Genomic DNA, 64,363 nt, shown 5'->3' with positions numbered 1-64,363 from the left:
AATAATTAAAATAATGAAACATGTCTAAAAGTAATTTCATTTAATTCAAAATAAATTTACTTTTTTTATGAGTAAGAGAAAACATGTTTAAAAATAATTATCCTTTAATTTAAAATTTGAAATTCAAATATAAAATTTTGAGACATAAATTATTAAAACAATAAAATATGTCTAAAAACAATTATCTTTTAATTCAAAATAAATTTACTTTTTACATGAGTGAGAAAAAATATTTATATCATAAAAATATTTTTATTGATCATCAAAACTTAATTAATATGAGCAAGTTAGCTCAATATTCTCGATAATGGCTTCCTTGTTGACTTTTCCAATAGGACGTCTTCTCCTAAACAAGGCTAGGATAATTTAATTTAATTTTGTTTTTAAGTAGTCTTTGGTTGGATCTGAATTTTAGATCAAATACAGAATAAATACAATAATATACATACTACACATCTGTTTGTAATGTATTGTCGTTTTATATATATTGTATGCATGTATATAACACTACATATCTATATAATATGGCAGAAAAGTTTTTGAAAATATCCAAAATGTGTTAAAGATCCAATGGCTGAGATGAGTTCTCAACAAAATTGATGGTTAGGATGAATTTCACTTCCCGCCAAAATACAAATGAATTGTATGGCTGAGATTCATTGATGGACATATGGGCAGCTGAAATGAAATGTATGGCTGAAATGAACAATTTTAATTTATATGTGATTGATGGACATATGGGCGGCTCAATGCATCACTGGCTCTCTCTTTCTCTTTCTCCCACTCCCTACCTTCCTCTTTTTTTTTTTCCTTCTCTCACACTCCCTCAATTATCCATCGAAGTTGTCCCCAGCCTCTTGGCCGTCGCGCATGAAGCTGTTTGCCGTCTTCTACTCAAAGTATGTATCTTTCATTCACTATGTATATCCGTGGTCACTGTGTGTGTATGAAGCTCCATCGCTGCTCAAAGTATGTATTTCTCATTTACTTCTATGAAAATTACATAGTAAGTTGTATTTTTCATTCACTATGTATATCTATAGTTATTGTGTGTATATATATCTCTCATTCATATAGTTTATTGTGTATATATAGAACTTATCTATATACACAATGGTGAGGTGATAAAAATAAAATTCACTGTGTATATATATACATTGATTCATTGTGTATATATAGAACTTATCTATATCCGAGGCCACTAGTTGTATGGCCACTGTGTCTATATAGTTGTACAGCTTGCCCATACCCACACATAAATATAACGACACAGTTTAGTTTACTACTTCATCATATATCAAATGTATATTGATCTGAGAAAGACCAAGCTCCGTTAATACCAACGTCAAGGCATTTGATGTGGCCGAATTTGAGGACTTTCTCATAGAAGTCGGGAGAGCACTTGGAAGATTTTCAACAACCACGTGGGGTTTCTCACCAAACTAACACCTGTTAATTTTGGGCCACTCTATAGTCCTCCAACAATATTATTAGAGGACTTTTGTAGCTATCCTAGGGGGGCAACAAATCTCGGATCTCCTAAAGGATTATTATATTAATTGTTCATCACTACCTTCTATTTTACAAAAAGAATTACCCAACCTCAAAATTTGTATACCCGTGCCACTAGAATATAATAATCCTTTTCAGTCACTGTCTCCCACTCTCTCTATTCCAGTGGTTGGTGACATTACATTCGACAACCTCAAAAATTTGACATTAGTTTTATTAAATTATAGTGTGTGTTTGTGGAGGGTTATGAAATTAGAAAAAAATAACAAAAAATGAAGTGAAAACTAGCATTTTTTTTTATTTTATAAGTAACATTGAAATTTAAAAATTAATAATAAAAGTATATTACAATTTAGACATCACAAGTTTAAATTTCATTAATAAAATTAATATCTTTCAAGTAAAATAAATAAAAAATATTTTTTAAAAATCATTATATACTAAAAAGTAAATTTATTTGTTAATCATCAACTCTCCCTGAGCACCCTTTTATGCAAGCAAAGGATGTGGATCACATTTAGTTTGAATTTGATGTGTGTGAATCCAATATTATCTAAGGAAAAGAAAGAAAATGAAATGAAATAAAATGAAGAGGGTCATTATTTGGTTTGGTTAGAATTTGATGAGTATGAATCTGATGATTTGCTGATAAAATTGAGTATATTTGACCATATATAATTGAGATGGTGTGTAGTCAGATAATAATTTAATAAAAATAAAAATTTGTTCTAAAATTAATATAAAAGTAAAATTTTTTCTTTAAACAATTTGCCCATTTAACAATTATGTGTATTTGATGAGGGTTGGGATAGGGCCTATTAGGTTATTAAAAAAATATTTTAACAACAATGCATAAGAGCTAATTTTATAAAATGGGCATTGACTATTGAGTTGGTTATAAAAGGAAATCTTGCAAAAATTCTTTTCATTTGGGTTATTTATGAGGAAATCCACATTAGTATTTTATTTGATGGTTAAATAATAATAAATGAGACATAATTAACATTAGTGGTTAGATTGAGAAAGACGTGATTAACATTCTATTTAATAATAATTAACATTTTAATGTGTCTATATAATTAACATTCTATTTAATAATAAATGTGTCATAATTAACATTAGTATATTTTATATTTGTGATCAATGAAGAAGGCATGATTAATTAATAAGTTAATTGAAGATTGATTTATAAAAGTGGTTAGATTGAGGATGAGATAATTCTATACAAGGAAATTTGTTTTTGTTTTTTTGCACAAATTTATGTTTAGACTCTCAAAGTGGTAATTAATCATACCAAGTTTTGATTTTGGTTTTAATTTTATTTTTATAAAATTATGCTCTGATTTAAATTTTATCATTTTAGTGATTGTTAAAATACATCTATTATAAACAATGGGTTGACATTTTATCATTTTCGTTTATATTTTCTTTTTTTTTCCTCTTGATTATAATCTGTTAAGTATTTTCTATCAACGACAGTTATTTATTTAAATAAAATATTAAATTTTATTATCTGATTTGGTAGCAACTGATTTGGAAATAATATTTCATCGCCAATGAAATCCATGTTAACTCTTATTGTTGGTCCCTTAGGGTATGGCCACTCAAGATGATGGATGAATTGAGTGATTAAATTTTTTCTCAATTTTAATAAATATTTTTGATTAATGATTTTATTAAAAAATATATATTTGATAAATATAATAAATTATATTTGAGATTAATAATAGATGTAAGCCACAAAATATAATAAAAATAAATAAAATGAGGCACAAGATAATTTATAGTAATCCGGCGTCTTCACATACACCTAATCCACTATCTCAAGGTCTAACCACCCTTAGGGTTTCACTAAATCAAAATCACCAAGGTTTTCACACTAGCTCACATTAGAAACTAGAAAAAATACCTAGATTACAATGAATTTTAGGCAACCACTATACCCAATATTTTCTACTTAACTTACCTTGAAAACTAAATTCACATAAATTTTAACGGATCTAGAAAATCTATACAATTCTCAATAATAATTTAAATGTTACAAATAAATTATCCACATTTAGACATAAATAAACAATTAAGCACAAAATATATAAGGCAAAAATGTTTAAATAAATAAATAAACGGTAACCTCGATTTGAATGGAGAAGATCGGATTCGGATTTGTAATCTTTTTTTCTCCTCTTGCTTTGTGACTTTTTGGTGGATGAACAATGAATCTTTGAGAGCATTGAAATACTTGAAAATTAGCTTGAGAGTTTTTTGGAGCTTTGGATATGCAATATGTGCAATGAATATTCAAAAAATGAGTTTGGGGAGTATTTATAATCTTTTTAGCCACTAAATAAATGATTAATATAAAATTTGAAATTTAAAAAATGTTTAGAATTTATCAAACAATAAGAAAACATGTCTCACCTTTAATTCAAAATAAATTTACTTTTTGAATAAGAAATCAAGATTTGAAAATTCAAATATAAACTTTGAGACATAAATGATCAAAAGTAGGAAACATGTTTAAAGACAATCCACATTTAATTCAAAATAAATTTACTTTTTGTACCTACTTTTAATTTAAAATAAATTTATTTTTTATATGAGAAATAAATATATTTATATTATAAAAATATTTTTGTTAATCATCAAAACTTAATTAATATGAGCAAGTTGGCTCAACACTTATTATTACTATTTTATTTTTTATTTTTTGGTGTCTAAAATTATATAACCAAACATTTTTAGATTGAATTGTATAATACATGCTTGTACTTTTTCTTTTTATTGTAAAACGTTAATAAGTATACAATAACTTTAATTTCTATTTTTTGTTCAATGTTTACATTTTTTTTTTCTTACTCTTATATTTTGATTTGTAAATCTTATATGTTTGTTTATTATTTGAGTTTTATAGAACGTTTAATACGTATAAATTATAATTATATTTGTTTATTATTTACATCGTGTCTTTAGATACGGGCATACGCTAATATATATATATATATAAGCGTGCATATTGCATATATTGTTATATAATGTTACATGTTAATTGAATCAGTATTTGATCTAAATATTTTATTATTTTTAATTTCAGCTTGATTATAGTATTTCCTTTTTATTAAATTTGTTATAACTTAAAGAAATATACTTAGACTATTTTTAATTTAATAGATGCTTACCTAAATATTTAATTTTTTTCAAAATAAAAAAGTATTGATAGAATGAATAATATACAAATCTAAAATGTTATTTCTCATGGGCAAAAGTTATGATGAATATAAATTTTTTGGGAGTGTCATTTTAATATTTCTAAAATATTTTTGTTTTTAAAATATCAAGAAATATTTTTGGATTATTTTTATGATTTTAAAAAATTTGTGTGACCATTTTGCAATATAAGAAAAATATTATTTTTGATTTAAAAATTCATTTTCATCCATGAATAGGGATATAAATTTTTCCGTCTTTAAATCAAAATTTGTTATTTTCTTTTATAATTTGTTTGAATGTATTATAAGAATTTATGTTTATTTTTAAATTAAATAATTTTTATATTAAAAATTATATTTACAAAATAAAATTCTATATTTTGTAATTTAAGCGTTTTCCTTGTATCTTCGTTTCTACTTTTTAAAAAAATGATGTTTTTCTGTTTTCATTTTATATCATATTTATTTTTAATTTCGTATAATGTAAGGTAAAAGGAATAAATAATAAATTTATATAAAATGCCTAAATTTAATAAAAAGTGAATACAATGACAAAATTTAAATAAATTTATGTAACTACGTAGCTGAATTTAGTTTGTGACATTAGAAGACTTTTGGAAAAAAATAATATAATTGCGGGGTTTTATGGTGAGAACGTGACGACCGATGAGCGAGAGATGGAATATTTAAATCGGTCGGTGGAGTCTTGATGGAGTGTGCTCTAATTTAAGGACAAAGATTAGTTGATTGCCTTTGCCTCCCCTTCACGCCTACGTGAAAAGCATCAATCCTTCCCAAACCCAACCATTTAATCCTATAAAATTGACATTTGTATCCTTAACCCTCAATATATTATATATTAATATACACAAATATTGTAATTAAGTGTCAAAATAACATTTTTGTTAAAGGGGCATCGCCATGACCATATGTGCCGCGGTACAAGGGCTCCATGTGCGCCCCTCTGTATTTGATTCCTGGTTAACATTAGGCAGATGAGGCGGGCAGAGTTGGAACAGGGAGCAAGGATTGGTCTGCTAGTCAGTCAGTCAATAGGAAAAAAAGCCAACTTTATTTAGCTCAATAATAATAATAATCTTAATCTGGCTGGATCCAGTCCAGTAGGAACGTGGATCGGTTCACGGCCGACTTCTATATTGGTTTTTATTTGTATATTAATCTCGTTATGTTACTTAACAGTTATAAGTTTAGGTGTAATAATGATATAATAATTGATTTGACTCTAATTTTATATATAATATAATTGATATGATTGCATCATCTCATCTCAGAGACTCTCAGGTCTTTACGCGTGCCCATGCCTCCTCACTGGCCTCCATTTGCTCCATTGATTCTTTATTATTTTTAAGAAAACTCCTCTGAATTGCTCGTCTGTTACCCCCAACATTTCTCCGTTTCTTCTATTTTAGAATAATTGTAGAATAACTGTAGCATTCTTCAAAGTTGCAATTTCTCAGCATGCTGCCTTGGTTGAATAAGAATCAACCATCCGCAAAGGGAAATTTTGGGTTAGTTTGTGAGAAATTTCTTTTACATTTTTGTAGTTTAGCAAAAATGACAAGAAAAATAAATAAAATAATAATAAAGTGAAATCGGATCGACCTAAACCTGTGCAAAAGACCATCACGGTATCCATAAGTTGGAGCTAACTTGGCACCGAGGCGGGAGACCTTACTCTTGCCAATGACAGTGCCAAGGTAGCTCTCCTAACCTTCATTGTCAGTAACACAGAGACGAGATACTTTTAGTCTCTTAACCTTCATCACAATGACGTAGAAGCACGAGACTTTGAATTTACTGACCTCATTCCGACTATAACACAAAAGAAATAGACCTTGGGTCTTTTGACCTTTCTTTAAAGGTGACATTAAAGCAAGAAATTTTGGGTTTCCTGATTTCTAATGGAAATGACACAAGCAAGAAACTTTATAAAGGCTCAAACATGAAACTAAAAATCTCCCGTTTATCTAGTAATAGTTGAGCACAAGACCTATGATTTTTCATCTTTCTCGACCTTTCAAAAACTCACGACAATGACAATTCTTATCCTCTAAGGATGGCAAAATCGTTCAATTGTTTTCCTTATGTACAAAGAGGTCCTATACAATGAACAAATTGGATAATTTTGACATCCTAAAATCTCTTTGAAGGTCTTACGAAAATATAAACATCATTTATAAAGAGTTTTTATAAATAATGTGTTTTGGATACTAGTGTGAATATTGTTCTCAAATTTTTAACATTTTTAGTATTTGACTTAAATATCAAAGTGTTTGCGTGAGGATTTTACTGAGCTCTTTAATTATTTTTTCTTTTCCAGGTCAAGTAGATTGATGATGATATTTTTAATTAAATAAATTTATTATTATATCTTAAGAATAATAAGTAGAGTATTTTACCTACGTTTTACAAGTTTAATAGGTTGTGAATTTATAAGATTATAAATGAAATCATAAAAACTCTTTAGTTTAGATATAAAAAGAATCAAGTGTTTGTTCCAAATTCTATTTAAATGAAAAATTATTGAGTGTCTCATTTGCATGATAAATTATGTAATACTTAAATGATAAATTATTTAATTAAAATTCTCAAAAATATTTTTATTAGTGAATATTGCTATATTTTCTTCCCTGTTTAACAAAAAAAGAAAAATCAACATTCCGCGTTAGAACGTTCAAACTCCGAATTGCAAAATGGGACCAAGGAGGAAAAGAACGAAAATTTCGGCCCAAACTGTAAAATACAGAAGTGCAAGGACAGTTACGAAAAGCAAGCGGGAAAGTACACTCGACGTGCGTAAACTTGACACTCGCTGAATCCTCTGCCCGTAGCCGTAAACGAACTTCCGAGAACCACCGCGTTACACGTCGCCTCGAGAGAGCGAGTGCCGAGTATATATGTACACTCGCGATTACAACACCACGGACTTACTTTCGGACCCCACCCCGCTCCGCTGTTCAAATTTAACCAGTGCAGTGCTTACTAAAGTCCCTCTCTTTCTCTTCTTCTCCTTCATTCACTCCTGGCATCTCTCTCCGAACCGTGTCTTGAACTCTAGAGAGAGAGAGAGAGAGGAAGAAGAAAGATACAGAGAGGTAGAGAGAGAGAGAGAGAGCTTCGATGGCCTTCGTGTCGTTCCTTGGGAGAGTCCTTTTCGCCTCTGTCTTCATCCTCTCCGCCTGGCAAGAGTAAGCTTTTCCTTCACTTGATCAGATCTGCCATTTTCTAACTTATTGAATGTCATTTTGTGTCTTTTTGATTACTTTTCCCTGTATTGCCTCGACGCGTACGTTTTGGTGACATGTTCCGGTTTGGATCGGACAAGTTTGTGATTTTTGTCTCGAGTTTATGATAGCTATGGTGTGAACACTGTAGTTTGCTGGATCTCTCTGGTTTGGACTGAACTTACTCGTTTTTTTTACTCCAGTCATAATTTTGCGGCAGTCAGAATTCTGACTTATTTGCTAGTATATTTCGGCCTTTTCCTTCAGTTTTCAAATTTCTTATTATGCTGTGGTTTGCTGTGTGTTTACACTGTAATGTTTTAGCAAAGCTCTTTGTAGAGCAGATTAACTGATTTAACTTGTGGGATGGAATGTGATTATGGAATTCGTATGGAAGGAGTAAACTGCATTTGCGATGAGTCAGTTGCTCTCGAACGCGGTGATTTCTTCTTTTGGCAAAGTCTTCAGGTGGAAAATTTACAGGTTTCCCCAAAAAGTGGTCTTGGCCTTTTCCTTTGAAAATTCTCAAGCAAAATATTGTGTTTTAGTGGTGCTTATAAGGTTCTGTGACTAATCATCTATCTATATTATATTATGAAGAGGGAGCACCAGTTTGGCGCCTTTTAGGGGGGTTCACATGTTGAGATGACAAATACGCCCTCAGAAATTTTGGTTATTTTTTGTTTCAAGCGATTTTGAGATATGTAGTTACTTATAATTGTATCCCACTATTATTGTTTTTATTAACTTTTTTCTTATGTTTTCAGAGAGAAAAATGTGATAAATAAAAAGAGAGAAAGAGTGTATGAATTCAACATCAGGATTAAGACTTGTAATTTTTGCTATTGTCATAGTGTATCTAACGAACAAAATGTGTGAAGTTAATAAAATATAAAAGGACACTGATTTAGCATTCGTAGTGTCTGTCCTTTACCTCTAGTCAATGTTTAAAGTATTGATTGTGAATGAGGTAGCATCACATTAGTTAGTATTTTTGGTATGTACTCCAAAAGTGGGTGTTTGTTTAGTGTAAAATACTTTCTAATTTTGTTGTTTAATGTTGCGATCAAACAACAAAACTCTAGGGTAAAACAGGATGAGTTCAATCACAGAAAACTTACCTTTGTGTCTGGAAGCATACACACAGATACACACAGAAAATATGAAACGTAAACAGAAAAGAATAAAGGAGAGACAAAGGTTTTTACCGTGGTTCACCTCAAAATGGGACTACGTCCACGTTGAGTTTCGGTGAGAAGAGATCATTGCACTACAATGAAGAACGGAGATTACACTCTCAAATCACTCACAAATACTCTCTGTACACCAATGGTTCTCTACCAAAATGCCCAAATAATCACAAATACAGATTAGAGGCTGATCCTATAGAACCAGAGAACACGAAAAGAAAAACTATACAGTGCATTTATAGATCACGAGAAGGAACCCCCCAAAAAAGTCCTAGTCCGAAGACGACAACTCACCCTCTCTCCCTCTATCTTCCTTTTTCATTCGTCTTATCGTTCATAACTCGAGGAGAGAGCTTAATAGTGATTTTTGACGGCTGAGATGGAGTCTCATAAAGCTTGGATGAGTGGCTGAGATCAGATCGTGCAACAGGATCAATTATTCCAACAGAAAGGCAATCGGGTATCTCAAGGACAGAGCTGATGGTTGCTGCACGTAGCCATCCTATTTGCTAAGTCACACGGCACCGTTTGGTGCTTCAATAACATTATTTAATTACTGGAGCATGTAGCTGTCCTGTATCTGTATTTCATAAAAGAATATAGTTCTTGTTTTGAATCGAGTAAGGGAGGTTTTGCAGAGGAGGAAGTCATGAAGAGACGATCAGATAGAAGTTTTCCTGACTGGTGGGGGTTCTTTTAGTTACTATAAAGTTTGGTATTACAGTTGTTCAAGAAGAATCTGAACTTTATGGCCTCTTTACTTGTGCAACTTTTTTTCAATTTGTTTTCATTTGGATATGATGTCTTTTGCGTATCTTTTTTCTTATGATTTTCTTTTACTGCCATGATCCTCTGATGTTTAATATGAGTGCTCCCAAGATCTGTCTGTTGAAATCAGGGGATGCCATTTTGTTAATAATGTCTGGTTGATTTTATTCTACTTGGTTTCTTTTGTACAAATTCTAGAAAGAACAGAACTCGCAACTTCTAAAATTTTCATTTTTGATGAATCTGAGTTATGATAAGGGGAAGACACTGAGATCAGAGTTTCCCGGTGTAAAATATTTTTGGATCTTCTTTTCAGAAGTTACCTGACAAATGTATTAATCATTTCTTTTTTTCTTTTCTTGGTATTGATAATTTCATTTTGTCCATTCCGTTTTAAGAAACTGGTGGCAGTTTAGAACCAGTTGAAAATCTGCTTCTATTTATTTTTACATATGTTGGGTAACTGGCATTAATACTATTGTGGCTCATATGTGGTGTTAATTTTGGAAAATTATTTTTGCAGAGTTATAGATATTTTATATTTATTTCTACATATGTTGGTGTAGCTGGTATTAGTACTATAATGGCTTATATATGGTGTTAATTTTGCAAAATTTTTGCAGTGATAGATATTGTCTTTCATTTTTCTCTACACATGTCGGGTAGCTGGTATTAACACTACTTTGTCTCATGTATGGTGTTAATTTTGGAAAATTATTGCAGAGTGATACATATTGTTAATTTTGTAAAATTGTTGCGAGTGATACATACTAACTGGCTCGTATATGAATATACTAACTGTTAAAACAATTTCGGAAAATTGTTAAAACTATTTGGCTCATATATGAATGTACTAGCTGGTTCGGTTTGGGTTATAGTGGTTTGGACGAAACTATGCATACCCTTAATGTGATTTGAGGTTTGCTTAGATAATAATTCAAAATTACTTCATCATATTCTGCTTACTACTAGAAATTGCAAGCAGGAAGAAAGGGAAAGGAGGGAAGGCAAGAAACTGTTGTTTGATTGAGTGTGAAGGAGAAGAGAAAAAAAGCAAGTAGGATTAATAACAATATGTAGCGATACATACTATTGTTGGCTAAAAAATGACTAGATGCCCATTTTGTAAAACAAAATTTCCTGTTTCTTCTTGCAGGTTTAACGAATTCGGCATTGATGGCGGGCCTGCAGCAAAGTCCCTGAGACCAAAGTTCAATGTTTTCTCAAAACATGTGTCAATTCAGACTGGGCTGCAAGTGCCGGATGTAGAAGTAAGAAATGTCCCTTTATTCTATCATCATCTATTATTGGGTATATAACCTTACTGCACGTATAGTATTCCAACTCACATCCAAGTTTGAATTATTTTCACAGATCAAATATCTAGTTGCTGCAGCTATAGCCTTGAAGGGTCTTGGGAGCCTTCTTTTCATCTTTGGCAGCTCTCTTGGAGCTTATCTTCTGGTCTGTGGTCTCAACTATTTCATCTTTCTTGTACTTGATTGCGATCAAACTAATCACCTTGTTCATACGATCTTTTCTCCTTTGCGCAGCTTCTACACCAGGCTATTGTTACTCCAATCTTATATGACTTCTACAACTATGATGTTGATAAGAAAGAATTCACTCTGCTTTTCGTCAAGTTTACACAGGTCTGTCTAGTAGGATCGATTTGTCTTCCCATTTTTCTTGGCTAATATCTTCTTTTCCCCCAAAAATGAAACAAACAATTGAAATCAATAATTTCATCTTTTATTTCCAGAGCTTGGCATTGTTGGGGGCATTGCTTTTCTTTATCGGCATGAAGAACTTAATACCACGGAGGTTTAGAAAGAAGGCCCCAAAAACTACCAAGACAGCTTAGAAAAGAATACTATGCCCCAGTCCTTGGTTGCTCAATGATACTCTATCCCAATGCTGCTCCGGATGCAGTTTCCTGTTATTCATTTTCTTTTCTCCGTGTTCATCATCTTTCTTTGTAACATTTGGTGAAGTTCTAATTGGGTTTTATGGAAATTTTGAATCTAGTTCTGGGGGATATGTAACTTGCGAGAAAAAAAAAAAAGGTTTAATTTTGTTCTTACCTAAGTTTTTTGTTTCTTTTTTTTTTTGGTGAGAGATCAAGGTCAACATTGGTATGCTGCTTACATTTCCATTGCCTGTTGGCGGTCTTATCTCATCTCGGGGCAGATAACGATGGATTGGATATCTGCCAAGTGGCTTTACTGATTTCAATCCCAAAACTGGGATTGTTCGTCTTCAAGACCCAAATGAACACGATAAGGAATTTTGACAGTGAGCCAATTGTGTGGGGCTAATTTTAAAATAAGATATGCGGTTCGCTGTTTAATGTATGTTGTTGTCAAGGTTGAAGCTAACTTTGATGGCCTTGCAGTTGCAGCTCTCTTACCGCTTTGGTGAGGGAGAATTGCTGGACCGCATGCTTGTCTTTGTCGGCAGATCAATGGGAGGACCACTAGGCTGGGGAAAATAGGAGACTGTATCTAGACAAATATCGAGCGGTGTGGTGCCCCTTTTATCTAGACAAATACAATCATCGTGGACCGCAGACGAGATGTAAAATACGACTTCATTAAAATAACACATTCACCCTTCCTTTGCTTTTAATCCTCGCCAAACAATTTATTCTCCTTTGTCATCCTCCGAGTCAGTTGGGCGGATTGCAGTGGATCTCTTATCCCAACTCTCCCACGGTGGTAGCTCTGGAATGTGGCTGCCATTGCCCATTGACCTTTATACTCTTTATTCATTCATTTATTTATCTATCTATTTTCTGATCATTTCCCAACTAAAAAAAGTAGTGGCTCGATTGCAGCTTTTGGAATCTGTGTCTTTGACATTTTGGTTTCTATAAATAATTTTTGCTATTTTTTAAAATAATTTTGGAGTAGTCTTGTAATAGTTTAGTTTTTCTTTTTATAAATTATAGTACTTTTCAAAACAATAAATAAAAAAATAAAAATCTTTAAGTTGTTTAAGCAAGGGAAAATGTTATATTGTATTTCTTGAGTTACACCTTCAGCTACACAAAAAAGAAGCTAAAATGACAAAATTATTCTCACTTATTTTGCAAAATTGCAAAGCTCTTTCCTATTCTTCCTCTCTCCCCCTCACTCGGTGACCCCATGGCCTCCACCTCTCTCCCCCATTCCCATGGTTGCCTCTAGCAACTATCCATCAGTGCCATCTTATCACTACCTTTACCTCATCTCTTGTGCGCGGCCACTATTGCATCTTCAACGGTAGTTGACGTGCGAGAAGTGAGGCGGTGTGAGGTGACGGGGCAAAGGCAATGATAGGATAGCAATGACGGGCGATTGGAAAAAGGGAGAAATGAGAAAGAAAGTGGCCATAAGTCGCTAGGTGAGGGAAAATAGATTTGCATAGAAGAGATTAATATTTTTGTCATTTTAATGTGTGTGTGGCCTTTCCTGTAGCCCAAATAGTACAAGTGGCATCATTCTTAAGCAAGTGCCTTCTAAAATTCAAGGAAAATACTACTTGTACAAAAAGGTCGACAAACACATGTTAGAATGACAAAAATACATTTCACCCAATTGCAAATTCATCACCCTTACCCTTGGCTGCCTCCCTTCTCCTTTCTTTCCCCTTCTCATGGACACCTCTAGCAATTGTCGTCTCGCCTCGCCTCGTTACTGTCTCGTATCGCCTCGCCACTTGTCTTGCCTCTTGTTGTTGTCGCCTCGTCGCTACATCCTCACTGCTTGGCTGCTGTAGTCTTGCGTTGATCGGGCTTCGTCCGCGATGGAGCCTGATCGTTTCATCTCGAATACTAATGAAGCTTGGGTTTTATTCACCACGGATAAAGGAGAGAGAATAGAGGGAACGTGGGAAATAGGTGGAGTTTTTTTGTTATTTTATATGTATGTTTAAGGTTGTGTGTAACGTTGTATGTACATGTTGCAGTGTTCAAAGATTTTTATCAAAAAAAATACTATTAATATATCATTGAGTTACACCTTGAGTTATATAATGTATTTAAAATATTTAAAATATACTTCACTTAAGACAATGAGATGAGGTGGTAAGATATATAAATAAACAAGAGAGATGTGAGATACAAAGAATAATTTTATCATTTATAATTCATTGTTTAGTTTAAGTGTAGTGTATCTGGGAGCAATAGAATATACTTTTACCAATCTTTCTCAACTGGGTCCCATGTATCTGGCAGGCAGGCAGACACACTAGTGCATAATTCCATCCATCGCATCCCCACATCTTGTTTTTCACTTTGATTGCCCAACTCTTCATTTCCACTTGTTAACACAAGAACTACACATACCGCTTCGATTCCACCAAATTTAGCCCAAAAGTTCAGTTTCTAGGATTGAATTCCAAAACCTTCCAGAGCGAACATGGTTGCTTCATCTGCGAAAACAGATGCAGCAAACTACGACCGAGCAAGTGAACTGAAAGCTTTCGACGACACCAGGGCCGGCGTTAAAGGCCTTGTTGACGCCGGAGTCGCCGCCGTCCCTCGGATATTCATTCAGCCACCAGATGATCATCATGACAAAATCCCATCAAAACCCACCGGAAGCCCGTTCATTTTTCCAATCGTCGACCTTCATGGAGGCGACGGAGATCCAGTCAAGCGCAGGGAGGTGGTGGAGCAAGTCCGGGAAGCGTCCGAAACATGGGGCTTCTTCCAAGTGATCAACCATGGCGTCCCTGAGGCTGTGTTGGGGGAGATGATGAATGGAGTCCGCAGATTCTATGAGCAAGACAGCGAGGTGAAAAAGCAGTGGTACACAAGGGATTTAACAAACCCTTTTGTGTATAACAGCAATTTTGATTTGTATAGCGCGCCGGCGGCTAACTGGAGGGACACTTTCTACTGTCCCATGGCTCCCAAGTGTCCAGATCCAAAGGACCTGCCTGATGTCTGCAGGTTTGTTATTTTCATTGATCATTGAATGATAGCTTAGGTGCTATACATAATATATCCTAGTTTACGTTGCAGAGAAATTCTAATGGATTACTCGGAGGATGTAATGAAGCTAGGGAAATATTTGTTCAAGCTATTATCAGAAGCTCTTGGGCTCAAGCCAGACCAATTGATAGACATGGGGTGTGCTGAGGGGCTTAATGTTTTGTGCCACTACTACCCAGCTTGCCCACAGCCAGAGCTAACCCTAGGCACCAGCAAGCATGCTGACAATGACTTCCTCACAGTGCTTCTGCAGGATCACATTGGAGGCCTCCAAGTTCTTCATCAGAACCAGTGGATTGATGTTCCTCCCACTCCTGGAGCTCTTGTGGTCAATATAGGAGATCTTCTGCAGGCAAGTCTTTGATTTACTTACTCTCTTTTGCTTCAGGCAGAGTCACTGACCAAGTAAATATGCTCTTGTCGCAAGACAATCCTCCAAAGTACAGGAAAACCACTGTCAAAGAGTGCACGCTTCACTTATTTGCCAGGGGCCTTGACGGCACCTCTGTCCTCACTCACTTCAAGCTCTGAACTTCGGGGCTTCTCCTGAGGCAGCCATTAGAACCCTGCATTATATTAGAAGCTAAATTCAAATAGTGGATTCAGTCTTTGGTCCAAAAACTGATCATTGAAATGGAATTGAAGTTTTATCTTGCGAGTTACATGCATGGAATGACATTAACTGGGTTTTGTGTTGGGGCTTTCAGCTGATTTCAAATGACAAGTTTATAAGTGTTGAGCACAGAGTATTGGCAAACAAAGTTGGTCCAAGAGTTTCAGTGGCATGCTTTTTCAGCACAGGCTTTCTGCCATACACGAAGCTTTATGGGCCCATCAAAGAGCTGCTATCAGAAGACAATCCTCCAAAGTACAAGGAAACTACTGTGAGAGATTACGTGCTTCACTTCTTTGCCAAAGGCCTTGATGGCAACTCTGCCCTCTCTCATTTCAGGCTCTGAACCACTTGCCATCTGATGATCAAAACCTCCAGTTGCCCTTAAACTGAAATAGATAAGGCATTTGATCGCGGATTAACTAATTGCTCTTAATCAATTGTGTGGGCTATTGACTACATAAAGAGATGATGGTATGTCACATCTTATATAAATATGGATAAAGACTCAATTCACTTCACCGATATGTAACACTTGCTTCGATAGATTAAATAAAGAATCCCTTTCAAAAGTTTAGCTTGGTAGTAATTGGTGGTTTAGTTTGTGTGGAAGATATATTTTTAAATTAAAAAATGTATTTTAATAATACAAATACATTCTAATTATTATGCTTTACGATATAAATGTCAATCTGGTATTTATTTTGATTCAATCATGAACCAAACACACTTGAATCCAAATTATCTGAGTTTATCTCACACAGAAAAGAAAAGGATGAGTCATCGTCATTGCAAACCAAACCATGAAAGGGGGAGAGAGCTCCACGGGCATAGCACGATTAGTTCTCAGGTAATAGATTGTACCCAAAGATGCAGGTTCGAGTCATGACAGTCGCAGTGTGGAAGTTTCACCCTCCTGTGAAGGTGATTCCTTATGGGCACCATATATTATATCTCCTACCTGGTGCGATGCCATAAATCGTGATTAACCCCTCTCACGTGCCTGGGGAGCTCTTAAGGTGAGGAATTTCAACTTTACACTCAAGAAAATGGGAGAAAGAAAAAAAAATAAAGTATAAGGATATTTTGATTATTTTTCAATATTTAAGTAAGAGAAAATTTTAGCATAATACTAAATTTGAGGAATACTTAATATATTTTTTCAAATGTCAAAAGTAGTTCTTGTAATTATTCTAAACATTAAGGGTATTGTGTGTAATTTTTTCTTAACCTAAATTGAATAGAGATTTGGGATAATTTAAATTTAAATTAATTTAATTATAGTCATTTTTACGTAGGGATGTCTTGACAATTTTAAAAAGAATCATGTTAAATGTATAATTTTTTTGGACATTGAGCTATATAAGGGAGTATTATGACCAAAATATCCTGTACCTCATAAGTGACTTTTTTGTTATTGGTACACCTTTATGTAATCCAAGATGTATATAAAGGTATACCAATAGCATTTTCCTTTTAAAAAAGCTCATAAACTAATTTTGTGAAAACAAAATTCAAGAAGTGTTTGAACTAACGACTCTAAATTTTAGAGAATGTACAGTTAATTTATTTAATATTGTAAGTAACAACGGAGATGTCAGTGCTAATTTAAAATAATTTTAAAAAACATATTTAGTAAAATATAAAGTGAAAAAATTTTCTAAACCAAAAATACAAAATTTAAGAAATATACAATTAATTTACCCTAAAACAAAAAAGTGCTTCAACTCTCGACCTATGCCTATGACGCACGAAAGTATATCGAGGGTACGATTTTGATATTCTTAAAATGTTTTTATTTTCGAAATGTCAATCATTTTTAGATCATTTCGTAATTGTTGACACATATTTTTGTAATATCTTGGATCGAACGATATAAAAGTTCGGGACAACTTACCTTAATGGGCCTACGTGAACTTCCGAGGGGTCACCCATCCTTGGGTTTCCTCATGTCAAACACGCTTAACCCTGAAGTTCTTTGCCTGTATTCAGTCCAAAAGATATTCAACTGATGTTGTTTCTTTCCTTATTTATTCTCGATGTATCCTACCATTCTCTAGACTCTTGAGGTATTACACACATCATGTCATCATGAGCCCACAGCCATAGGTCAGCTCATAGCTCTCGCCTTTCGATGGCCAAGAGCCCTACCGCACTTGTAAGCCTCTTAGTTTCCCTCTGAGTAATCGAGGTGGGACAAACTCGGTGCATCTATAGTAATATTAGAAAAAAATTGAAAACTCATTTCTAATTGAGAGACTTTTTAATCCATAAAGATGTTAGAAGCAAAAAAAAATTTCATTTCTAACTCAATATTTTTAATTTTTTCTGAAATTTGTTTCTAGAATTTATTTGAAGAAATAATATAATTTATTTTTATTTTTAAATTAAATAATTAGCTTTTATAATTTTATATATTAAAATTATATTTCTAAAAAAGCTCCTATATCTTTTATTTATGCATTTTCCCCTTATTATTTCTATTTTCTTACTTTTAAAAAAAATATTATTTTCCTATTCTCATTTTATTTCGTATCTATTTTTTTTTTCTTTTCCATATAACCTAGCCCTCGGCAGTTCTTTAATTTTCGCCTTTCTGCGTAACTGGTTGGAGGTTAGGTATGAATGCAAAAGCCCAGAAAATAAAAAGGGAAAGAAAAAGGGAATGGGATGAGAATTGGGCCAAGAAAGAAATATTTGGGCCCGGGCTTTGTGCTGCCATAGTCCAATATGTAATAAAGCGCAATTGGACTTAAATCCCAATATCCTTCCCTCCCATACCATGATAACTAGGCCTGATTAAGTTAATTAAGCACTAATTAATTTAATTTAACAAAATAAAAAAGAAAATCATGTACATGATATATCATGATATATATTATTTGTCTTATTTTATATTTATTTTATTCATATTTATTGCGTTTAAGAAAATAAACCTATATCTAAAGATAAATCTAAATTTAAGAAAAGAAGTTCACAGTCTATCGAGAAACTAAAGTAGTAGACTCTCAAGGATCTTTAGTATGTGAGAGACCTTAGTCCACGAGTGATCTCATCTCGAGAGAGATTCAAGAGAGACTCACAAGGGATTTCAATATGTGAGTGATCTCATTCGGAAAGCTCTCTTGTACCTTTGAGAGATCTTATTAGAAATTTATAAGTTACTTGTCAATTGTTATTCGAGAGTCTCCAATATTTTTCCTTATAAATCTAGAAGAAAGATCGAAATACTCCTCAAATGATGTTATCCTTTAGTTATTTTGCTTTTTAGAGCCATCCTCATGATTCGGATATGCTAAGAATCTTACTGAAATTTTAATTCTATTTCAATCATGAGATTGATATAAAGCATTGGAGAGTTTCTAGGTTACCTCACCCTTACTTCAACTGGTTTTTTTCTTTATAAGTAAGTTTCTCAAAGACTGTGAGAGATATTTTCTCGTATAAAATAATTTATTATTATATATTGATAAGATTTGATCTATTATCCACGTAAGCAACAAACAAGACCCCGGGGGGCGCGTAACGCCACGTCAAGTTAACAAGAAGGGGTGGGCGAAATGGGGGTTTCACGTCAAGGGGCAACATAATTTTGTAATACACGGAGTATATTATACAATTTTGTGATGTTTCGTGGGATTTACACTATCTTTGGTCTGGTTGCTGGTAGTATCTTCCCCTCCTCGGCGAGAAAACAATGGTGGTCACAAGCAACGGCGAAGGAGGAGTTCAGCCAAAAACTGATAGGAGAAGCGAGCTCAAGGCTTTCGACGATTCGAGAACCGGCGTGAAGGGCCTCGTCGACGCCGGAATCACAAAGATCCCGCGTATATTTCTCCACGACAAAGCCCTTCTTCCTCACAAGTCCGCCTCTGGCGAATCCCGCTTCGTTGTTCCGATCATTGACTTCGAACCCATTAACTCAGGACAAGAACGGCGCCGTGAAATTGTGAAGAAAGTGAGAGACGCCTGCGAAAACTGGGGATTCTTCCAGGTGATTAACCATGGAGTTCCGACGAGCGTTTTGGGGGAGATGATTGAAGGGGACCGTAGATTCCACGAGCAGGACGCTGAGGTGAAGAAGCAATTCTATTCGCGTGATGTTACAAGGAAGTTCATATACAATAGCAACTTTGATCTGTTCCAAGCGCCGGCGACTAACTGGAGGGATACCATTTCTTGTGTTATGGCTCCTCAGCCTCCTCATCCTGAAGAGCTTCCTGCGGTTTGCAGGTAAATGATTCTTTTATTTTTTTTGATAATAATTACTAGACAATCGATGGTATTACTTACAAGATCCATCTGTGATCTCTGGGCTTCTACGCTCAATCCTCCCCCCTCCCCCCCCCCCAATAAAAAGTTGAGCTTTGGTATTACTTACAAGATCCATCTGTGATCTCTGGACTTCTACGCCCAATCCTCTCCCCCCCCCCCCCCCCAATAAAAAGTTGAGCTTTCACAGATACGGTGGTCTACACCATTTCTGACCATTATCATCGTGCATTCTTTTGGTTAAGCAAACAATTGAATTTTCCTATTTGGAGATCAATCCCATTTGCCCCACAAAATGGCCTGTATTCTGGACTTTGTGGGTCAACAAATACGCTTCGGACAAGGCCAAAACTTCCACAGTGCCGGCTAAGGCCTATGCCTGTGGCCCCTAAAAAGGTAGGCAAGTGAGGAAAAATTAATTTATTTTAATAAAAAATATATGAAATAGTATATTTCTTGCATTAATTTGATTTAGCACAAAAATGTCTACCTAATTTAACAATCTAAATTAATAAATAAATTTATAATTATAATTAGATAAATTACTATTTTGTTATATTTATAAATTAAATTTATTATAATCTATTTCTTTTCTTGAACATTGGATAAGATAAGATATCTGATTTATTTCATCTAATTTTTAACAAATTCTAATTTATATACTTCATGTGTCAATGATAGATTTAATTTGATTTTTAGTATAAATAAATCTAATCTATTTATAGATTTGAACCTACTCTTCTTATAACACCCAATCTAATTAGAGTGTTTTCATAATTTAAAGAAAAATGATTTAAAACTTAAATTTTTTCTAAAATATGACATGCTCTTTAATATTAATTGTTTTAAAAACATTACTTGTAATACTAAATTTTATAAAAATAAGTAATTTTTTTTCTAAATGCATGAATAATTTATAAAATACTATTAATCGTTCTGGTTACTGTAGTTCCAGCATAAATAAATTTTTTAAAATTAAAATTAATAAAATCTTACATATGTTTGATTATGTTATAAAAAAGATTAAACAATTTAGTTATATTGTCAATTGAAAAAATTTACTTTTTAAACTTGAATATAAAAATTTAATTAATAATTTTACATTTCAAAAAAATAAGATTTTTTTAATATTTTTTATTATTTATTTATATTAATAAAAAATCACTAAGATAATTGTCGCCTAGGCCCCATCTAGTCTTAAGCCGGGCTTGAATTTCCATATACCGAAGCGTTTAATTATGAAGCTGCATTTGTAATTGGTTTTCGTCAATTGTTCAACACTTGCAGAGACATACTGAAAGAGTACTCGGATTACATTTGGAAATTTGGGTTCACTCTGTTAGAGCTGCTTTCGGAGGCCCTGGGGCTCAACTCTAATCACCTCAAGGACATGGACTGTGGTGAGGGGATGTTTGTTGTTGGCCATTACTACCCAGCTTGCCCAGAACCAGACCTGACTCTTGGCACCAGCAACCACACAGACAGTGGCTTCGTCACTGTGCTTTTGCAAGACCAGATGGGTGGCCTCCAAATCCTTCATCAGGATCAATGGGTTGATGTTCCCCCTTTGCCTGGCGCTCTTGTCATTAACATTGGAGATCTACTTCAGGCAAGCCTACTTCATCTCCATCTTATCATTTCTATGAATTATAATGAAGTACAGTCTAATGGTGCCCTTAGGCACAAAACTCTGCATAAAACAAGGTCAGCAGGGTAAGGTCGGGTCGGGTCGGGTCACGCTCAGCCTGTTACCATGATTTACTTTATGGGAAGAAAGCTTTTCTCTTAAACCTGAACATTCTATTGCATAAGCAACATCTTTTAGTTATCTTGTTTATGCTGATATATTTTACTGAGACTTGATTCTACTAACTTACTAGTTTCTCATGCAGTTAATCACAAATGACAAGTTCAAGAGTGTCAACCACAGAGTTGTAGCCAAAAATGCAGGTCCAAGAATGTCAGTAGGAAGCTTTTTCAGAACACATTTCCAAGAAGGGGTTACCCCAAGAGTTTATGGGCCAATCAGAGAGCTGCTTTCAGAAGATAATCCTCCAATTTACAGAGAAACCAGCATTAAGGAATACCTCTCGCATTATTACAACAAAGGGCTCGATGGAACCTCCCTCTCACCTTTCAAGCTCTGCCACTAGGGTTAATTTGCTCTCTGTTTCATTGCTAATTCCAAGTCTTTGTGGCTACTACCATTGAAGTCTTGTGATCAAACATGTAATTTGGTGGAACATGTTATTAATCTTTTTCCAGAACAGGATTAATCTGTTACTAGTAATATCCTACAAAACTGAGTACCCACATGAAACTTGGTTTTCGAAATATCTTTTTTATTTATGTTAACTGATGTAATTTAAATAATATTGGGTTGATGAGAAGGTTTGAATTCAATGTTTTATCTGCTCTGATACGAAGTTGAATCGTTAATTATCATCTAATTTGAAACTTTAAACTGTTAGGTTGAGAGTTTATTTTATTTTTGCTGTCATGTGATCAAAGAGATGGTTGAACGAGAAAGATGTTAAATCAGGGAACAAAACCGAGCGACACTCCACAATTCAATTAATAAAAGACGTCTCTTTCTCTTTCTCTTTCTCTCAGTAAAGGCGCCCGTGATGGCCTTCGCCGTCAGACCTTCGCTGGACTACGACCGATCCGAAGACCTAAAAGCCTTCGACGAAACAAAGGCCGGCGTCAAAGGCCTCGTGGACGCCGGCATCGAGAAGATCCCGAGAATATTCGTCCGCCCCGCCGACGAACTCGCCCGCGATTACCCAATTTCCGACGCCCACCTCATGATTCCGGTCATAGACCTTGGGTTGCCCACTTGCCGGCGATCCACAGTCGTCGAGGCTGTCCGGCGGGCTTCAGAAACACTGGGATTCTTCCAGGTGGTGAACCACGGGATACCCACCAGCGTGCTGGGGAAGATGCTCACGGCGGCTCGTGGGTTCCACGAGCTGCCCAAGGAGGTTAAGATGGGATTCTACACGCGCGAGGAAGAGAGGAAAGTTAAGTTCAACAGTAATTTTGATCTGTACCAGTCACCGTCGGCTAATTGGAGGGACACCCTGTTCTGTGTCATGGATCCTGAGCCTCCTATCCCGGAAGAATTGCCACAAATTTGCAGGTACGTATTATCTCTCTCTCTCTCTCTCTCTCTATATATATATATGTTTATGTTTATAAAAAGATTCCCGTTTCCAAGACTCAAAGAGAATCGTATTTGTACGCAAAAGGATATGCAAGAGGCTGTTTTCATGATTCGAACCAGTGAAGCTAGAAAATGCCTTAGTTTATTGAACTAATGTGGGCTTGATGTATTACAGTGTGTTATTGAAACGCAGAGATATAACAATGGAGTATTCAAAGCAAATAAAGAGATTAGGGTCAAGTTTGTTTGAATTACTATCTGAAGCACTTGGGCTCAGAGCTGACTGCCTTACGAGCTTCGATTGTGCAAAGGGCCATGCAATCCTGTCTCACTATTACCCAGCATGCCCAGAGCCTGAACTCGCCATGGGCACAAGCAAACACTGTGATCCTGATTTTCTAACCATCTTACTTCAAGATGACATTGGTGGACTCCAAGTCCTCCATGAAAACCAGTGGATCAGTGTTCCTCCTGTTCCCGGCGGTTTGGTTGTAAACATCGGGGATCTCTTACAGGTAATTTGATTTTCTCTATGGTGCTACTTCTGATGCTATTTTGATGCCTTTTTCTTCTCGTCTTTGCAGCTCATGTCTAATGACAAATTCATGAGCGTTGAGCACAGAGTACTCGCAAACCATGTAGGACCGAGAGTTTCTGTGGCATGTTTCTTCACCCCACATCTTTACCCATCGACAAGGATGTATGGACCCATCAAGGACTTGTTGTCCGAAGATAATCCGCCCATATATAGGGAAACATCGGTGAAGGATTTCATTGCATATTATGATTCAAAAGGGCTTGATGGGAACTCTGCTCTAACCTATTTCAAGTTGTCAAGGTCATATTAAAATTAGTATGGTTTCAAGTCTAGTTTAGGCCTTCAAGTAACGTTGTGTAAGTGCAATGTATATTGTGTATCAGTCGAGAATGTACACTTCAATCTATTATTATTTGGATTAACAAGTGGAAGGTTTCAGTTCAATTCAGATTTGTGCAGATTCTTTAGTTATTTGTTCTTATAGTCTTGAATTAAGTCACAAATGGAAGGTTTCGTTTGCTCACTGAGAGGAACTTGGCATTAAGTAGAGACCATAATTATTTCAGGATGAACATGAGTCCACGTTGATTCACCGCGATTCGTTTATCTACACTGAGAAAGTAAACACGATTTCAAAGGAAAAGAAATAAAGAGGAAGTATACAAGAGAGTTTTTATGTGGTTCGACTTGAACGATACCTAGTCCACGACTGTTCCTATAGTTATTCTAGAAGAGTAACAATATGTTATTGTTTTTTTGTTCTCCATACAATGATTTTCGACCCCTATTTATAGCGAAGAGTATTTACAATTGAGTTAAAATTCTAAAATAAGAAAATATTATCACATTGATAACGCTTCCCTATCTGCTTCCTTCTAATCATGAACGGATTCTGTTTTAGTAGAGATTTGATTTGTTTAAAATCGGGAAAGATGACTCATTCTCCAATTAGGTTATTGAGAATCTCCGATAAACTCGCTCCTATTGCATTACACGAGCTTAGCAGCCTTGCGAGGAGTCGAAGACATAGCTTGTTGTTCATGCCATTTTGCGACTAGGAATTGATTTAAGCGACCTGCGAGCTCTCGGCCCATAATCATGTGGTCTCCAAAATACCGATATCAACATGCAAGGCAAAGCATCGAGTGCAAAGAAATGAAGACTCTCTCTCACACAGCTTGAGATGTTCGCGTGATGAGATTCCAAGCTCTTCAGCATAGTAGCGAGTCATGAAATCTTTGATGGTGGTTCCTCTGTAGATTGGGGGATTGTCTTTCGATAGCAATTCTTTGATTGGTCGTAAATTCTTGCCCTATCGCTCCGACATGTAAAGACCATACATTGTATCCCTCCAGCTAGCAGCCTTGGATGAATACATGTCATGGTTGCTGTTGTAGAAGAACCTCTTCCCCATATCCCGGGAAAAAAACCACTTCTTCACCTCCCCATCTTGCTCGTGAAACCAGTGAGCCCAGTCAATCATTTCGTCTAGAACTCTCACCGGAATACCATGATTTATCACCTGGAAGAATCTTGAGCTCTCGCAAGCGTCTTTGATCTTACCGACGATCTCGTCGCACTCGGCTTTGCCTTGGTTGATGGCTTCCATGTTTATCGTTGGAACGCTAATGTCGATACTGGCTTTGTGAGGGGAATAGTCGCGTGCTGGATCTTCAAGCTCGCTCTTATCAAAGATGAAAATGCCGACAACTCTGGTGATTTCGATGTCAACAAGCCCTTTCACACCGGCCATTGAGTCGTCGAACGCTTTCAGAGCAGCTCTCTGATCGTAGCCATTGTCGCTGGCTTCACCAGTCGCTACCGTTCCAGCTCCCTTTTCCTTTGAAACCCTCTTTTGAGGATAAAGAGGAGGATAAACACCTTCTCAAACCCAGGGAAGAGGACGACCTAAAGACTCTCGTTTTGACGGTCCAGTCTCATAAATATGTATATAATGCAATACAATAATAATATTAAAGAATAATGTTATTTGTACATAGCATCGTGTTACATGTACCGACAAGATGTACAAGTTTGATGATTGAATCAAACTTCATCCGATGATGAAGTCTGATTGGACTTCATAAATCCGATTTCATCATCAATCATCGAGCTTCATCAATCATGAAGCCTGGTCGGGCTTCATCCAAAGGCGATAGTGAGAAATTAGGTGAGAGCATTTTTGAATTTTGGCACATTCGATCATTCTTTTGGCAACCCATTTGTTTGTACATGTAGCATTTTTCTTGTACATAGGATTTTTACAAATGGGTTTACAGAGATTTAAAAGACTATTTTGCCTCTTCATCTCTTCTCACAATAACTATTTTTAATTTTGGCACATTCGGTCATTCTCTTGGTAACTCTGTTGTTTGTACAAGTAGTATTTTCCTTGTACATAAGGTTTTTACAAATGGGTTTACAGAGATTTAAATGCCTATTTTGCCCTTTCCTCTCTTCTCACAATGACCATTTTACCTATTCCTTTCCTCTCTCTCCCCTTCCCCCTTTAGCACTGCCTCTCACAACCTTCCTCTTGCTGCTAATCACTGCCTCTCATTCGTCGCTCGCGCAACATCCTTTCCTGACCGATCGCTGCCCGCCTCACCCTCGTTGCTATCCAATCGTGCATCGCCTGCTGCATTCTCGCCTAACCAATTGTTGCCTACCTCGCCCTCGCCCTTGTTGCTCGCCGACTGCTGCATCCTCGCTTGATCGATTGCTGCCTACCTCGCCCTCGCCCTTGTTGCTCGCCGACTGTTGCATTCTCGCCTGATCGATTGCTGCCTACCTCGCCCTCGTTGCTCGCCGACTGCTGCATCCTTGCTTGGTTGATTGCCGCTGCGAGAGGTGAGACGGCTAGGTGAGGATGCAACAGGTGGTGAGCGGAAATGGCGAGGCAAGTGGCAACAGTTAATCAGGCGAGAATGTAGCGACGGACGTTGAGTGGCTAGTGCGAGGCAACGACGGGCGACAAAATGAAGGCGACGACGAGAGAAAGGTTGTGAGAGGTGGTGCTAGAGGGGAAATGTGAGAGAAAGGAGTGGGTGCTAAAGAGGGAAGGGGAGAGAGAGGAGAGGAGAGGAGAGAATGTCGCGATAAATCCTCAAATTTATCGCGAGAATATTCACCTTTAAACTTCCCTATAAAACCCTCCTAACTCAATATTAAATGATGCCTCAATAATTAAAATCTAATCCTCATTGACTGCCACCACGTGAACCATACCTTTGTTAGTTGGATGTTTATGTATTCATATATGTTATATTCTGTATCGTATTATTATAAATATATATATATTAATACATAAATATTATTAACATTGTTATTGTTCCATCTTTATGTCATTTTTATTTATTTATTTATTTATTAAAGAGGTGATTAGTGCCATGCACATGCCAAAAAAAGAAATCAAAATTTTAAATAAAGTGAGATTTTAATATAATAATTAATTTTTATTTTTTAAGTAAAATAGATTAAGGGTAATTTTTGAAAAATATACTTTTCCACCTAAAAGATGTTTAGGACAATAAAAACTTTATAATAAGAACTTTATAATTTCGTACACACTTCCTAAAATGGAATAATTTTAAACATAAAATCAATTCCATGCGGATGCGGTCAATATAATAATACTTTGTTCTCTATTCGGCTTACAACTGTACATCTAAAACACACATATTTGATGGAAAAGCCATCATCCTTAACCTAGCTACACTTTAACCTAGCTAGATATATATGGTTAAAAAACTATCCCCCTCCATTCGAATCCACTGGTTTGCCAGCTGAAACTCGTTGAAATCTAAACTTGGTTAAAATCCAAATTTGAGTTTGGGTGGTGATTTTGACAGGCCAACCAGATAGAGAGAAGGATGAAATCTTGACATAATCTCAAGTCAAAATTCACTAAACATATCCGGACAGAAGAAGGGGTCATGATGACATATGTTATTTGCAAGCAAACGAGACAAAGAAGATGAGAATAGTACGTTTGAAATACAAAGTCTGATCACACCAGAGACCATAATTATTTGGGCACAGAAAACTCAGATCACCAGAGAAAGGCCTTTATTTCCGAATTAACAACAGGCAGGGGAAAGCCTTCTCAGATTCAATGATGATTGACAGTTAAGTTCAAAGAAATGAAGACTCACAGCCTGAGATGTGCAAGGGAAGAGGTTCCAAGCTCTTTCTTAAAGAAGCGAGTCATGAAATCTTTGACAGTGGTTCCCTTGTAGATTGGGGGATTGTCTTCTGATAGCAGTTCTTTGATCGGCTCATAAACTCTTGTTCCATCACTTAAATGGGTTCTAAAGAAACACGCCACTGATGTTCTTGGACCTTCTCGTTTTGTCACTACTCTGTGGATGATACTCTTGAACTTGTCATTTGAGATAAGCTGCATCAACAAGACTCAATTTGGATATTTGTACAATTGCAAGAGCCAGAGAATAGGATGAATGAATCACAGACTTGCCTGCATTAGATCTCCAATGTTTATTACCAGGGCTCCATGCAAAGGGGGAACATCAACCCATTGATTGTGATGAAGGATTTGGAGAGCAGCAATCTTGTCTTGTAGTAGTATGGTGAGAAAGCCACTGTCACTATGTTTCTTAAGTCCCATAGTCAGCTCTGGTTCAGGACAAGGAGGATAGTAATGAGCCACCTGAAACATCCCATCACCACATCCCATTTCTTTTAGGCGATTAGGGCTAAGCCCCAGGGCTTCAGAGAGCAGCTCTAACAGAGTGTGCCCCAATTTCATCACATACCTTGCATACTCTAACATGATATCTCTGCAAGTTGAAAGGAAAAATCAATTTGCAATTCTCAAAGACATTGATTTCCGATGAACATAATGCGAAGGATTTTAAGATACATCAAAGTTGAATTCTACCTGCAAATCTCTGGCAGCTCTTCCGGTTGAGGCGGCTCCGGCGTGTAAAGACTGTACATAGTATCCCTCCAGCTCGCAGCCTTGGATGAATAGATGTCATGGTTGCTGTTGTAGAAGAATCTCTTCCCCATATCCTTGGAGTAGAACTTCTTCTTTACCTCCACATCTTGCTCGTGAAACCGGCGAACTCCAGCAATCATTTCGTCCAGAGCGCTCACCGGAATTCCGTGATTAATCACCTGGAAGAATCCCCAGTTCTCGCAAGCGTCTCTGATCTTAGAGACGATGTCGTCGCGCTCGGCTCTGCCATGGTCGATGGCTCCCATGTCTATCGTGGGAACGCTGGTGTCGGTGGGATCGCACGGTAAATCTTCAATGTCGCTCTTGTCGTAGACGAAAAAGCTGGGGACTCTTGCGATTCCGGCGTCGACGAGGCCCTTAACGCCGGCCAAAGAGTCGTCGAAAGCTTTCAGAGCAGCTCGCAGATCGTGGCCGTTGTCAGTGGCCTCCATGTTCTCCCACAGGTCGTGGACCGTCAAATGGCTCAATTCAATGCGATCCCGCCGACACTATATGTTAAAGTGTATGCATAAGTATTAAAATTTAGTGGTTGAGTGCCACCATGTGACGCATGTGATTTATGGTTAGTTTATAATCCGAAACTTCTATGTTTCATATACATTAAACAAGATCGTAAAATTGGTTCGGTCTCATGCTAAATTATATACTGCGAAAATAAACATGTACCCAAATTAATTGATGATGACGCTAGTCCTTTTTTTGTTAGAGAGTAAAAATAATCTGATTTAATTTCTCTCTCCAACCCTTAATTAACAATAACGATAATAATAAATTTTATTTCACGACTTCCTATCACTATATATAAGAAGAGAGAGAACCCTCACCGTCCTTATATAGCAATTGGACATTTTCTCTCATCAAAATAATCACCTTCCAATCGAGCCATTTAATTGGAAATAAATCCTACATAGTCTCGTACGGGTCCTTCATGTAGCACATTGAAAATTCTTCTTCACCTCCCTTAAGCTATCTCTAACTTGTCACCATTTCCCTCACCAAGCCAAATGTTCATGGAGATTTTGGGATTTATTGACTCCAACACTACTTGCCATTGCCAATTTTCTTCGCCATATTAATAGCGATCCGCCATCACCTCCTTAGATTTGGCGATCGATCTCATCGTTTTAACCTTCGCCTTCTCTCTCGACAATTGGCCGTCACAACAACCCACACCCCCACTTTGATCATTGCTGCAACTCTTGTCATCGCCAATTGCAATCGATTTGTTGCCAACTTTAGAGATGGAAGGTCCAGGTGGTCAGACACGACAAATCGAAAAAGGCCTGCGACTAAGAGTCAGCGACAGAAGAAGAATAAATGTGGCGATAGAAGATAAATAGATGCAACTATGGAAGACAAACAATTGGAGGCGGAGATTGCAGCAAAATTATTTTGAAAAAATTGTTAAGTAATTTTATTTAAAAATATTACTAAATTGATTTTAAAAATATATTACATAATATTAAAATTTAATACATTAATATTTATTATTAAATTAAAAATAAATATTAAAATTTTATAATAGTAAAAATTATAAGTAAAATAAAAAATAGAATTAAAATTTATTAATAAATAAATAAAATAACGAGTCAAAAGAATAAAATAAGGGATATGTGGTTGGAATAATTATAATTTGTAAAATAGAAAATAAAGAATAAATTATTTATAATATATAATAAAAAATAAAATAGGAAGCTAAGACAGCCTTAGGCATGGTTATTTTTCTGCGCCATGGATATAGGTCAACAGATGTGTGGTGTTAAGGCTTTTGGGAAGAGATATCTGCTATAGCATTCAAAAGCAAGCACGGATTGGAGTCTTCTCGAAACTCGGGGGATGGCCAATGATGTATAAATAAAACAATAATTTTGGTGATTGGTGAACAAAGTCAATTTCCATCGGCCAAGAATGGCACTGCATAACAGGCATCTGTTCTTGCTCTGGGTTCTTTCTTTGGACAAGAAAGATCGAGATCGAGATCGAGATCGAGAGAGAGAGAGAGATTATTGTTGATTTGGTGAAGAAAGGCATTGCAAAATGGGCATCTGTTCTGGGCTTTAAGTACTTTGAAAGGCCAAGAACTAAGAACTTGAAGAGAGAGAGAGAGAGAGAGAGAGAGAGAGAGAGATGGCCACCGTAAAGTCTCTGTGGCATGAGCATCCACTAGATCTCAGATCTGTACTAAGTGAAACCAAAGCTCGCTGCTTTGTTTGCTCGGAGTCCTTATCAGGCTACAACTACCGGTGCCCCACCTGCACCTTCTTCATCCACATCTCTTGCCTCAAGCTCCCCCTTCAATCTCTCCACCCCCTCCACCCCCACCACCCCCTCATCCTCCTCCGCCACCCACCTCCCGCCCACCACAGCGGTGCCACCCCACTCCACTGCACCGAATGCAAAACCCCTTGCCTTGGCTTCACCTACCACTGCACCGCCTGCCCCTTCAGCCTCCACCTCCACTGCGCTCTGCAGCAACGTCCTTTCAATCTTGACATCCACAACCACCCTCTCACCTTCTTTCCCTCGCCGTTTCAATGCGGGCTCGATCCATTCCGGTGCTCTGTTTGCGCTGATCCCGGCAACGGCTTCAGCTTAGCTTGCAGAGCCTGTGACTTCGTGGTTCACATAGAGTGCTCCAGGCTGCCGGTGAAAGTCATCAGTGGCCGGCACTGGCACCCCTTTTCCCTTGTCTCCGTCCGGTCTGTCGACGATGGATCGGGTGAATTCTACTGTGATATTGTTTGTGAACGGAGAGTGAACCCCAGGGGATGCGTTTACTACTGCGTTGAGTGCAATTACATGGCTCATCTGGGCTGTCTAGTCTCTGCCCCAAAGCCTCGTATCAAATTTTCTTACGAAGAGTTTGTTGCCCCTGCGGGTAACTGGAAGTATAAATCAGACAAGGGCATACTTCCGGACCCTCAAATGGGTGATTCTGATGATGATTATCTTGTTCAAATGAGACTGCGTTTTTCCCAGGTTGGATCAAAACCAGAGGGGAAGACACAGCTTGAACATTTCAGCCACCAGCATCCATTGGTTCTGAGTGATGATCATGAGAAAGCCAGACTAGTATGTAGAGGCTGTTGGGGAGAGATCAAGGGCCTAGCATATATTTGCACCCAATGCAACTTGTTCCTCCACCGCTGGTGTGCCGAATTGCCTCCAACAATTCGCCACCCGATCCATCGGGAACATGCTCTAACCCTTCTCAAAGAGCCACAACGATCCTATGATGCCTGCAAAGCCTGTGATAGGCCCTGCGACGGCTTCACCTTCAGTTGTAAGCAATGCGGCTTCGATCTCCATGCCATGTGTGCTTCCATACCAAGCATAATCAGAAATGGCATTCACCAGCACCCTCTGATCCTAAGCAGGAAGCTCCCCTATTCGGTTACATGTAATGCTTGTGGAAATACTGAGACCAGCTCTGGGACTTTCTTTGGATGTGAAATGTGCAATCTGGAGCTGGATTTTGCGTGTGCTTTGTTACCACATAAAATTAGGCATAGATGCCATGTCGATCCTCTCGCACTGACCCATGTTCCAGTTCCTGCTGAAGATGAATCGAATGAATTCTACTGTGATGCCTGCGAGGAGAGGAGGGATCCAACCCATTGGGTGTACCACTGTGCAGATTGTGATTACAGTGCTCATACGAGTTGTGTGGTGTCTGAACTTCTTGGAGGGCCTCCAACTCAGGGGCCTCTCCAGTTTAACCACCACGAGCACCTTCTTAGTCTCATTACAAATTCCCCTCTTAATCCTTGTTGAAATTGCCTGCAATCAATATCCAAAACTTGTTTGTTTCTTCCTCAGCTTGCTATCTTTTGTTCATTGTATCGTATGTATCGTATATCTCTACGGACATGTTTTTTTCTAGTGATTGTGTGGTTATTGATCCTGCTAATTAGAGTTATAGCTATATTACAATCTTAGATCATATTCATGAGCAACAACAACAACATATCAAAGCCTTTACCCCATTACCCCACCATGTAGGGTTGGCTACATGAATTCTAGCTCACCAATGTAAGTACCTACTTAGCTATGAAAAAAAAAACGAAAAAGAAAGTGGAGAATGAGTCATGATATCATGTTTGAGGGCAAATGTCTCTTCAGGTGGAATCTTTAATTACCCATGATGCTCAATTGATATGTCTGTATCATTCTATAAGCTCTGTATAGTCAGATGTATTAGTTGAAATGCTCGCGTCCGTCGAATAAGAGTAGTTGCATTTGTTGGCAAAGAGTATGAACAACAGGGCAAGAGAAGAATATTTCCCTTAGGTATTAGAAACCAAAAGATGAAGATATGAGTGAAGAATATATTCCATAAGCTTCTATTTGCATCCCCAACTTGTGACACACATGATTCCATGAATCCATTCGATTCCAAACGAGCATCAAGTTAAATATAGCAAAAATATAAGACCACAGGAAATAAACGGCAGATTAGAATAATTTTTTATTAGTGAAATGAAGATTACCAGAGTTGTATCTGTGGAGAAATTCAATTGCCATAAAAATAAAATCCGCTGTTGACAGTGGTCATGATAATAATGTTGGAAATTTGAGCAGAAAATAGTATACTTGCAGCAATTTATATGAACAGATCATAGGAAAAAATTATTCAAAAGCAGAGAACAGTAAACAGAAGCAAGTAATAGCTAGTGGAAGACAATGGTAACATATGTGGAAGTTTAAACGTAAGAGTTTTAAGACAAGTCTGGGAACAACGAGGCGCACTGCCACCATCTCACATCCATTCTTCCCACCCACATAAGTTTTTGCAGAAACTAATGAGCTCAACACAAATTCAATCCCACTCATAGGAAACTCGTTGCAGGTCTCGTAATGTGGCAAATGAGTAACAGGTTTTAAAGAAAACAAGGCATAAAGGAAAATTTGCAGAGCAAAGTCCCCTTACACTTCTATAATAGTATTATTAACCCTTTTACCTCCTAAACCTGAATTACCATGGCAAAGGACCATGTTGGGACCTAATAGGGGAGCAACTCAGGCTCATGTGGCTCAAACTGGAGTTACATGAGCTCACGGCACTACCACCCTGGTGGTGCTGTTTTCTTTTTTACACATTCAAATGGCTCATAAGAATACCGAAATGCCTAGTATAGGATTCCACTATTTATATTAATAATAATATCAACCATACACAAGCTAAAGAGTAAATTGAAAAGGAAGTGCACTATCATGTAACGAAGGTTCAAATTCTGCAAAGATTGGCATCAGGCAGCATCTAGAAGCTTTTTTATTTCAGCAAGAATCTGACTTTTTCTAGTGCTAACAGATTATGGAGCATGCAGGTTAAGCCATTAGGTCATGACTTATGCATTGCCTTCTTTTTCTGTTTTCATTCTTTCATATAATTTTTGTTTTTGTATGATGCTGACAATTTTGACTCAGTAAGAGTATTTTTTTTGTTTCCTAAAACTGAGTATTTTTAGACATTTATTTTGAAATAGTATTCTGAATGAGTTCTCAAACGCATTCTTAAATCTAGTTTGAAAAGCAGAAATTAATTTATCTCAAATATCATGTACATGACATGAATGCCTTGCTACAATATTCATAATGAATAGTTAACATTTTGATTCACATTCTATGCATAAAAAAAAAAGAAGGAAATACTTTACAAATATGACATTGCTTGAGCATGAAAATCAAATGAAAATACCTACTCATACCTGACACCTCTACATGATATGAATATATAATATTAAGTTGGGAAATAGCCAGGATATGAATATATTAGAATTTAATCAAGAACAGGATGCCAACAACATGCAAGCAGAATCAGAACCGGACTCTTTCATCATCTCTATATCTACGTTCTACACATCTATAGATGTATGTATCGGAAACTATTCAGTTTGCCAAAAGTGGAGAAAAGCAAGGGCTGATGGCAGTTGATGATACTGCTAAGTTTATTGGCACCTACAGGAGGTTTAAGCCACACCTCCTAATGTTTCTGGCTCAGATAGCCTACACTTTTTTGTATTTCATCACAGAGGCTTCCTTCAATCATGGGATGAATGCTTATGTTTACATAACTTACAGACATATAGTATCTGCCCTAGTGATGTTCCCTTTTGCCTTTTTTCTTGAAAGGTAAATGCTCAAAGTTAGACACGTCCCTCAACTCTGCTTGTCTCGTTAACATAGTGTCTCAAGCATTTGCCTTCACGCCATAGATATGTGGGTTTGGTAGCATATGATGCATGGAAAAGAATTTTCTCTAACCTGGGTTGCATGAGGTCCCTAATGGGAAAAGGTTTCCTCCAACTCAGGTTGCAGGAGGTTCCTGCAACTCGGGTATGTGTCAGTCTTTTGATGCATTCATGTATCCATAAATTAATTATTTTCTTAATTTTTTTAATAATTTCTCTTGGTTATTTTATAATATTTTTTCATGATAAATGTTGTGGGACATAACACGTGTTAATGTAAAATAATCACAAACACACACATAATAGATTCCTGTTGCTTGAGCAGCAGAAAGTATCCATCATGCATATACATTGTCAAAGGTTTGTTATCAAAAAATAGATTGTGATATATAAAAAAAAAAATATCATTAAAATGGTGCAAGAGTGGCATTTCTACAGTTATAAGCTATTACTGTAGATTCCTTACTCTCAACAAGTGGATATAAACACGTTCCACAGCTTGGCTTGTATTCCTGTGCATTATACTTGATGATTGAGTGACCAGCTCAACATATTTTCACTTACAGCTTGTAAATAGTACTGATTATTGTTTCTTCACTGCAGAAAGATAAGACCAAAGTTGACAGTAGCTCTGTTTTTCGAGATTTTTGTTCTTTCTCTTTTGGGGTAAGATCATGCACACTAGTGTAAACTTTCTAGAGGACATTGGCAAAATAACTGAAACACTCTTTTCAACTATTACAGGGTGAGTTTGACTCTAAACATGTATTTTACAAGCTTGGGATTCACCTCTCCCACATTTGTTGCATCCATGGTCAATACTATTGCTTCCTTGACGTTTATAATAGCAGTTGTTCTCAGGTTACCATCAAGCTAGATTTTTGAAACTTCAATTTCAATATATATATATATATAACCAAATAAATGATTTCTAGCTTAGACTAATACATTTTTGCAGGCTAGAGGCTCTTGATCTTCAAAACCCTCGAGGAATAGCCAAAGTTCTTGGTACCTTGGTTTCCCTGGCTGGAGTAACAATCATGACACTATACAAGGGACCAACTCTGAGGAATATATGGCATCCATTAATTCACCTTCAAGGAAAAACAACCATTAAGGAGGATTGGCTAAAGGGTTCCATTCTTACTGTAGCAAGCTGCATAACATGGTCCATATGGTACATTATGCAGGTTTGCAGCTCAAACTCCATCTTACTGTAGCAAGTAGGTTTCTTTATAATATTGCTAGAAAGTTTCAAAAAAGACTCAAAAGCTGCACTTAGAACAAAATATGATAAATCCATAGACGTAAAATAATATCGTGGCAATGTCATTTCTGTAATTATGAACCATTTGATGATTATTTTTCCCTTCTAGCAGTGTTAAAGAGAACCACACCAGACCAGCCAGAAGCAAAAAACAGGCTGGTTAACGGCTAAACCAGCTGGTTGAACCAGGAATATTATAAAGAAAATATATTGAAATCCCTGAAATGACAAGCATACTCGAATATTGCAGGCATTTACATTGAAGAGATATCCAGCACAACTATCACTAACTACATGGATGAGCTTTGTTGGAGCAATCCAATCAGCTGTTTTCACGGCGTTTGTAGAACGCAAAGCAGCCACATGGACAATTGGTTTCAACATTGACTTCTGGTCTACCATATATGGTGTAAGGATTCAGAATCGAAAAAAAAAAAAAAAATCTAGAATTTGCATTCGTTTTCATAATTTCCACTGTTGATCTTCTCGTGGTAGGGAATTGTTATCTCGGGCTTAGTGATCTTCATCCAGTTGTGGTGCACAGAAGAAAAGGGACCTGTTTTTGTGACAATGTTCAATCCCCTAAGCACAATATTAGTGGCAGTGCTAGCATACTTTGTTTTTGGTGAAAAGCTGTTTACAGGCAGGTAAACCGGTGGTAATACTACACATAGTTTTTTACATTGAACCTTTATATTGAATGAAGTGACTGTCTTCTATATACTCATCAAAAGGTTAAAAAAAAAATCATTATAGACTGAACTGTCACATTATTTTGATGATATCTTGTGTATAAAAAGTTTAAAGATGTCATATCTATTTGTGATTGTGATGAGTAGAGCTGATAGGACGAATCAATAGAATTCCGAACTTATCTGACCATAAGCCTTTGTGCCATTCAAATCACATTAGATGGAGAGAGCTTCCATTTAGTGATTAGTTCCCTAGTTCATACAAATCCAGTACGGCTATCACAAATAAGACATATTTAACGATGCTTGCTCTGGCCTATGTGCATCTGGCCTGATCACCATTTAAAGATCAGTTCCTGATCTTGTTAGAACAATTCTAGGTAAACATTTTGTTTTATATGTTCCAAGCTTAGTATAGCCTATTGAAAATAAGATAGAATAGATTCATTTAAGATAATTTAACATGTGAGAAGAAGAGTAATAGATGCATGTATGAGAAAAATGAAAGAAATTTGTGGCAAAAGAAGTAAAACAAAGACCAAAAGAATCTCGGTTGAAAACTCTTAGGCGTGACATGACATATAACATATGGTCATTGATAGAGAAGATTAGGGTCCTGGAATTTATGTACCTGACCCCATCCAGTGGAATGAAATAAAAGGCTTGGTGTTATTATGTTGTTTATCATCCATGATAGTGTGTTTATATACATTACAGCACGCATTATAGGCATATTATTGGAGCAAATAATCATGTAACTCGTCTTTCCATCCACACAACCAACACTATCTCCAATTTGAATTAAGATTCTAATTTCATTTCTGTTGATCAGTATATTAGGGAGCATTATCGTCATTATTGGTTTATACTTGCTGTTATGGGGTAAAGAACATGATCGAGTAGAAATCAAGCCAAAAGAGATATTGGAAGGACCAGCATTTCCTCTGGCTGCAAAGGATATGAGAGAAGAACCTTAATCATTTAAAGGAGTAGAGTGCCATGAAGTGCTCAATAAAACCAAAAGAACAAAGATCAGTTCATTCCTGATATTCAACGATTCAAAGTCTCAAACTAGCTCTGAGGTTCTTCCAGACAGTGGAGGAAGTAATATATATTTATGTTACAGTGAAATGATTGTCTTCAGGGATTTTGTCTTGATCAATAGAAAATCAAAATTGTGTGGATTTTGCTTTGATTTCACCTACAAAATCAAAAGATCATTACAGTGTGTGAGAAGTGTTAAATGCATGTAGGCCTATCCTCTCCATTATAGAAGTGGTTTCCACAAGGAAGGAATCTATGTATTTGGTGTGTCTTCTTTTGAAATCCTACCACTTTGCAACATAATGGAAGATTTTATCATGAAGGAAAATGATTTTCTTACAGAATTTTTGTACAAAAAAAACACCACTATATAATGTAAGACCAACTTTTTTTTTTTTTTTTAATAATCAGAAGTCACTGTATTACAGTGATCCTCTAGTCTCTTTTATGGGGTCATGTCCATTGGATATAACAGGGGGTAAATTGTTAACATAAGATGATAGTATACTCTCTGTTCAATTTCATTATTGAGGCTTCCTTCAATCATGGCATGAATCCTCATATATATGTCACTTACAGACATCTGGTTGCTGCCCTAGTGGTGTTTCCATTCACCTATTATCATGAAAGGTACGTACGTAGATTGGTCAGCTAGCCTAACATGCATGCGAGTTCTTCATTTGATATACGACCATTAATTCTTAGTGCAGAAAGGTAAGGCCAAAGTTGACAGTGGCTCTCCTGCTAGAGATTTTTGTTTTTTCTCTTCTGGGCTAAGATTATGTATATACATGGTACGTTAAATAAGCTTCTAAACAACATTAACTAATTAGGAAGATGACTAATTAAAACTATAATGTTTGGGTTTGCCTCTTAACATGTATCTTGCAAGCTTGAGAATCACCTCGCCCACATTCGTGACCTCCGTGCTCAACACCATGGCTTCCTTGACCCTTCTGATAACAGTGGTGCCAAGGTCACCAGAACTTTAGTTTCTTTGGCCGGAGTAATGACCATGACACGTTGACACTGTACAAAGGGTCTATTAACAAGAGTCCGTGGCGCCATCATCCTCCTTTCCGTCATCTTCATGGACTTAGAACAAACATCCAGGAGGACTGGCTGAAGGGCCCGGTTCTTGCTGTAGGAAGCTGCATAACATGGTCTGCATGGTACATCATGCAGGTTTAATTCAATTTATAGTCCAATCCAAACCCATCCATTACTGTATTCTATCTTCAGTTGGTTCACATAGATCTCTTCTAATTTACTGCTAGCAAGTTTATGGTTGGTTATATCCCCAAACATTAATTGCAGCCATTTACATTGAAGAGATATTCAATGCAACTCCCACTAGCTAGTATTTGCTCTGCTTGCTAAGGAAAGGAAAGGAGAGGCTTAATCATCTCTAGGAGGAGATTGCCACGCCATCAAGTTCTCTCAATTGGACCAGAATAATTTGGTTAGAAAAACCCATCAAATTGACACTGAAATTAATGTACAAAGAATTATGTATGAGCATCGTTTTCTCTCTGTTGCTAAACCTACCATCTATGATCATTTGGATCCAGGATATTGTTTTTTACTTAAAAGTATAAATTAAAGTTAAGCGTCAGGCTCTTGAAACTAAATTGTATATTTAAAACCTGTCCAATCTCACATTCATGGACCAATGCACAGAGCTGACTCCTCCATGAGCTAAAGAAGTCCTAGGCCAATGCACAGAGGTCCATACGATTGTGCAATAATATCAAAACAAAGACAGAAACAGAAATTATATGATGAATCTTTTCATTTCTAATGCAAGCCTGTGAAACAGAGAACACCAGGAATTGATTCTTGTTAGTTCATTTTTCAATTCCTGTCACCATAGACCAATTGTTGGGTTGCATTTGTTCACAAGAAAAGATCCAGAACAGCTTCAAGAGTGTCCCAATTTGGCGGCAAATCTATCTACTTCTCTAATGTTACTATTGCCTTTCCCCTGCCTTTATTGCCAGTTCCCTTATCCTGCTTGGATTTCTCTTGATCTCTCTCCCTTTCTACCCTCCATGGCTAGCCTTATGCAATGTCTTATCTCCTCTTAATTGATTTCTCATCCAACTCACCAGACTTTTAACTATTCCCTTTCTTTTCTTTTTTCACTTTTCTTATGACCAGTTCATCAGTGTAGCATCACTACTAAGCATCCTCTCAGTAATCTAGGAGGAAGATAAAGATGATATCTAACACTTTCTCGGTCACAGCATGGTTTCTTAATAAGAATAAAACACAACTTCTTGTCCTTTCTTCTACTTCAATAAAGCATAGGAGAGCAGGTTCAGTTTCATGATTAGGAATTATAGTCTCTCAATTTCAGTAATACTAGATTTTGTCATCCTATTATTGCTCCTCCCAACAAGAATCCAAGCAAAGCTTGTAACTAGAGCTAGAATAGCAACTATGCTTCCACAAATTGTCAACCAGCAGGGGCCACACTATCCTACACCAAAACCTCCACAACTTTCTGCAACAATATACTGATCTGGCATCCATAATCAGCAAGAAGAGACTAAGATAAATCGGTAGAGACATACCTCTCAATTCTGATTCTACGATAAGGCCCGATCACGTGGATGTTATTGTTAGAAGCACTCCACCGTGGGTGTTACACTGTTAGAACTTAGAAGCACTCAACCGTGGATGTCACTGTTAGAAGCACGCAAAGGCTGCCTGTTTGAGTTCACAAGAGTGATCTGCCGGAAGGAAGTTGTTGAAACGCATGGGAGTCAGAGCTTGACGATGATTACTAGGACCAAGCCCTGGCGCACACTCAGAGGGGGAAGAGCGGTGACGGTGACAGACGTTGGTTTAACATATTGTTGGGCTAAGATCGTGCCATAATCTGGTCCAGCCCAAAGCCACAATTTAATAGGCCAGTAATTGGGGATGTCGGTGAGCTTATAGGAAATGCTACTTACGATGTTGTTCTGGTCCAGCCCAAAGCCACAATTTAATTGGCAAGTAATTGGGGATGTCAGTGAGCTTATAGGAAACGCTACTTAGGATGTTTTGTTGATGGCGACAATTCCTATAGAAAATGCTACTTATGATATTCTCGCGATAATTCTTATCTTGTTCGATGTGAATAAAATGAAAGAGGGTGTCGAACGTACACCCACACCCTCCACCCCCGCAAAATGAGAGGTGGGAGTGGGCCCACGAGAGTGTGGAACCCACACACTAGGCTACTAGAACCAAGCCCTAGGCCAATGCTACTTGACCATATAATTTTAATATTTTGCTTGGGAGTCACATCATTGATATGTATCACATTAAAAAAAAATAAAAGTAATTTTGATTGGCGAAAATTATATTTTTTCTTTTAAATTTTATATGAAAAGTCTATCATTTTATGAAATTTAAATCTACTTAATTGAATATTTATTTTTTATAATTTATATCTATTAACTACTTAATTTGATTTAAAATAATACGTGAGTGACACACAATACGAGATGAAAAGAGAAAGAATAGAAAAAAAATTAATCGGACTAATCCTTCATTCTGTCTTCCCTTTCGCTTTCCATCTCTTGTCGATTCAAACAAAAGAATTGACTCTCCCATCGACTGTTAACGTCTCAACCAATCTCGACCTTTCTTTTTACTCTAATCGGTGGCTCGCAATTGCGACCGACCCACACTTCCCTTCCTCCAATCGACAACCTACAATCAACTCATCATTTCTCGTCCTTTTTGCTCTGATCGATGACTCACAATCTGTGTATTTAATAAGTGTGTACATGTATGTAATTTTCAGTCTACGTATATATATATTCAATTTTTTCAGTTAAATATTTGATCACTATTTACGTACATGTCTATTGCACGTTCAATGTTAACTAGATAATTAGATAATCAAGATGCGTAAATTGTAAATGTGAAGTATTCAATATGTTAGATTTGAAATTCAGGAAATAATAGGCTTTTTATATAAAGTTCAAAAGAAAAAAATATGTATTTAATCAGTCCTTATATAATTAGAGGATGAAATATTAAAAATTTGTGTTTAAATAATATTTTTATATAATAATATAGTATCCGACTCAAGTAGCCAAATCTCCTTATTAACATTGCGTGATTGAGTGAGAAAAGATGTTACGTTTAAGGTTGATTAATTAATGAGCTTAGACAAGTGGATGGATGAGATAATGAGAGTAAACTTGGATGGGAGCAACATATATCCGGACATTCCGGGTCAGTTAGAGCAAGTAGTTTGCTAAGAGATGATGTATTAAGAAGATGAATTGTTACTTTCAAACTCAAGATAGCTCCGAGAGGAAGAAGTTTATGGAGAGAAGCTCAAAACATCTTTTTAATAAAGTAGTAATCGAAAAATTATCACTTTTAAATACTACTCTCGTGAGACTTCTTTAGGGGATCTTTATATCAACTCATATTTAATATCTTTATTTAAAAATTTAAAAGAGATGATCGTAAAAGAATATAGATACTCTTCCATTTATCAATTTTAGCCTCTATAAATAAATGGGTGATTCCTCCAATCGAGATACAATCAAAACTCTAATAAAACTATATTTCTTTTACTCTTATATACTCTTTTATAAAAACTAATTTAAGTATTGGAGGGATTACGTGGAAGACACACCATGCCCCTAACTATCTTCTTTTTTACAGGTCTTTTAAAGATTAGAAGTTCAAGATGAACACTCTCCTATAATTATAAATTTATTATTGTATTTTGACAATATTTTTTTATTTTACTTTTATAACTAAAAGTTAGGGGTAAGGAAGAAAAACTAAACCCATGAAATCATCCCAAACCACTAGACTACCATTTCATAAAATTAGTGATCTATTATGATACAAGTTAAGAAACCACAAACCAACCAATTGTCTCAATAAATTAAAGTTTTTGTTGTTTAGATTTTCTATTTAATTATAAAGTTATAAATTTTAATTAATTTTTAAGCAAAGTAGAAAAATCAAATTATAAGATTATAAATGTACATGATTTTTTATTAATACTAATTATTATTGATAAATTTACATACTTTTAAAAATTAAATTGCCTTTGCATATTATCATATTTATTACATATGATTGAATGATTTTTAATTATTTTTTATCTCTTTTATGTTCATTGACAATTAATTGTCTTGCAACTTTATGTTTATCAATGACATACATACATATTAATTATTATTCTATTATATTTTTTTAAGTCGCTCAACGACTAAATCATAATTAAGGTGGTTAGAAATACATAATGATACTAAAAATGACCTAATATTTTGTCTTTTAAAAAATTGTAACATTTATTTTTCAAAAAATTTAAAATTAAGCTTTCTAACTCACAATATAAAGTTAAAAAATTATAAAACTAATTTTCTATTTTCAAAAAATTCAATTATTTTAAAAATTAAAATTAAAAAACAAAAAAAAAAAACTTATCAAAAGCTATATTTAAACTTTTTTTTTTTTTTTGGTCTAGTGATCATCTAAGAAGATCAGGCCACTGCATTTAGTGTGGTGTTACATTGACTCTCTCCACAATTTTCTCTCTCAACGATTCGACTAGGAATGGATTGACAAGTTCAGTAAACGAATTATTTTTGAATGATTTTGGCCAATGAAGCTATCCTCTCACTTGTAGAGATTTTAAATTTTGGCCGTGTTGTTATATTCCAAGGTCAAATAGAGCGACAAGTGATGAGTTTGTGCTTGCCAATCTTAAAGGGTTGAGTTAAGCCTAAATTCAACGAAATTCAATCGATTGGATTCGATTATAACACTATTAGTTGATACAAACTATGATGGTAGCCTTTAATTATTAGATAGTTTTTTATTTTTTATTTTTGATGTAACAAAAAAGGAAATCCAACAGAAATTATGAACCATGATTGATCACACCACTAAAGAAGAACCAAGTGGCCCGGCCTCAAGACCCAACATTTGATGCATGGACAAATGCACTTTTCAAAAGCAAATCCGGTCATAGGGCAACAAGATCTTCTTTTATTTTTGTCTTTGGGGACTCTTCCTTTCATGTCCCCATTGATATCAAATCATATACCAATTACAAACCCAAATTAAAAGAAAACACATACTACAAGTTTAATGTAATTCAACAATAATTAGTAACTTATCTTTTTTTTTTCTTCTGTATTTTATGTCGACCACAAGCAGGGAATTAAAGTGAACCAAACAAAACCTACAGCAACAAGCTTGAGTATTTAATCAATATGCGTACGTTGCGCATAAGTGGAGAATGAGTGTCCATGCACCCACTAAAATGATCCCTCAAATCATACGTGTAGATTAGTCATGAGTCGATTGGTGGTTACCCCACGCATCAATTTTTGTCCGCCACACCATTTGTGTGGCCGAATGTTATCTCTTAGCTTAAAACACTTTGCACTAAATATATATGTCGATGGAAGATGATTCAGAAATTTATCCACTTTAGTAACATGTTTTAAGATTTTTTTTTTTAATAAATTGATTATGGGCATCTTAAAATTATAAAAAAGTATTTTATTAGAGATTCTTTTAAAATGACATGTGATTAAGGTCATCTCAACTTTCAAAATTAATGAACACTACAGATTTCAAATCTAAGATCAAGATTTAATTTGTGGCATGTCAAATTCAAATAAAAAATTTGACCCCTAATGGTTCGATTTAGACCTAGACTTAGATTCAAACTCAAACTCAAATCATCATTTTTCATCAAAATAAGTTGTCATATATCTTCGTTTACATATCGGATAAATTACAAGTTCGAAATCAAGAAAAACTAGCCCACCCAAAAAAAAAACACACACACACACACACAACCCTCCATAAATTATTAATGCGGGATTTAGTCCCAAGAAAAATTCGGTGATTCATCATATACAGTATGAGCTTATACTCACAACACACACACACACACACACATATATATATATATATACACACTCTAAATTAAGGTGGAGAAAGCCACCAAGGAACTAATGGCTGAGCGTGTGGGAAATTACAGGAGGTTTAAGCCACACCTGCTAATGGTGGTGACCCAGATAGCTTACACTCTCCTGTACTTCATCACCGAGGCTTCCTTCAACCATGGAATGAATCCTTTTATTTACGTTACTTACAGACATCTGGTCGCTGCTATTGTGATGTTTCCTTTCGCATATTTTCTTGAAAGGTACGTAGATTGACCAAACTCTCTATTCACAAACATAATTATTTATCGCTAAGTTACAATTCTCATAGATAGATAGTACCCAATTGTTCATCATTTTATGACTTGCAAACAATTATAGACTACTGTTCATTCTTATTTTGGTGCAGAAAGATAAGGCCAAAGTTGACAATGGCTCTGTTGCTGGAGATCTTCGTTCTCTCTTTCCTGGGGTAAAGATCACCGATCTATCAAGCTTGTAATTAAACAGCATGCATCCATGATTAATATTGGGAGAAGACGACTAATTAATTAAAACTTATTGTTTTGGTTTATGACAGGGTGGGGTTGCCTCTTAACATGTATTTTGCAAGCTTGAGAATCACATCGCCTACATTCGTTGCCACCATGGTGAACACCATAGCTTCTCTGACCTTTGTAATAGCGGTGGTTCTCCGGCTAGAGGTTATTGATGTTGGAGGCCCACGAGGGATGGCCAAGGTCGCCGGAACCCTAGTTTCTATGGCCGGAGTCTTGACCATGACGCTGTACAAGGGGCCCATTATCACCAGTCTGTGGCGCTATCCCCCGGTCCGTCTTCATGGAAGTGGAAAAATCCAGGAGGACTGGTTGAGGGGCTCGGTTCTTCTTGTAGCTAGCTGCGTAGCGTGGTCTGCATGGTACATCATGCAGGTTAATTTATAGTCCCAACCAAATCTACTTTCCTAGAAAATATTCAATATGCTAACTTAATACAACGATTTTATATTAACAATCTAATAATATGCTACTAGAGATGTTAGTGGCCTTACACAAATTTAAAAGGGTAAATTACAATTCACCAGACATATATTAATCCAAAGGTATATCAACTTATCGATCCTTGATATTAATTAAATTTACTTTACAATGGGTATTCATGAAATTCTGTAAAATTACATGGTTTTTTTTTACCTTCTTAGCAATTTCTTTGATTAATTTTGACCGAGAGAGATCAATGAAATTTCCAAAAAGAATAGGGGATAATTAGTAAAATCTCAGGTGTATTAATGGTTGTAATTTACCCAGTCTAAAAATAAAACTAGAGGTTTTCTTCGTCAAATACCATATATTCATCTCATAAAAGAACTATAATACAGTTGAATTATAATACTATATATCACCATAACAACATAATGTTATATCAAAATAATAACATGATATGATAGTTATATTGCCAGTAAGTCTTTGGTTATATGCTCAAATGTTTGTAGGCGTTTACATTGAAGAGGTATCCCGCACAGCTCTCGCTAACCACGTGGATGTGTTTCGTTGGAGCAGTGCAATCAGCCATTTTCACAGTTTGTGTTGAACATAAACAAGCCGCTTGGACAATCGGCTTTGACATTGACTTATTATCTGTTGTATATGGTGTAAGTATTTACTCCTAATTAAATAAGTTAAAGTTATTACAAAGTAATTAACCCATCATAATAGTTTATGTATTTTGTCACCATCTCATTATTTCTGATAATAAAATCACTAATCTTGATTATTATGTGGAATTAATCAATTTTCTCAAATTAAGTCGACTGTTGATGTTGCAATGTCAGGGAGTTGTTGCGTCGGCCCTAGTGCTCTTCCTCCAGTTGTGGGTCACAGAAGAAAAGGGCCCAGTTTTTGTGACAATGTTTAATCCTCTTTGCACGGTACTAGTTGCAGTGCTAGCTTACTTTATCTTTGGTGAAAGGCTCTATTTGGGCAGGTAAACTGACAGCAAGCAATGCCTATACAAAATGGAATTCAGGTTCCATTAGTTTGATCTAATTAAGATTCTATGTTCATCTTCGTCTTGCGTTCAGCATTGTAGGCGGCGTTATTGTAATTGCTGGTCTGTACATGCTGCTGTGGGGCAAAGACCGTGACAAACAAGACATGAAGCCCGGAGAGCAATCCATCTCTGCTTCTGAAGAGCCCAATAAAGGCACCGCAAAGGATATGAAAGAAGAGCCTTGATGAGACCAGAATAATTTGGTTAGAAGAGCCCATCAAATTGACAGTGAAATGATCTATCTACAAAGAATTTTGTATTATGAGCATCATTTTGGTGAGGCTGCTATCTATGAATTATGATCATTTTTTGGGTCCAGGCTGGAAGCTGGTTTGAAGCAGAGAGGAGAGAGAATAAACCATCACCAAACCATAACTTGCAATTGCATCACCAACAAACAAACGATGGCATTATTGACGGGGAAGTTGGTGGCCTTATGATTACACAAATTGAAGGACCCCCACAGACTGACTCGCCTCCTCTTTGCCATTAATCACAGAGGCCCTGTCCCTCAACCATTTTCTGCTCTTCTTTATTCTTCTAGTTGGCCTTTCCCTCTCAACTCTCTAACAACAACATCCGAAAATTTGATATTTTATATAACAAATATGTTATTTGTACACCGAGTTTTGACACTTTGTGTCCAAATAGCCTTTTTTTTTTTTGCAAAAGAAAACATATATATCGATAAGATTAAAATTAATTGCCATCAATAACAAGAATGAAGTTCTCCCCATAAAATCAAAATCCTTCAAAATCAAAGATGGTGTTTCCTAAACATATTCTAGAGCCTACTCTTTTGTTTTTTTGAGGAAGTAAAGTTTTATTTAAAATTTATTAAATTAAAGACTTTTAACACTTAATAACTTAAGTATTAGAGAGCCTATTTTGGAGATGTCTAAAAAATAGTTCTTCTCTCTCTTTTTGCGAGGTTGGTAAAATTTACTCTAACCCACTTCTAATACAATCGGTGATTGTTTTACTTTTCAGCCCCCACAGGTATAGTACGGATAGTTTTCAAGGTAGTAGATTGCGTTTAAGTGGTTGTTTTACTTTTTAATTGATTAAGACCCACAATATTATATATATCGTTATAAATGGATAATATTTCATAAAAGGGTTTTTTTTTTCAATAAAAGAAATACAATAAGGGGGTATTACCTAAAACAAGAAGGGCAATCATTCGACTCAATCATGAACAAAAATTCAATCCCCTCCCAAAGACAGAAAAAGAGAAGCAAGCAAAGAGAAATTGAAAAGAAAAGAACCAAGTGTAGGAAGCAATGATGGCCGTAATAATGTCTGCAAGTCAATGGGAATACAGTGGACCACCCCGGCCCTAGTCTCATCAAGCCAAGAGAAAACCGCAGAAATTAACTTGTTCATACCAAGTCCTGCAACTGAATTCAGTTTCGTAATCTTACAGATTATCACTGCTTCTAAACAAATCCTAAAATCTCTATAGCCATATCACGAAATTACAAAAAAGAAAATTATAATTCTACTGGAAGAACAGCGCTTCTTGATGAACCCTTTCCATTTCCAAAGGAAAAGAAGGACCTTCTGATTCTGCCGCTTGAGCTTGAAGTTGAACCGCCGTCAATGGAGCTAACCTCATTGTTGACATTTACGTTCTGTTGAATGATCTCTTGAACGGCTAAATACAATTGCCGATCAGTGGCTGAATCCATGGAAATAGATCTCCTCATGGGTTGGATCAATCCAAACCGATCGTCTCTTTCTCGGACGTCAATGCCCTCGTCTCCCATCATCGAAACATGTTTGAACCTTTTCACCTTCTTCTGCAGAGTCTTCGGCTCCAGTTTTATCAACTCTCCTGAATTCAATGTCGCTGGATCAGCAGAGTTCGCTTCGCCGAGCTCAATCACCACGTAACCTTCATCCGCGCCGATGAAATTATTGCCGTTCTGAGTGGGGTTTTGGGGGGACGAAGATGGAGCAAGCGTTCGATCCAATGGAAAATGGGGAACCGTTGAAATGCTCGTTCTGCAAAGCGGACAATTGTCGTTGTTTTGCAGCCAAACGTCGATGCAATCGACATGGAACAAATGGGCGCAGTTTGGGATTGCTCGGAGCTTCTCCTCTTCTTGAAACTCGTTCAAGCAAACGGCGCATTCGCTGAAGCTTCTTGTTTCTTTGGAAGCATCCTTGTCCCCTTTCTTGAACTGGCGTATTGGGATGGATTGAATTACTGATTCTTCGAGCCCTCTTCTCTGGTTCCCGGGAGAGAAGAGGCCGGCCGGGTCGCCGTGGCTGCGGCTTCTGGAGAACGAAAAGCGGCTTAGAATGTCAATCCGGTGCCAGTTTAGGCAGCATTTGATGACGAAGATGTAGTAGCTCACCAGCAAGAAGGCGGTGGTCAAGATGCCGATGATGGCGACGGCGAGGATCGGGAAACTGGTGTTGGAAGAATGCAAATGCCCGCCGAAGATTGAGCCCGGTGGGCTTCTGATCGGAGACAGAGCTTGCGTTTGATGGATTTGGTACTTTCTGCTCGCCAGATCCATAAGAGAGACTAATGGGTACGAGAGTTTTGCATAAAAACCGGTCTTCAAATCACGAGTTTCCTTTCTTGATTGTCAGGGAGTTGAAAACATTCGGCTCTCGATATTAATTTCGGCACAAGAGATGGGTCGGCTCATAACTCTGCAGCCATTGCTGAATAACGGTGAAGGAAATTGTTACAGAATATATGGCCATCTGGGCTTTCTCTGATCATTTCAATACATCAAAAGCAGCCATTTTTTATTGTTGAAGAAGACTATAGCAAGATGGGCATCTGGGCTCTGGAGTTCAATGGCAGAGTCAGATAAAGATCTGAAGAGAGGGAGAGAGAGAGAGCATTAAATGAAGGTGCTGTGCTGGTGAAGGCTTGAAGGGGAAATTAAAGATTGAAAACAGCAGGTAGGAAGTGAAAGATAGGGCGTTTGAACTTCGAAACATTGCATTTATTGAGCGTAGCTGGTGAAGGTTTTCGTGCTCTCCAAATGAGAGTCAGTTTTGGCGAGAAAATTTTCAGTGTCTCGATTACTGTAGCCGTATTTTATTTATATTAATTAATAATTGGCCAACAGATCAACGAATGGGCTGTTCTTTGCTTGAATGTGAACAATGGTCTGGACTGTCTGTCTGGGTGGCTGCTGTGCTGCCCTTTTCTAATCAGTCCGCGTAACGTTGCCATGTAAAACCAATTTAAAATTGGCTGTGGGTTGGAGTCTTTTTTATTATTTAGATGCTTTGATGTCATATATAATATTTTATAAAGTAAAATTAAAAATATTAATAATATTTTTCTTTTAGACCTAAAGAGAAAAAACTTTATGCATAACGAACACCATCCAACCCCAAAAATATTATTCATAGTTCTTTATCGACTCTCGTAAATAAGACCCGTTGACCATTTACGTATTATTAAATAAAACATCTACTGAGACTCTTTTTAATAACAGATTTATATTATAAAACTTCTCCATCTTGCTAAATTTGTAATTCGAATGATTAAAAGAAGGGTTAATCATAAAAATAATTTAATTCTTTTTTAGAATTTAAAATTTTATTTAATTTTGACAATTAAGTCCAAATTTACTTAATTGAGTGCAATTAGTTGACATGTTAGGTGTTATATAATAATAATATTTATGGACTCACATACACATCTAAATAATAATAAGAAATTATTTATCTTTTTATAAATTATATATATCTTTATTTATGTGTACACATTAATTTTATAAATATTATTATTATATGACACTTGAAATGTCAAGTCAACATGAACACATTATTTTTAAATTAATTTTATATGTTGGATAAAATTATATCAAATTAAACCTAATTATCCAAATTAAAATGATTTGATAAAATTACAAATTCATAAAACGAAGTGTATTATTTTGATGATTAACCCTTGAAAGAACAAATTAGAGTTGGAAAATGAGCGAGCCAGGTCGACCTAGCCTGCCTCCCTCTTAGCCCACCCATTTCGTGGGCCGAAGCTGAATTTGGCCCGCAGAGAGAGGTGGGTCGAGTCGGGTCAGGCAGGACAATGGAAAATGAGGGCCCGACACGATCCTATGGCCCTTAATAAACGAGTCAAGGCGGGTCGGGCCGGGCCTAGCCATTTTGGTGGGCCATCTTCATTTTTTATGGGCCAAGCTCGATAACGGGCCACAAAGCACTAGCCTTGCCCTACTTGTTTGCTACAGTACCTGAGTCAAGCTGAGGTGGGAAGTGGGTCGGGCAAGTGGACCTATGGGCGCACGACCTATTTGTCAACTCTAGAACAAACAAATAAACTAGTAGATAGAAGGTAAACCCTAATAGTAAAGGAATTGATAATATTACTTAGAAATTAAATTAGGCACAAGAAGTTATGATTAAATATATATTGGACTTCTTTTATAGTCGCTTATTAATATAAATTGATATTATTTAGATGTTGGAGACATTAAATAAAGTAACGTCGTGTCATGTATTGAACATAGACATATTTTCTAGCTTTTTGACAAAAAGAGCCAAAGAGCAACAAGTACTCGTCAACCATCACCACCCTAACCCAACTTTTGGGCAACCTATCATTTCTAGCTTCCACAACTTCACAGTTCAATTTCATGCATTAATTGATGGTTGAACAAATCCTCCTCGTCCAAATGCCATTTCAACACATCCCACAGTTGCATTATTGTTTGAGGCAAATGTTAATATAACTTTCATACAATTAAGATCTTATTTCTTGGGTGTCCGAGCAATTTTCACAAGGGTGAAAAAGCTTGAAAACCCAAATTTGAATTCCTACCGCGACCGCTTGTCCATGCATGTTGGGATTTAACTCCTCTCCACATGAGTAGGGCATCAATGGAGAGTGCTCGTAAGAGAGCGAATCCTAAGATGTGATTTCTTGCATTATAAGACACTTGTCTATCTAATCAATTTTTTAATTATATAAACATTATAAAGTCAATTAGTGACATGATCAAGCACCCTAAAAATAGTGGCTAAAAGAGGGGAATTAACGTTGAGATAAAAAGTTACTATTTATTACATCATGAAGGAAATTTTCACCAAAAAAGTCTCGATTCTCTTTTTAAGTTACAAATTCTTAGTAAACATAGGTAAGTGACTAATATAAAGACGCCTAACTCAATAAATTATAATTTTAAGTTTAATCTAAATATTTTTATTAGTTATTATTCTGTCATTATTATTCATCTTACTCTCCTCTTTATTTGATTCAATTTTCACATAAGACGATTCATTTTAGAATATTGTAATTCTAAAATATTTAACTGGATACGTAAGAAACCCTTTCTATTTTGATTGAAAGTTGAGATTAAAATTTAATTACTATTAGTGATATTTTACCTCACCAAATTTATAACCCATTTCTTTATCTTCATGTAATTATCAAATACTGATTACTTTGAAATGCCGGTGCAAAATTGTCATGTAGAAACTGACTAAGATGCTTTGTAATTAATACACCAAATTTGAATTGAAATTTAGGTGTCTTAATAGATGGTTGATTGCTTTGCTCTCCAGGGAAGACCTTTCTTCGAGAAATAGGCATAGAAACAGACAGAAAATGACAGAGAAAAAGTGAAATTCCTGCAGAAAGATTGAGCTTTAATAAAGCTCGATCGAAGGCTCATGATCACCAAATTAGGGAGCCAAAAAGTCTCTTACGGTCACATGCAGGCCACCCTAAAGTGTTTCTTCTCGGATCGTCCCCACGCGGGCCAGTCTTCTGATGCAAGACATCACCTTGCCTTGCATTCACATCATACTATCTATATACTGCGCTCCCCCGCGGCTTTGCAAATTCAATCTCCCAACCCAAATATTGAAAATTTTATAAAAAAAAAAAAAAAAAAAACATTTATTTACATTTTTAGAATCGAGTTATAAGAATATAAAATAAATTATCAAGAATCTCGTACACCATGATGAAGTTATTTTAGTTCTATAAAAAGATACAAAAATATCACTTTTTAAAATTATTTGAGAGTACCAAGTGTTTCATGTTATTCAAGTCGTAGAAAAAGTCTCAACTCAAGTTAGGGACCCAACTCTATTAATTGAATCCACCCTCAATCAAACTTAGGTCCCCACTTATCTAATTTGCGTCACGAGGTGAAATTTGATTGTTCACGTTACGTCATCACGATTTTTTTTATCTCACAATATGTCAATGATATAAATTTTAATAAATAAATTACGTCATTATTTATTATAGATGATTATTAAATTTTATTTTTAATACCAAATCTGAATTAATGTTGAAGGATATTATCAAGAAACCAAGCCCCACTTGAAACTTAAAACACAACTATTAGTCGACACTAGACTTTAATCAGGTGGTGGTGATTGATTTCAATCATAATTAAAAATATGATATATATATATATATAATGAATTATGCACATATCATCTAAATTGTACACGTTTGGATGGGTCCGAAACCGGAAAGCAATTGTCAACAAAGGCAGAGGACATAAACATATAATGCGTGTGTTTGTAATGAAAAGTCAAATCTGCAATGGGAGAGAGAGAATCCTAGAAAAGCGAAACCAGTGGATACATATAGGAAGGAAAGGAAAGGAAAGGAAAGGGGACCGACACCATTCCTTCCTTGGTTTTTCTTATCTCTCGTTGACTGATTACTACTTAAAGACACTGCTACTGCCAGTCAGTCAGCCACTTTTCTTCCCAATATAATAATAAATTAAAAACCCATCTTTTTCCACCCTACAGTCAAATCTAGAGGCTGCCGCTGCCAATTGGGAAACTTGTGATTTGAACTTTGAACTTTCCTTCAAATTTCCCAACAATCTCCTCCTCCTCCTCCTCCTTTTCCTCCGCTTTCCCATCAGCCAAACAGCAGGCTACATACGTGGCAGAGACTCCATGAATGATGGAAGAAGCCACTGCTCCTCCACTCGTGGAGTACTCCCAAACTTGAATTAATTGCTCAATAATAGTCCAAATTAGTTTGCCAAATATGTGTAAATTCTGAGCTTAGTTACATCTTTAAACCCACCCACCCACGAAAATGCAGCCTTTTTGAAGCATTCGAAACTAATTTAAATAACGATAAATCTATTTGGATAGAATCTATCCGGATAGAAAGACATTTAATGCTTGTTTTATATTATTTTATAATATTTTAATTATATTAAACAAAACAGAAAGATAATTTTAATCTTATAAAAATTTTATCTCTTCATTTTATGTTTCCCTTCCTTAAACTCCCGCCTAAAACAATTTCCCAACACAATAAAGTTGCACATTTCTAAAACAAACAAAATTAGTTATGAAAATGAATAATGATAATCATGACACTTAGGTGACAACACACATATTCAATATATTCTCTTTACATTATTCTTCTATTTTATTTTATTTATAAATTATTTTACTTTGTCCAAATTGACTGACGCATGAGATGACTAAAGTTATTAAATGATAAAAATATTCTTATCTCGAAATTACCGCTTTACCTTGAATTGAACGAACGGACTTCATCTGTGTTGAAGTCCGCTCACATTAGGCGGACTAAATCTTAGATACAGTATGTGGCTGCATCTTAGATGCAGTTCGTTGGGATGCAGTCCGCTGGTCCATACTGCCACTGCATGCAGTCAGCGGACTGCCACTGCTGGCAGTCTGCCAGTACTGTATGTGGCGGATTATATTTAGATGTAGTCCGCCAGAAATTAGAGCTTGTCTGAATTATTGGACGGGTTTCATTATTGATATTTTTGTTATTTGATATTTTTAGTGATCTCGTGCGTCAATCAATTCGAGTAAAGTAGAATAATTCATATTTAAAGTCATTGTGACTCTTGAGATTCTAAAACTTCATTAAATGAGAGACTAAAATTTAAATTTAACAAGGAAGAGAGAGAGTGAAATTTTGAATTGTGGCCGAAGAGGGTATTGTTGGTAAATAAAATGTTAAATGACATAATAATCCTAACATTAATAATTGAAATGACAAAAAAAAAAAAAAAAAAAAGACAATTCTACCTAAATAAATTCTATCCAAATAGCAAGGTACTTTAAACAAATCCTGACTTTGGTCAGCAAGTTTGTTGACCGACCAGCTATACAGCCATTTAATGAGCAACTGATGCAGCCATTTAATTTCTTTTCCTTGGCAGCATGGCCTCGCTTCCTAGACAATGCACCACCTGCATCTGCCGCTATATATATATATATATATAAGATATCTCCTGCAGCAACTCTGCAACCCATCAAATAAATTAAATAAATTAATTAACAAGATATATATATATATAATATTATTTAAATATTTATTTATAATATTTTTAATAACACTCGATATTAATATATTATATATTAATTAACAATAAATTATATTTAAAGTATCATATATTTATTATTAATTAATAAAATAATTTAAATATTAAAAATAAAAATAGGTAGAAGATGCACATGGGGAGGGGACAGAACCTGTAGACTCATGGAGATATCAGAAACTTCAACTTATTCGATATATTTGGTAATGTTTGAATAAGTTGTTTTCTTCTCCTTTTATTTATTTTTATTTTGATTATAATAAACGATAGATGAATAGTACTTTTTTAATAAAAACTATATAAAATAATACACTTAAAAGTAATTTTATTATAAAAATAAATAATTAATGTAAATATGAACACCTAATTTTTTTTATTTTTTAAATTAGAAATTTATTTTCAATCTAAATAAATACTATTATCATTTTAAGTTTTAATAATAAACTCATAAATAAAAGTCACGTGAAGTGATTACGTGGTGCAGTCACATGGTGGCACGTGTCATCACTGCTTCTAGTAAAGAAAGGCAGTCGATGCGGTTAAATATTGACAAAAATGAGAGATCTTTGGTTGGGATGCTTTTCTTTACGGGGTCTTCATTAGTCTCATGATTTTTAAATTTGAATTTAATTCATAATAATTGTATAGAAAATGAATTCGAATATAAGAACTCAGATCTTCCATTACTTCCTATGGACAAATTGGGGGGATCTTTGCTGTTATTATTTAATGTGGGAAGTTAATTAGGCAAATCTTTTAATGTCCCTTCAGCCCCTTGGTTATTTTGGTCTCATCAATTAAGTAATTAATTGGTGACAGAGGTAATGGCCACCAATTCACCAATTAAGGTCAACCTTAAATGTTTAATAAGATTTATGATTCAGTAAATTTTATTAAATTGTAAAGGATAATCCTAATTATTATTATTATTATTATTATTATTATTATTATTAGAATAGTGATTAAATATCTTATTCTTAGATGAAGTGTATTTATTTTATTTTAACATTTAAATAATTTTATTATTTTGATTAAATTATTTAAAACATAATACATTTTTATCAATTAATAAAATTATTTAATTATTAAAAATAAAACGTAATAAACACATCTTTATAAAATGAAAGTGGCTCCAAGAAACGACGGACGTACAAGATGCATGGTCTCATAACACAAATGCGAGCATGGGCTCAATGGGCCGAAGCCCGAGTCCCTGGCTGGGCTCAATCGGCTAGGCTAGATTTATTATATTATGACAATATCAAAAATACCTATTATATTGAAGAACGACGTTCTAAGTTTAAAAAAAAAAAAAAATCGTATTTTTCAATGAAGCTATGGGCCTATGGCAATTGTTAAGCCGAACACAAAGTTTGCATGTTATGTTAGAATAGATAAAGCTGCAAGGCTCCTAGCATCCAAGAAGCCCACATGAAATGTGACCATGGGCTGAATGGGCCGAAGCCCAAGAGTGGAGTGGCACATCAGCGGCGGCTAAATGAAAATTATCAATGACGTGGCTTCTTATGTTTTTTCTTTTTCCCCGGGATGAATTGCAGGGTAATTGCAGTTTAAGTCCACATTGATAGTCAACATCCGCATTGCCAAGCCATTGATTGCATATAGTCTACTTGAATTCCACACAGGCATTAGCAAAGCCTAAAGCCGCCATTAACCTTCCAAATATGGAACAGTAAACGGAGGAGCTAAATTGCATTTCTCTCGTCTCCTTCTCTCTCGTTCTTTCAGAGGAAAACAATGGAGGAGCAAACCCACACACAGAGCAGGAAGAAAGCAAATTAAGAAGAAACGCATGCAGCACGACGAGATATATATATATATATATAATATAGTAATTAACAATGAAACATCGGTAGATATCAATCTTCTCTTCTCGTCTTGATCATCTCCTCCTCGGCTCCTCCTCCTCCTCCTCTTGATCCGATTCAAGAAGCTCCTCCAACACTTTGTCATCCAAGCACTCCAGCTCGATCACATCCTTTCCCGGCCTAAGAGAAGCCGAAGCGGAGGAAGACGACGACGGATAATAACCGGAGCTCGGCGTCTGTGAGAAGTACTCGCCGGGGAAATTCAGGACGGCGAGATGGCCCCTCATGGTAAATGCCGCTCGGTCATAAGCCCTCGCCGCCTCCTCCGCCGTGTCGAACGTTCCGAGCCACACCCGGGCGCCTTGCCTGGAAGTGTCCCGTATCTCCGCCGCGTACTTCCCCCAGGGACGCCGCCGGACGCCCCGGTACCGGACCTCTGATTCCCTTCCCTTTTCTTCCTTCTTCTCGTCCTTGCCCTTTCCCTTTTGGCGCTCTTCCATGTGCTTTTAACTAATTGGGTTCTGTAATTTGTGCTGTCGTCTTCTCAAGTTGGTGGTGAGGTCCCCATTGTTGCCGGTTTGAAGCACTTATATATATAGGCTGACGCTGCTAATTTTCCACTGTAATGGCCCCTCGAAATTTGAAGATTTCCACCAAGTTAATTAATTTAATTAGGGAAACATATTTGTGATTGACAATATCGTACGTTAATGTGCTTCTTGGAAGCTTCTTATGTGGATGAATCGAAATTCTTTTGTTCTTCGTCCCAAATCTAGGCACTATTTTGGAAAAGTTAACTTTTTCAACCATTTTAACGCACATAATAAGTCACTTGGCCTCCTCTTTATTTAAAGATTTGGCTGCACAATTAGCAGTGTTAATACATGAATTATGATTTGATTGATACATAATAAGTGGAGCACCCATTAATTAACACCAATCTCAAAATAAAAATCTTTAAAGATTTGTTGATCTAAAGTTACGATATGGTCTTCTTAGTTATTAACATCGAATTAGATTCTTCTCTTAAATGATTTGTCAATAACTCCGTATCGATTCGAATGATTGATATTTTTAACTTGAAATTTAAAAAAAAATCAAAATCTTAAAAAATTTATGTCAAATTGGGATCTTTTTAGATATTCTTTAAATCTAGAATGTGACAAGAGAATTCAGCTTCCCCCATTTTAAGTTTGCCCTATGAGCTGGTTTTCTTTCCATCCAAGAAAAGTATTTGTAGTGTGGGTCCAAATTTATAATACTAGCTTTGGTCCACATGATTTAAAGTCAACGCTCGTGAGTGTATGCATGTATGTATATATATATAAATGCATATATATGATAATATTATATTGATAAAAATTAAATTAAAATCATTTATGGCAATAGCATGATAATAAATTACATTGTATTTTTGTAAAGCTTCGATTACTTAAGAAATGGTTGCTGAATTTCAGCGTGGTGGAGACCCAAGGTGTCGTTGACCAAACCAACACGTGTGCCTCCGGTTTGACCTTTTTGAGAATGCTCACGTTGGCGCATACCTCAGTTGGCGGAAAATTTTCATCCTCCCTTGGATTGATTGTGATTTTAAAATAATCTATTTTTTGAATTTAAAATTGTAAAAAATTAAAATATAAATAAATAATTATTAAGTAGTGTAGTCAGCTCGACCCCATGAGAGACGGTCCTTATGTAAATCGAGGTCTGAATTTTAGTTCTTCAATTATTTATCATTTTCTTTGTTTGTAGTTATGCCGTGATGAAAGCGAGATTTTAATTCATGGCATTTTAAGTATAATATGAATTAATTATATTATTATATTTAAATTCATATTTCCATAAATATAATTTTTAAAAAATGTAAAATGTAAAACTTTTAATTGTCAAATAATTTTTTTTAATAACACGTGACACCCCTAATAACATAATATTTATACAAATAATTGAGTGTATATTTATATGTCACAATTTGGGTTTCTTTCCTAAAATTCTGGGCTATGATGGGCCCAGCATGACTGGGCTGATTGTGTATAGTAAAGATTGCTTAGTGGCCCATAAATATGAGGCCTGCTAAATCCCTTATCAAGGCCATCTTATTTATCCTTTTTTTTGTTTCTCTTATAGAAAATAAAAACACATATAAAAATATCTCAATATAATTTATTTTATTTGATTTATATTTCTCTTCTTATCGAAAAAAAAGATAAGTAAATCTATTTTGGTAATTGCTTCTCTCGAGATCTTATGATATAGTTTTCAATTTTTTATTTTACTAATTTTGTATTCAATTGTCTTTAATTTTTCATATTTCTCTCCTCTTCCCTTACCCTTCTCGTCGCTAGCAACCAAATTAGAGTAAGCAAAAATAAAAATTGTAAAAAATCATATTATTTAATTTTATATTAAGTAGTATCTCATATCACTTTTTCATTTTATATTTAAAAGATTTTCTATATCTTTTTTTTCACATTAATAATGGATTGTCGCGTGAACTAGTTTCAATAATTTTATTTATCTATTCATGCCTAATATGACATTTTATTTTATATATATATATATATATAAAATGAATTATATATGTTTGATGTGAGACAGTACTCCACTTCTGTCTATTAATTATATTTACCATATAATTGTCCACTTAACTAAATAACGCCTTCTCTCATTTGTTAGTAATACGTCAAATACAAAAAACACATTTAAGTATTCAAAATGTACTTTTTATGTAATTGGTAATAATTACTTACTTGAATATTGAAGAATTAATCTTTTTAAGAACAAAAAGTAAAATTACTTCAGGTTATCATTACAAATAAATTGATCGGTTTATACCCAATAAAGCCGTAATTTGTATAGTTAATAAAGTTCAGTCAACATTAGCCAAACTTTTCTTTGTTCCCACCCACCTGCAATTTTTCCATCTTACAAGTGTGGACAAATAGTTTTGTCATTGGTCCTTTCTATATAATTCTTATTTACTTATTATTCATATAATTAAATAACCATTTTATAATTACTCTATGGTTTCTAGGTTCATTGATCCAAACCATTATAAGTTAAAGAAGACGGCCATTGGCATGACAACAAACGTAGGATTCGTGGGATTGATTTGAGGTTAATGAAGCATCATTTTCCTAGGAGTGTCTACCAATTAGAATTACAATAATTAATCCCATGGACCCATGCACCTAACTAGCCGCTAATTCATCAAGAGTTTGACCCATTAAGCATGACACGAGTCGATAATAATAAGAAAATAATAATTTGTCACCACTAAGCAACTAGATTAATTATTATTATTATTATTATTATTATGCATATTAATTTCCATGCAAAGCATAAAGTTTTCGTAGCTGAACCAAATGCATGAATAATTAATGACGCATTGAAATATGCAGATTCATGTACCCATTTGATCCATCGACAAGGGAAAATGACATTAAATTCTACTTTTTATGGCACATTCATCCGCCATGGCTCGATTTGAGCTATTTCAATTGATTTCACTTTTGATATTTCTATCCTCTTTTTGGCCTTTTGTTTGGAATGCAACACTAATGCCAATGCCATTGCCAATGATGGAGAATATATCTATAGTTTAAGTAATGGGCTCACTGCTGATGCTTGTTTTAAGTGTGTGTGTGTGTGTGTGTGTGTGTGAGTCTGCATATATAGTTGCATTATATAAACTCATTATTGTTTGAATTCCTAATTAAAACGAGGCCTTGCTTTATTAATCCCACATATTCAATTTGTCTCAAAAAGTTAATTGTACACTAATTGCAACACTAACGATCTATTAAATCAAATCTAACGACGTTTGTGTTTCACTAGTTAATCATTAACTAACGAGTTTTATGCATGAATTCTAAAATGATTAAAATTATGTATTATTCATTTAAAGTATAATAGAATCACGACTTAAAAGGGTATTTCGTTAAATTTTAAAATTGTTAAATCAATTTTTTTTAAACCTATTGTACCAATAGTTTAAAGAGTTTTGAGGGCTTTATAATATCGAAATAAAAAAACTTCTGTGTTCATACGATTAAGTGTTTCTTTGACAAAATTAATTAATGAACTGATGGATTGAATTAAAAAAAATATTAAATATGTCCCCCAATAGCACTATAAGTCCCATCTAAAAATCATAAGATTAGTTGGTTTGGGACACATAATATAATCAAACATTACGTCTAAGATTGTGTTCTTGGCCTCTAATCCTAACTTTTGGAAGACGCACACGCACTCCTTTATTAATTTTGCAGACATATATATTTTCCATCAGCCGGTCTCGAGAAAGTGGGAGGAAAGAGCACTGAAGTTAACGAAGCCTTGTAGGATTTTATTGGTTGATTGACCGTACAAGGATATGGACTTGAAAATCTGGTGCTTTGGCATCATTAGTCTGCCACTAACCAACATTGACTTGTCATGATAGAAGATTTTGCTAAAAAATAAAGGAAAACGTTACTTATATACTCAATTCTAAGATTGATATTTATGTATTATATTAATTTTGTTATGCCCAATAGTGAGCCAAGTATAACAAAATAGGCCCACAACACATCAAGTGAGCCCACTCTAAAAACCCAATCAAATAAGTTGAGAGACCATACTTAACCAAGTGAGGTCACTCATTAATAATAAGATATTTAGAATACTCTCATGAGTTATTTAAATTTAGACGTGTCTCTCACCAAGCCCTTCGAGAGATTATGTACCTCACGAGATATGATCTCCAAACTTGAGATCGCAAAGAATTGATCAAACTTACTTTCAATATCCTTGCTAATAAATTCATATGAGTGTCCAATATGCCTGTCCAAAATTATAACATTTTTGTTATTCTTCTTTATAAGTAAGAGAGTCACTCTGTTGTTCTTGTGTTCTTAGAACTCAAATATTATTACAATTATATTTGCTCTCACATTTATCTGCGTCCCTAATTAATTTTTTCCTCACAAGTCACTCGAGAACAGGTCACTTGCACTCAAATCATCTATGAACAGATCACTTGCTATTTCTCTAGAGATACTTTTTCGTACTACAAATTTATTATTGTATTTATGTAGTCTACAATAAGCATCAATGTATAATATATTAATATAAAATTTTTATTCCAAGTGTTAAAATTAAACATTCAAATCAAATTTTTATTTATTAAAAATCTATAAAAATGCTGATGGCGCTGGTAACACAATTAAACATTAACATATGATATTATATATACTTGAAGGACTATACTCCGATGGTTAAGAAATTTTATAGAATTAAAAGGTAGAGCATAATTATATGAAAGATGGGATTTTTGTATCCAAGAGGTGCAGTGTATGGGAACATCTTTCATTACTCTTAACAAACAAATAAATGATAAAAGTGAATTAATAGGCATTTTTATAAAAGATCAAAGTCGTGACAAGATAGATTATAATAGACCTCTCTACCACTATTAGCGTGAGCATGACGCTCGCTCTTTATTATTTGTAGCTACTTATTATTATTAATAGTAGCAGCTTATTGTGCATTGCTTCTACACCCAAAATGTTGTTTATAAGTCTCCTCAATGGTACAAATGTAATCGAGTGTTTTATCGACCTATTTGTCTCGTCCACGTGACACGTACCCATTTTACCATTTTACTTTTAATCAAATGAAATGTCATTATTATATTCTTTTTGGTTAGATTAGGTCCCATTGACGTGGCCCTATATTGCATAGAAATAAAAATGTAAAAATAAATATTTTTTTTAAAAAAATAACATAAATAGAGTCTGAAACGAAAATATGAAACGTTTTGAAAGCGAAAAAATGACTCCTATAAGGTGTTTCGGTGTAATATAGGCGTCCTCAGCTACCCCTTTTCTAGAGCTACACTGATAAGTTAAATTGATGGATGTGCTAGAATGACCAAGGTGTTAGATTTTAGTACAATTAATGTTATTCTTAAGATTTTTCGTCAAAAAAAATATTTTACTTCTCTCAAAACTTGAACCCATATTGGGGTCCCAAACTTTCAACCTGCTATTTTGTCACTCGACTAGTCCTGGGGCATGAAATGTCATTTTTCCACTTACACATTGGTGTTGTTTTTCCAAATTATTCTTTCCCTAACTATAGGGACCCTGTCCTCCATAGAGATCTATGTCTTGTCATGTCTAGCTAGCCAGGTGCCCATAATAGATGTGCTGCCTGCCGTGGTCGACTCTACTTCAATTTAACTATATACTCAGTGCGAAATTCATATTTTTGTCCACCTAATTTCACCTTTTTTTAATAATTATTTAAATTTTTTATTATTTTAATTACACCTATATATTAATATTTTTGAGTTAATTTTAACTTTTTTTGTGTCAACTTAATTTTTTTATTATTTTAATTATACTCATTTACTTATATTTTTGAATTAATTTAAATTTAATACTTTAATGTATAAAATAATTAAATTAATTTATCTCACTTTATTATTTTTCTTTACACATCAAAATACAACTGTTAAATTGACTCAAAAATATAAATATAGTGATATAATAAAAAAAAATTAAGTTATCATATAAAAAAAATTAAAATATAAAGATTAAATTAAGTCATAAATATAAATTTAAGGGTATAATTGAAACAAATAAGAGTTTAGATAATCACACAAAAAAAGTTAACATATAAAAACAAAAATATAAATTTAACCAATAACCATTGTTCAGATACAATAGTTAAAGTATAAATAAATATATTTTATCTTTAAATAATATATATTTATTATGTATTATTTTTAACATTTAAATAATTATATTAAAATTATTTAAAATATATAATAATTTCATTACTACTCATTTCTAAACTTGAGCTTAAGCTCGACTCAAGGCTTAAACCTCGATCAATGACCATTTTGATATTTTTGAATAAATTAAATAGTCTACTAAAAATTATTAAATTAAATGACCTATTAAATCTCCCTTGGGACATGCTGAGAATGGGGCTTATGCCCCTTTGTGTCAGATAAATATTTTATTGTTTGATATAAATAACATAATATTCTCACTAAAATTATTCCAAATTTTTGTTGTCCTAACATGCTAGCTTTCACACGTCAATGGGCATGACAACTAAGGTCGAGATAAGATTTTTAATATATTCATATATAAACTCAACTTGAATATATATAATGGTAAATTATTAAAATGGCCATTCAACTTAGGGTTAAGAGATAAAAATATTATTAATTATTCATTTGTATTTTAATTTTTTTATATTTTCAATGATTCAAATTAAGTACTATTATTATATTTTATTAACAAAATGTTAACGTGATAGAATATTTTTAAAATATTTGTTCACGTCAAAAGTTAGAGATAAATGAGTGCGATTTTGTTCACCTCTCTCTTTAATGGGGGTTAACGTAACCCCGTCAGTGGGGATTAAAAAAATAATCATGTTTCAAAAAAAAAATTATTTTTAGTTATTTTTTTGAAAAAAATTATTTTTAACCATTCAAATAAATTAATTGCTGAAAACAGTCACTTTCCAGTTTTAACCCTATCAATTATTTTTGTA

The 64,363-nt window shown here is 35.1% G+C and overlaps 10 protein-coding genes across 14 annotated transcripts; 6 read left to right on the top strand and 4 right to left on the bottom strand.

Annotated features, from left to right (window-relative positions):
- Window positions 1-7,701: 7,701 nt before the first annotated feature.
- On the top strand, window positions 7,702-11,959 carry LOC127798982 (uncharacterized). 2 transcript variants are annotated; one of them, XM_052332643.1, is made up of 5 exons: window positions 7,702-7,927; window positions 11,078-11,192; window positions 11,296-11,385; window positions 11,475-11,573; window positions 11,684-11,959. In XM_052332643.1, the coding sequence occupies exons 1-5, from the start codon at window positions 7,860-7,862 to the stop codon at window positions 11,783-11,785; spliced, it is 474 nt and encodes a 157-aa protein (XP_052188603.1). In that variant the 5' UTR covers window positions 7,702-7,859; the 3' UTR covers window positions 11,786-11,959. The 2 variants fall into 2 exon arrangements, with proteins under 2 accessions (XP_052188603.1, XP_052188604.1); XM_052332644.1 differs by lacking the exon at window positions 7,702-7,927 and adding an exon at window positions 7,993-9,837.
- Window positions 11,960-14,144: 2,185 nt separating this feature from the next.
- On the top strand, window positions 14,145-16,089 carry LOC127798974 (1-aminocyclopropane-1-carboxylate oxidase homolog 1-like). Of its 2 annotated transcripts, none has more exons than XM_052332633.1 (3): window positions 14,145-14,857; window positions 14,918-15,251; window positions 15,607-16,089. In XM_052332633.1, the coding sequence occupies exons 1-3, from the start codon at window positions 14,322-14,324 to the stop codon at window positions 15,856-15,858; spliced, it is 1,122 nt and encodes a 373-aa protein (XP_052188593.1). In that variant the 5' UTR covers window positions 14,145-14,321; the 3' UTR covers window positions 15,859-16,089. The 2 variants fall into 2 exon arrangements, with proteins under 2 accessions (XP_052188593.1, XP_052188594.1); XM_052332634.1 differs by having other exon boundaries at window positions 14,154-14,857; window positions 14,930-15,251.
- A 3,044-nt stretch (window positions 16,090-19,133) lies between these two features.
- On the top strand, window positions 19,134-22,139 carry LOC127798975 (1-aminocyclopropane-1-carboxylate oxidase homolog 1-like). Its single transcript, XM_052332637.1, has 3 exons — window positions 19,134-19,745; window positions 21,072-21,393; window positions 21,677-22,139. The coding sequence occupies exons 1-3, from the start codon at window positions 19,210-19,212 to the stop codon at window positions 21,935-21,937; spliced, it is 1,119 nt and encodes a 372-aa protein (XP_052188597.1). The 5' UTR covers window positions 19,134-19,209; the 3' UTR covers window positions 21,938-22,139.
- A 118-nt stretch (window positions 22,140-22,257) lies between these two features.
- On the top strand, window positions 22,258-23,952 carry LOC127798976 (1-aminocyclopropane-1-carboxylate oxidase homolog 1-like). Of its 2 annotated transcripts, none has more exons than XM_052332639.1 (3): window positions 22,258-22,926; window positions 23,144-23,465; window positions 23,535-23,952. In XM_052332639.1, the coding sequence occupies exons 1-3, from the start codon at window positions 22,412-22,414 to the stop codon at window positions 23,796-23,798; spliced, it is 1,101 nt and encodes a 366-aa protein (XP_052188599.1). In that variant the 5' UTR covers window positions 22,258-22,411; the 3' UTR covers window positions 23,799-23,952. The 2 variants fall into 2 exon arrangements, with proteins under 2 accessions (XP_052188599.1, XP_052188598.1); XM_052332638.1 differs by having other exon boundaries at window positions 23,126-23,465.
- Window positions 23,953-24,800: 848 nt separating this feature from the next.
- LOC127799144 (1-aminocyclopropane-1-carboxylate oxidase homolog 6-like) lies at window positions 24,801-26,254 on the bottom strand. Its single transcript, XM_052332894.1, has 2 exons — window positions 26,158-26,254; window positions 24,801-25,369 (listed from the first exon to the last, which is right to left on the bottom strand). Exons 1-2 carry the CDS (start codon window positions 26,252-26,254, stop codon window positions 24,801-24,803), a joined length of 666 nt encoding a protein of 221 aa, XP_052188854.1.
- Window positions 26,255-27,407: 1,153 nt separating this feature from the next.
- LOC127798973 (1-aminocyclopropane-1-carboxylate oxidase homolog 1-like) lies at window positions 27,408-40,496 on the bottom strand. Of its 2 annotated transcripts, none has more exons than XM_052332632.1 (4): window positions 40,240-40,496; window positions 28,389-28,957; window positions 27,966-28,287; window positions 27,408-27,887 (listed from the first exon to the last, which is right to left on the bottom strand). In XM_052332632.1, the coding sequence occupies exons 2-4, from the start codon at window positions 28,898-28,900 to the stop codon at window positions 27,639-27,641; spliced, it is 1,083 nt and encodes a 360-aa protein (XP_052188592.1). In that variant the 5' UTR covers window positions 28,901-28,957; window positions 40,240-40,496; the 3' UTR covers window positions 27,408-27,638. The 2 variants fall into 2 exon arrangements, with proteins under 2 accessions (XP_052188592.1, XP_052188591.1); XM_052332631.1 differs by lacking the exon at window positions 40,240-40,496 and adding an exon at window positions 29,294-29,858.
- LOC127798971 (uncharacterized) lies at window positions 30,226-32,407 on the top strand. Its single transcript, XM_052332630.1, has one exon. The coding sequence runs from the start codon at window positions 30,597-30,599 to the stop codon at window positions 32,241-32,243; it is 1,647 nt and encodes a 548-aa protein (XP_052188590.1). The 5' UTR covers window positions 30,226-30,596; the 3' UTR covers window positions 32,244-32,407.
- Window positions 34,324-47,176, top strand: LOC127799143 (uncharacterized). Its single transcript, XM_052332893.1, has 14 exons — window positions 34,324-34,601; window positions 35,264-35,326; window positions 35,405-35,521; window positions 35,619-35,850; window positions 36,178-36,336; window positions 36,423-36,574; window positions 37,452-37,593; window positions 38,630-38,848; window positions 44,638-44,855; window positions 45,002-45,064; window positions 45,173-45,524; window positions 46,085-46,243; window positions 46,424-46,575; window positions 46,673-47,176. Exons 1-14 carry the CDS (start codon window positions 34,339-34,341, stop codon window positions 46,824-46,826), a joined length of 2,445 nt encoding a protein of 814 aa, XP_052188853.1. The 5' UTR covers window positions 34,324-34,338; the 3' UTR covers window positions 46,827-47,176.
- A 718-nt stretch (window positions 47,177-47,894) lies between these two features.
- On the bottom strand, window positions 47,895-49,644 carry LOC127798977 (RING-H2 finger protein ATL16). The gene has a single exon (XM_052332640.1). The coding sequence runs from the start codon at window positions 49,167-49,169 to the stop codon at window positions 48,135-48,137; it is 1,035 nt and encodes a 344-aa protein (XP_052188600.1). The 5' UTR covers window positions 49,170-49,644; the 3' UTR covers window positions 47,895-48,134.
- Window positions 49,645-56,156: 6,512 nt separating this feature from the next.
- LOC127798983 (ethylene-responsive transcription factor ERF098-like) lies at window positions 56,157-57,395 on the bottom strand. The gene has a single exon (XM_052332645.1). The coding sequence runs from the start codon at window positions 57,307-57,309 to the stop codon at window positions 56,884-56,886; it is 426 nt and encodes a 141-aa protein (XP_052188605.1). The 5' UTR covers window positions 57,310-57,395; the 3' UTR covers window positions 56,157-56,883.
- Between the last annotated feature and the right edge of the window lie 6,968 nt (window positions 57,396-64,363).

Source organism: Diospyros lotus, chromosome 4, assembly GCF_014633365.1.
Source record: "Diospyros lotus cultivar Yz01 chromosome 4, ASM1463336v1, whole genome shotgun sequence".
Taxonomy (NCBI): Eukaryota; Viridiplantae; Streptophyta; class Magnoliopsida; order Ericales; family Ebenaceae; genus Diospyros; species Diospyros lotus.
Note: the sequence above shows the minus strand (reverse complement) of the source record. Positions and strands in the feature narration are given on the sequence as shown.

Bases quoted from the DNA above. Each gene is read 5' to 3' on its own strand.
- LOC127798982 (XM_052332643.1), top strand. From the start codon at position 7,860: ATGGCCTTCGTGTCGTTCCTTGGGAGAGTCCTTTTCGCCTCTGTCTTC. The intron at 11,193-11,295 runs GTAAGAAATGTC...TTATTTTCACAG, and splicing joins TGCAAGTGCCGGATGTAGAA to ATCAAATATCTAGTTGCTGC. The intron at 11,574-11,683 runs GTCTGTCTAGTA...TTTTATTTCCAG, and splicing joins TTTTCGTCAAGTTTACACAG to AGCTTGGCATTGTTGGGGGC.
- LOC127798974 (XM_052332633.1), top strand. From the start codon at position 14,322: ATGGTTGCTTCATCTGCGAAAACAGATGCAGCAAACTACGACCGAGCA. The intron at 14,858-14,917 runs GTTTGTTATTTT...AATATATCCTAG, and splicing joins GACCTGCCTGATGTCTGCAG to TTTACGTTGCAGAGAAATTC. The intron at 15,252-15,606 runs GCAAGTCTTTGA...TGGGGCTTTCAG, and splicing joins ATATAGGAGATCTTCTGCAG to CTGATTTCAAATGACAAGTT.
- LOC127798975 (XM_052332637.1), top strand. From the start codon at position 19,210: ATGGTGGTCACAAGCAACGGCGAAGGAGGAGTTCAGCCAAAAACTGAT. The intron at 19,746-21,071 runs GTAAATGATTCT...CAACACTTGCAG, and splicing joins GAGCTTCCTGCGGTTTGCAG to AGACATACTGAAAGAGTACT. The intron at 21,394-21,676 runs GCAAGCCTACTT...TTTCTCATGCAG, and splicing joins ACATTGGAGATCTACTTCAG to TTAATCACAAATGACAAGTT.
- LOC127798976 (XM_052332638.1), top strand. From the start codon at position 22,412: ATGGCCTTCGCCGTCAGACCTTCGCTGGACTACGACCGATCCGAAGAC. The intron at 22,927-23,125 runs GTACGTATTATC...GATGTATTACAG, and splicing joins GAATTGCCACAAATTTGCAG to TGTGTTATTGAAACGCAGAG. The intron at 23,466-23,534 runs GTAATTTGATTT...TCGTCTTTGCAG, and splicing joins ACATCGGGGATCTCTTACAG to CTCATGTCTAATGACAAATT.
- LOC127799144 (XM_052332894.1), bottom strand. From the start codon at position 26,254: ATGCAACAGTCGGCGAGCAACAAGGGCGAGGGCGAGGTAGGCAGCAAT. The intron at 25,370-26,157 runs GTAGGCAACAAT...GGGTTTGAGAAG, and splicing joins GCAACAAGGGCGAGGGCGAG to GTGTTTATCCTCCTCTTTAT.
- LOC127798973 (XM_052332631.1), bottom strand. From the start codon at position 29,317: ATGTCCAATTGCTATATAAGGACG. The intron at 28,288-28,388 runs GTAGAATTCAAC...TTCAACTTGCAG, and splicing joins GAGCTGCCAGAGATTTGCAG to AGATATCATGTTAGAGTATG. The intron at 27,888-27,965 runs GCAAGTCTGTGA...TTGTTGATGCAG, and splicing joins ACATTGGAGATCTAATGCAG to CTTATCTCAAATGACAAGTT.
- LOC127798971 (XM_052332630.1), top strand. From the start codon at position 30,597: ATGGCCACCGTAAAGTCTCTGTGGCATGAGCATCCACTAGATCTCAGA.
- LOC127799143 (XM_052332893.1), top strand. From the start codon at position 34,339: ATGTATGTATCGGAAACTATTCAGTTTGCCAAAAGTGGAGAAAAGCAA. The intron at 35,851-36,177 runs GTTTGCAGCTCA...CGAATATTGCAG, and splicing joins CCATATGGTACATTATGCAG to GCATTTACATTGAAGAGATA. The intron at 36,337-36,422 runs GTAAGGATTCAG...TTCTCGTGGTAG, and splicing joins TCTGGTCTACCATATATGGT to GGAATTGTTATCTCGGGCTT.
- LOC127798977 (XM_052332640.1), bottom strand. From the start codon at position 49,169: ATGGATCTGGCGAGCAGAAAGTACCAAATCCATCAAACGCAAGCTCTG.
- LOC127798983 (XM_052332645.1), bottom strand. From the start codon at position 57,309: ATGGAAGAGCGCCAAAAGGGAAAGGGCAAGGACGAGAAGAAGGAAGAA.